Here is a 72,089-nt window from a genome sequence, read left to right as displayed (position 1 = left end):
TCCTGGGTCATGTGGCATTCACCCTGGTGGCAATTCAGAATTAAAACACACCAATGGGCCCCTTTTGAACCCTAAACAGCCTCGGTCCAGTCAGTAGCGTAGCAAGGGGGGATGAGGGTGGGCCGTCCCAGGTTCCACTGGGGGGGCTCCACTCGGGGCGCCCCTCCCCACCCCTTGCCTCCGCCCATGCCGTATGGACATACGCAGTCTGTGCCGGCTGCCCCACGAGCAGCACCCCATTATGGGCCGCTGTGTGCTAGCGGCAGCCCGTTACGGGCCACAGCGTGTACTGACTGCGCATGTGCAGCATCCCGCATGTGCACACTCCATGCGCCGTTCGTCCTGACGTGTGCGTCGTGACATCACAACACATGCGTCACGGTGCCCCACCCCAAGGGGGCGCCTCCGCATTTGCTGCCCTGGGCAGCCAAGCGGCTCCGTTTGCCACTGGGTTGAGTATACCTGAAGGAGCGTCTCCACCTCCATCATTCTGCCCAGATACTGAGGTCCAGCGCCGAGGGCCTTTAGGCAGTTCCCTCACTGCAAGAAGCCAAGTTACAGGGAACCAGGAGGCAGGGGGCCTTCTCGGTAGTGGCACCCGCCCTGTGGAACGCCCTCCCACCAGATTTGAAAGAGAAAAACAACTACCAGACTTTTAGAAGACATCTGAAGGCAGCCCTGTTTAGGGAAGCTTTTAATGTTTGACGGACTATTGTATTTTAGTATTTTGTTGGAGGCCGCCCAGAGTGGCTGGGGAAATTGTTGTTGTTGTTGTTGTTTCCTTTTGTGATGGAAAATAATGCTATGGGTCTAACGAGCCATTTCTCGTGCTGGGACAGTGTCCTCTTCTCTGCCTGAGGCAGCGAACTAGTTTAGAAATGGTATGTAGCGTACACAGACCTGCCCTCCAACAAAAGGGAATGGATGCAAGACTTACCGTAGGAGAGACAGTCTGAGCACTGTCACTGCTGTCCTCCAATATCTGCTGTCAGAGGCAGATTGTCTCACTTTCCCCAATGGCAGGACCACCCCTGTGTGAAGCTTATCAAACAACCTAACTTGCTATTCAAAAATTAGTAGTCATCAGTGGTAAGGCGTTTTGTTCATGTTTTTCCTTCCTTGAGCAGGAGAAACATGATATACAAGCTTTTTGTGTGTTACTCAACCATCTAATTAATAGTCTTTTCTCCTGTCAGGCATAGCCTATGGTTTCAGACAAGATCTAGGAGTGTCAGGAGATGGCTAAAGCCAGACAATGACATTTGGGAAAGATTTTTTTTTTAACTAACTCCACAGATTTACTGGTGGACAATGTCCTATAAGCACGATCGTATTACTCGTGGAGTTCAGTTTCTAACTGTTGGGAATAAAAAATGTCACTGGCCTCTCTTTTGCTACCTGCTCCCTTTCCAAACTTACAACAAAATGTTAACATCGGGGATGTTGACATCATTCTAAACACTGTCAAGGAGGGACATAAAGCATATGTCTATTTTAAAAGAAGTTTCTACAGTCCAAAGGAGGTTCCCTGCTGACTGCCCGCAGTAGGCAATGAAAAGAAATATGGCTCTATCAGTTAGTGTCTGCAATACCAGAGAAATGGAGGCACCTCTGGGGCAGAGGGCAGCGGAGAGGTGGTAGCTGTTGTTGTCTGCCTTCACAGAAAAGGCCAGAAGGTCTTCCAGGCTGGAGGTTCAGTTTAAGAGTAGTTCTGAGGTAGAATCATACAATCATAGAATTGGAAGAGACACCATGGGTCATCTAGTCCAACCCCCTGCAATGCAGGAATCTCAGCTAAAGCATCCATGACAGATAGCCATCCAATCTCTGCTTAACAAGTAAGGGGAGGGGAGATACCTTAGTGTGCTATGCTGTATGGCAGGCATTCCCCAAACTTCGGCCCTCCAGATGTTTTGGACTACAATTCCCATATCCCTGACCACTGGTGCTGTTAGCTAGGGATCATGGGAGTCGTAGGCCAAAACATCTGGAGGGCCGCAGTTTGGGGATGCATGCCTGTATGGTAACACAAAGCTACAACTCTGGTAAAGATGCACATATTGGAAGACATATTTGATAACCCTTTGTCTTTGTGAATCTGTAGCGTGCATGTGCCCACACAGGCAGGGTTTTTTTGTTGTTTGAAAATTTATAACCTGCTCTTTCATAAAATAGAACAAAGCCCCTTACAGCATACAAAATATATCTCCCTCCCCCCCTCTCTCTCATAAAAGCATCAGTCAAACATTAGTAGATACTGGGGAAAATCATATTGTAAAGTCCTGTTGAAACAGTGCAGTTTTCAGAAGACACTTGAAAGAAGGTAGGAACTTCCTTCCAACCCTTTTCCCCAACACAGTTCATTCTGGTGGTGGTAGCAGGTTCTCACTGATAAGATGCTGTAGAACAAAATAGACTTTGGCATGTTTTGCTATGCAAATCACATCCTGTGATATTAGAATAGCTGGGTCAACCAGCAAACGATAATAAGCATGGCTATTTGTGCTTTTGCTCCAATTGCCCGCCAAGCAAAAGCGGAAAGGTTAGCTATTTTGTTTCCTCCTGTGCTGGGTTCTGTCTTGCTAGTGATGGGCAGGGCCAGAGCCAAAAATGACTGGAGCAATGTAGATTAGGTTACATTCCTGCCACGTTAAGGTGACGTTTATACACACACACACCCCTCCGTCATCCAATCTGAAAAAGGTTCAATGACATGTCCTAGCCAGGCAAAGGTACTTAAGAAGAGTAAAGTGGGGTGTAGTCTCATGAGGGGCTATGTGACCTATGGAGGGTCAGAAACACGGAGGACTGCATTTTAGTCCTGGCCCTTTGGTGTCTCCCAGATGAAGTACCTCCATTTTTTAGGTGTTGTTGATTATTTGCTAGGAGCAGAAAAACTGTACCTCCCAGTTGTTCCATGAGCAGGGTACTTTTGACATGCCTAGTATATTTTACACACAGTACTAAAGAAAAAGTGCTGTTGCGGGCAACTCTTCCAAGCAAGTAATTGGAACAGCCATTAGCATGTTTCCCATTCATCCCCTATCACTGCAGTTCAAGCTGGCATTCCTTTTCATACTGCACCAACCCAGTTTGAAAATTATTTCACACAATCTTCTTTGAAATCAGTTAGACTTCTCCAGGTTACCTGTGGCTTGGAGACAGCAACATGCATTTGGACTTGCTTCCCTGTAGGGCTCCGGAGTTTCATTGCTATAAATTCTGAAAACGGGATTAAAAATTCATAGCCCTGCTAGGTTGTAAATGCCCTGATTTTCATTAAGTGAAAGGCATTCCATGCCTCTGGTAGTATTGCTGCTATGTTTGACAACACACACACACACACACACACAGAGAGAGAGAGAGAGAGAGAGAGAGAGAGAGAGAGAGAGAGAGAGAGAGAGAGAGAGAGAGAGAGAGAGAGAGCAATTCTCATGCATAATGTTTACAGGTACCTTTCAAGTATGTCAGCAATCTCCAAGAAAACCTAATAATTTATATGCTGCATATACACCATACTTCATCAGTGTTTATTTTCTTTCTCCCCTCCCATTCATCCCCTACTCAATAAAATACCTTACCGTTTGTACTGACTTGGCCAAGCTTTGTTTGGTAGTGTTATGATATCTGTCAAAGATTCCACAAGAAGTTGGTATGGCCTAAGGCTGCATGACAGCAGAGCTACTGAAGAAGTATGTGCACTTAGCTCTTAAAAGCACAGAAGAGCTAATGTGATGGCAAATAGGGTGGAGGATGTTTATTAGCTTCAGTAAAGCCCAAGCATAATATCTCTACAGATCAGTAACGCTATAGATAGTGGGGGTTTTTCATGTGTTCCTATAACACATCTAATAATGCTTATTCTTGACATAGCACATCAGGCTAGGGAAGGGCATGTGAGTTTGTGTAGAAACTAGCCTCCTTTACAAAGACAAAATTTACATTTGCTGCTCTACCACTGACATGTGGCCCTCAAAAGGTTGCCCAGAAGAGGGAATGGCCCTTGGTCTGAAATAGGTTCCCCACCCCTGCTCTAGCAGCTGAAGTTTAGTAAACCAAAACAGATTGGATGTCTGCACTGCATAATAACTAGCTCAGCCATCAACTGACCAGGCTGAAGAGAATGTGAATGCTTCTCTTACCAAATAGCAGAATTCAAATCCATTGACATCTCAAGGCCTCTTCTAACACCAGGCCCCATAATGCCAAATCACTATTATTTTTCTCTAAAGATTCATGAGTTTTTCAAATAACTTTCAGAGTGGTTCCCTGCTTACCTGACTGAGGTTCCTCTCTGCATGGTGGGAGATGAAGGCACTTTTACAAGGGGAGAATAACCTTTATTGGCCTGGGAAGATCCACACATCAGCAGTTTTTCTCTTTGTTGTGACTTTGGGAATGCTGGTATGTCTCTTTCCAAATGCGCTTCCTGCAATCTCCTGTTTTATTTTCAAGTGCTGTGATGTAGATGGTAATACAGAGTGTAGATTGAATTCACATCCAGTGTATCAAAAGGTCTATGAGGTGGAGAGAATGATATGGCCAAGTTACCTGGGAGCAGAAATGCAGTGCTTGCACTCTGGGTTCATAAGAATGGCGGCAAGTTCAACTACACTAGGAGCAGCCAATGCAGTGCTCTCCAGATTTTTGCTCGATAACATCTCACTTCATCCCTGATCACTGGGTAGTCTGGCTGAGGCTGATGGAAGTTAGAGTCCAACAACATCCGGAGGGCATCATCACATTGGCTTCCCCTAAACTACATTAAGAATTAAATGCCATTTGTTCTGAGCAGCCATAATTGCCATAATTGTTGTTAGTGATTCGGCTGCAAAGGAGCAATGGATTATCATAGTAAAGTTTGAAGAATGGGGAAATGTTTTAACAGATTGTGTAATCTACCTTCCTGTGCTGGTGTCAGACCCGCTGTACTTTAAACACTCCTTATGTGTTTGCCTCTGTTCTCAAACAGGCTGTAAGAAAAATGGTTGATCCATCTTAAAACAGGATTCTGAAGGTGGAAGGTGGACCATCTTATGCGAATAGGAACAGCTGCTAGTCATGGTGCAGATTTCCTCGACTAGCAATGCAAATGTTGGGTACATCTTGACACTTGCTTACAACCCATGCGTACACCTTTCAAATGCCCCAGTCAAAAGCCCAAGCAACACCATGCCTTCTCCCTTGCACTAATTGCTAGCCCTGGAAACCCAGTGAATTGACCCCCCCTATTATTTGCAGGATATTTGTTTTGGTTCCCTGGAGTGCTTCCCGTAGAGCCCTTAAACCGTGCCATGCTCTGTTTCTTTTCCACTGAGATGCTTGGCACTGTGCCTAGGATAACAATAAGCACTACTACCCAAGTCTAGTTTGTTTTCCCTTAGCTGTACGGGAGAGAGCTCAACCAGCTTGTGCCTTGATTGAGAGAGGCTTGCTCTGACAAGGTTTGAGACTTCCTGCATAAGCCCATTTCAGTGCAGCATCTGTAGCATGGCCGAGTCAACATCTCCTAAATGGGCCTAATCTATCACAAGTGAGCTCATTATTGGAGCAGAATGAATAGGGAGTATTTAGTCAGCAAGCAAGCTTGCACTCATTCTGAATAGTTGTTTTATGAGTTTTGAGTTATAGTACCCTAAAATAGATTGGAATGCTTGTAACAGCCCGGTAAGTTGATTACATTACATAAGTAATAAGGATGGAGTCATTTCACTGAAGCGAGCCTTTCCCTTTGTTGAATTCTCATTTTATATGCTGCCATTGATTTGCAGCCTCCCAGGAGTTTGATTAAAAAATATATCTGCATGTGCCCATCAGGGCAAAGGTTTTCATCTTTACAGATCCACATGGCGATGGCGCTTTAAGTTAATCTTGTTAAAGTATGCACTACACCTGTGGTGGAATGAGATTAAGGCTCAAAGCATATTTATACCTGGGTGACTTTTCCAGCCTTGCCACAAGGCTCTCATTGCATTTGCAATTTTTGTAGCAAACAAAACCACAATTATAGCAGGCTGATCCTGGTGGAAATTTGAGACTACTCTGTAAAAAGGAGGAGGGCGGAGAGGAAAGCTCACACCGACTAGCTGCCAGAAACAACGAGGCGAAGAATAACAAGCCCTGTGTTCAACTGATATAATCATTTTGAGATTAGTCTACCTTGGCTGCTTAATCAGATTGTACCCAAGTTATTAGGGTCCTTTTACAAGGGTTTCATAAGATCCAATCTGAGGACCGAAAGGTAAATTTAACAGAGTTATTCCATATGGAGTAACTGCACAGAAAGCATTGATAATTCTTCCAAGTTCATCACCTTTCAAGCTGCCACTGTTGTTTCCCAGAGAAAGACCTAGCTCAGTGGTTAGAGCGTGGTGCTGATAACACCAAGGTTGCAGGTTTCATCCTTGTACGGGGCAGCTGCATATTCCTGCTTCGCAGCGGGTTGGGCTAGATGATCCTCAGGGTCCCTTCCGACTCTACAATTCTATGATTCTATGTAAAATAGTGGCGAGGCTGTCGTTTAGTAGCAGAGCATATGCTTTCCATGCAGAAAGTCCCTGGTTTAATTCCTCACATTGCTAGTGTAGACAATACTGAACCAGATAAGCCAATGATCTGGTAGAAGACGGCAGCTGCCTATGTTCCTAATTAATCAACTCATAACTTCCACTCCTTTCAATCTGGACATCAGCCTTGGAATCTAGCAGTCCTGTTCCCATGGCCATCATCCTTTCTTTCAGGGTGACAATAGAGATTACATTCTAGTCTAGATCCCGGCCTGATATGTGAATGGTCAATATACTTTGGCTAGGTAGCACATTTGTAACCCTAATGTTTCCTGTCTAACCAAAGGAAACAGAAATATGGCTCCAGAGGAAATTCTACCCAAGCAAAGATAAGGGAACATTAGTGAGGACATGTACCCAACACCCTGAAAATCCTTTGCTGCGTATGTTTTTTCTTTTAAAAAAAATCCTCTCCTTTTTTTGGATTTTAAAGAGCAGCCAGAAATAAGCATACAATTTCCCTAACTTCCTTCCTGTTTTATGGACTGAGTTAGATAAGAGAGAGAGAGAGAAGTTTATAACAAGTTTTACAATATATCTAAACTATGCTTGAAAACTAGTGAACCAGAAGGGAGTTGGCCTGGAGAGATCATTCCTCACATATTCCCAAAACTATGACTGACCAAAAAACTCTTTAATGTAATTAGAAAGAAAAAAAACTTCTTTTGGAGTATTTCTGTCATTTAAAAAAGAGGCTACTGTGTTACATGTGCCCTGTGTAGTCCTGGTTATGCTTAGTTTTCTATGGAATACCCAAGGATTTTAATGTTTTCTAGCCTTTATTTCAAATCATGTTTCCTATGTTAATTTAAATAATGTGATTCCTTTCTGTGCAAACATTTCTTTCTCTCTCAGAAATTACCCTTTTAAAAAAAAGTTTGAGAATGATTTAAAATTCTACCATCTAGTTTCATGCACGTAAGGCTTTAATCACTGTGAATGCTTAGGGAGAGCAGCTAACAGGATTAACAGAATGAAATTTCCTCAGTGTTATGTGACTCATAAAGGCAGTAACTCCAAACCATAGAGCTCAACTGTAACGGAGGGGCTGGGGATTGCTGAGGTCTGCTTCACAGTGCATTTTTTGGCTGACTGTTTAAATACAATTTCATGTTGCAATGAGGATATCTGCTGAAAGCTGGAATGTGAGGGCAACATCCAGTGATTTCTGTCTGCTTGTGCAGAGGAAACTCACTTGTGTAATGGGATTTCTGCTTTCTCTTTTCCCACTCCAGATTCTGGTCCCTCAATGTAGAGTAGGGGGTGTGAGGGGCTTCATGAAGGAGGTAAGAAGGAAGAGATTCCATTGTTTTGACTTGTTTTAAAATAAAATTTGTCATTTGGATTTGATATCCTGCTTTATCACTACCCGAAGGAGTCTCAAAGCGGCTAACATTCTCCTTTCCCTTCCTCCCCCACGACAAACACTCTGTGAGGTGAGTGTGGCTGAGAGACTTCAGAGATGTGTGACTAGCCCAAGGTCACCCAGCAGCTGCATGTGGAGGAGCGAGGAAGTGAACCCGGTTCACCAGATTACGAGTCCACCGCTCTTAACCACTACACCACACTGGCTCATTTGCTTTATCTTGCCCCAATAAACCCAACCCAAAGTGGCTTAAAAGAAAGGGGGGGGGAGACAATAAACCACACATGGATATATTAAAGCCAAGAGGAAAGAGAAATACATTTTTAAAACCCCACAGATACTTAAAACCAAAGGCCTGGTTATAGAAGAAAGTTTTGCCTGGTGCCTAAAGATATCTAATGATAACACCAGGCAAGCCTTCCTGAGGAGAGCATTCCACAAATGGAAATTGTGAAAAGGCCTGTTCTCATGTTGCCACCCTCCAGTCTTCTCATGGAGGAAGCACATGAAGAAAAGCCACAGGTGATGAGCACAGGTTCATACGGTAAAGGTGGTCCTTGAGATATTGCAGCCCGGAACCCTTTAAGGCTTTGTATGTCAAAACCAGCACTAACATCAGCTGGGCATATTCATTATGCAACAGGTGCATTCATGTAGTTTGGTGGAACAGCATCTGTTCTGTGTGCAGATCGTCTCAAATCTGGGCACCTCCAGGTACAACTGAGACCCTGGCAAACCAGTGCCAGTCAGTGTAGACAATACTGTGGTAGATGAGAATGGTGGTTTGACTCGATGCAAGGCAGATGCCTATGTTCCTGTGCTTTTTAAATGTTAGAGTGTGTGGTTCCCTCCCCCTCCCCCCCGCAAAGTGATTGCAATCTATGAAGGGCGGTATTAGCATAATTTCAATTTATCTTAGCATCTCAAAAACATGGGTGCGTGTTTTGCTTTTTTTAGTTACTGATTTACATATCACAAATTAGAGCTTTCTTTTTCTTTTCTTTTTCACCCAAATCCAGTAACCACAATAGAACTGAAAAGTTTATTTCATGAATTGGGTATGTCTAATGCCTGAAGAGTCTCTGTCTCTCTCTCTGTCTCTCTCTCTCTCTGTCTCTCTCTCTCTCTCTCTTATCCCAAATGGGTTAACACCTTCCATGTCAAAGAGGAAGGAATAAAGTCCACTGCCACTGAAACCAGCAATCTGTGCTCCCAAATACCTTCCATACATTTCAGCCAAGTTGCATGAATTGTACTTTTGGTGTTTGTGAAAACTGGAAAAAATGTCTCTGATCAGCCTGATCGGTTAAGCCAGAGTATTAGCCATAACAGCCACGCAGAGAGCAAGCTTGTCCTTGGAGGCTTTAGAGATTTTCATTAGTTACGAGAAGCTAAAAAGAATTGAGTAGTGTGGGGACAGTTGACTCTAAATAATATACTTGAATGTATGTGCTTTTAGATTACACGAGAGAGGAGCTCTATCTTAGGCCACACTTAAAACCAATCTAAAAAAAAATTCAACAGTTATGACTACCTTGTTCCATTCATCCCAAGAAGATTCTAGTATGACTAACCTGGGAAACAAATTGACTTGCCAAGTTTGAAAGGATAGGCATGAGTCATCCCTCACAAGTTTGGCTTACGTTCATTGTACATATAGAAAGTACAGAAGAGAGAAAAACTCTGGAGGAAATTTAAGCATAATGATGGCTGACAAAACTCCAGAATTAAAAGAAACACCATAGACTACAAAGTCACAACAAGAAAAATATTGCAGCAGAAAAGAACAGATCAAATTCCAAACTAAAACTCTTGTTGTTGATGTTCTTTGAAAGCCCGGGGCAATGAAGAAATCTTTGCATGCCAGCTTCAAAGTGAGCCTACTAAGTGACAACGATCTACTTTTGGGTAGGGCATTCATAGAAGAGCCTTCATTTTTTAACTTTAATGTAGCCTTTCTTAACCTGGGATCCTCCAGATGTACTGGACTACAACTCCATTTCTAATCACTGACCATGTGGGCAGGGGTTGATGGGAGTTGTAGGCCAACACATCTAGAAGGCACCAAGTTAGGGAGGGCTGCTTTAATGTATAGGCTGATATGGAGGTAGGCTGATCCTTCATTGCTATGCATCTGGGGAATTTGTGACCCTCCAGATGTTTCTAGACACTGACTCCTATCAACCCCAGCTAGCGTGGTCCAATGACCAGGGCCACAGTTTTCGCACTCCTCCTATCCCTGTACTTGCTGCTATTTTGTAATCTTGAAACTCTGAGCAAACTTGTTGGGCGGAGATGTCTTTTAAAACATGGCTATTGACTCGTAGGGTTGCCATGTGTCCTCTTTTTCAGGGGTAGAGTTGTCATAGTGATCCATGGTTAAAAGTAGAAGTTGACTCATGTGTCCTCTGCTCTTCCAAATATGGCAACCATAATCTGAGACTCAAATTATGGAATTGTCTGCCACATAATATGGCTTTAAAGGGAGACCTGATAAATTCATGAAGGTTTGATCTGGGCACCCGATCGTTTCTTTCTGTTGTTCACCCATAAACGTGGGTCCACAGAGATTCACATATTTCCCTCCCCACAGAAACTAATGCTGGTTTAACGTCCTGTTTTTCAAGGGTGGTGGTGGTTGGTTTTGGGGTTGGTTTTTTTTACTAGTGTTGCTGCTTACAGTCAAATCCTAAGTCATATTTTATTAGTAATATTCAATTAACTGCTAATGTATGTTAAATTCTTCTGTGGTGTGCTCAGAGTCTCCTTTGTCTCCAAGCAAATGTATTTTGCAGAAGTCACTCATACAAAACATATTTCATTTAACCACCCCCCCCCAAAAAAAAACAACTCCCAGAGAATTTTAAACCACCCAGTCCATTACCAAAGAGATGCTTCCTCCCTCCCACAGAAGAATGCCCAGGGCAGTAATGGGACATGCTGGGGCAAAGTCTTCCAGCTGCCTTGTGCTTCTTATCTTTTTCAGATATTTATGGAACTTGAAGACTACAATCTTTGCACTGTTTGGGTCTAAGTATAGCTCTGAGACATTACCATTGCCTATGGGCTCAATTTATATTAAAAATTGTTAGGTACCCTTAAAGGTCTTTGCAATTAATATGATTTAACTACCCGACTCCATATTTAAATCTCACTGAATGAGACTAAGAACTATTGTACAAACAAAAGAGCAACAAACTTGGGTTTGCACAGGGTTGTACATCCAAAAAGGCAGCTGAAACCAGTTCTGATTCTCATGGCTGCAGCTGCATGAGCTATGTTACAAAACACCTGTTTGTTGTCGTCATGCTGCACATTAAGTGTTCACTTTAAAAAGCGAACGAGTGCAAGTGTGTGCATGTATACAGAGACATTCATAAGTACACATAGAGTGGTTCCTGGTCACAGAGCACGACTTCACAAATCTAGAGTTCCCATGACCTAGACCTAGAGCACCAATGGGCAGAAGATAGATCTGGGTCGCTGATTCTTAATAGATTGGCAAGGATTTCTGGCTCGCATTGGTTTAGCAGCAGCTGAAGCAAAATGACCTCTTGCCCTAAGCTTAAATAAAGAAAGCCTGCAGTATTTAGGAGTGTATGTTTGCATGGAAGGACAGTGTGCTCCGTTCAGTTTTGGTACTCGGAACAAGTCCCTGAGCTCAGCATCCTTTAATTCCAAGCATCTTTCTCTCATATCAGGCTCAGGTTGGTGGGTCTCAGAGTTCTAGTAAAAAATCAAAGTAGATCCCACAAGCCTGAACTCTGCAGGTGGCAATCCTGCAGAAGGGCCTTTTGTGTGGTGGCTCCCTGATGGTAAAACACTCTCCCCAGAGAGCCTCCCTCCCCCCCCCCCTGCTTGATGAGTGTTAGGTACCAGGCTGATTTAATTTCCCAGCCTTCCAGTGTATAATCTGCATGCACTATAGATTTATTTTACCTGCAAGCTTTATTGTAGTTCTCCCTGCTTCCTGGCTGTTTGCAGTTTGTTTGTTTTTTTACAGGCAAATTCTTTGCAATTTTAAAGGTTAATTTAAATGTGCTTTGGATTATTTGCTTTTATGTCACCATTAAAATGCTTGGCATTATAAAGGGGAAGTCTGTGTCCATTTCTATGTCTAAGCACAGCACACTTCTGCTAGTGCAATAGAATCCCACCTTCCTCTCTTCTCCTTGATTACCCCCCCCCAGAAGCAGACTTTTAAGAGCACATGATGGGGGCTGCTGGCAAAGGACAGGAAAGTGAAATCCCACTGTGAAAGCAGAAGTCTGCTTGCACCGCATTGGAAGACACTCTATGTAATTAGAAAGAAAAATGTAAAAAATATACTAGGGCAGGGATGTGGAGCCTTTTGCAGCCAGAGGGTCACATTGTCTTGTATGCAACCTTCCAGGGGCCACATGCCAGTGGGGGCCCAAGGTAAAAATGGGCAGGGGCAAGAGATTTGACTCTTACCTTTATACAATGGGCTATATTTCATCCACACAAAAGTTAGAGGCTTCTACACACCTTATCACCATCCTCTATGCAGGCAAGCAAGAGAATGTTATTACAGAGGGATTTCTGCGGAGCAATGGAGCGGAGTTGGCGAGGGATGTGGCTTAGGAGGAGTTCCAAAGACCAGATAGAGAGGTTTACATTTGCCCCAGGTATGAAGTTCCCTATCCCTGGACCAGGGCATAAGGTTAGGAAGCAAGCTCACAAGACAAAACTCTTAAGGGTCAGGCAGCCTCAATACTTTGCTTCTACGAAAACAACATTGCGTAACATGGTAAATGCCATAAAACAAGGCACACTTTTTGCTAAAAGCGACATCATCTATTCCCAGTGCTTCCCGCCCCAGGGGAACTCAAGAGTATGCAGTACCAGCACCTCTTTTTGTTGTTGTTAAAAAGTGTGGCACTTACTCTAACAACTTCATGGTGAGTACCGGCACCTATTTTTCTAGGAAAAAAGTGCTGTATATTCCAAGTGTGCATATATGCGATGGAGAAACTGCTTTCATTAACTACATAGTATATTTAATCATCTGTCCATTTTATCTATTTGCACAATTTATTAACAATTCTAGAATAGTGATGGGGGACCTCCCTCCCTTTTGGGACTCTGAGTTGAAATGCCAAATTAAGGCCGACAGGCAAGAATGGGCACTGATCAATTCCACATGTTTTTTGGCATCTTATGTTTCCCCAGTGTTATGCATTAACTCTACAATGCAGGGAGAGCGGAATATTTTAAGCTGGTTGAGCTGCTTTGTGATCTATCTGTGGACAGTTTTTGGATGCCAACCAGAATATATTAGCATTTTCCTGCAGAATGTTCTGGTTTGCTTCCAAAAAATCATTGCCGAGCAAAGAATTGTCTCTCTGTGGAGGCCACACTCTTTTACAGCATTTTTCCAACCAGCATTCTTTTTATTCTGGTGTTAATGGTAATACAGTATTTGGGCTAGGCTGAAATCACTCTCCTCAGGTTGTAGCCATTAATATAAATTGTAGGAGCACAATATTTACAAAAAAGAAAGCAAGCATCCATCTTTTTCATTGGATGTGGACCAGTTCCAGGCTTTCTTGGATGAGACTTATGTTCTAGATCCATTTCAATTAGAGTTAAAGCCCAATTTTGGCACAGAAACTGCATTGATCACCTTGCATGATGACCCTTGCTGGGACAGAGACAAGGGGAGTGGGTGCCTGTCTATTCTCACTGTTCTCTCTGTAGTTTTTGACTCCATCAGCCATGGTACCTTCTGAAGCAGCTATCTGAGCTGGGGTAGAGGGCACTGCTTTGAGTTGCTCCCAATCCTAATTGGATGGCCATTTTCAGATAGTGGTGCTTGCAAGTTTTGCTCTGCCCTTGGAGCTTTCTGTAAGGATTCAGTACTATCCCCCGTGCTGTTTAACATCTACATGGTGGGTACCGTCACTTAGAGATTTGTCAAATATTAATAATTTTTATTGAAGATTTTCTTGGGTTACAATAGTACGTGCGTTGTCTCTTTTTTCAGGCCATAGAATCATTTCTATTGATCAGTTGCATTCAATGTGAGACATTAATGTTGTATACAGTAGACGTTGGTGGAGAAGGGGGGAGAGGGGGAGGGTGGTAAAGCTTACATTCTTTTACTTAGTGTAGGTGTCAGCCTCACTTGGGTAGGTTCTCTTTCTATTCATTTGTTACATACCTTGGCAGTGAGAGAAGTTGCTGGGAGCAAGGCATAGTTGGTTGTCTTTAGTTGACTGCAATAAGATTTCTTTGCGTGTGTGTGGGGGGGGGGAGTATTCTTGAGTCAAGTTAGCCATATTGATTCACATGCTATTGGTGGGTTTTTGTTGTCTTTTCGGGCCGTGTATGTAATAAAGGGGAGGGTGAAGGCATCCTCTTTTATTTGTCCCCATGTCAGTCTGTAGGTTAGCTTTTCTAGTAAGGCTGTTTCCCCATAAAATTTGATACCAGTGATGGTCCATGTTCACTCCTGACAAGTCTCTTCAGTGTCTAGCTATGGTGCTTCTGGCTGCTGTGGTTAAGTGGGCTATGAGCTCTTTATAGTGTGAGTGTGCATTATTGTCTTGGAAAATATTCAATAGGGCTGGTTCTGGGGTGGGTTCCAATATCTGTTTGGATATTTTGCCTATTTCTTGGAAGATCGCCTTCCAGAAAGGTTGGATTTGGGGGCATTCTCACCATATGTGGAGGGTATGTGCCTGTAGAGGTATAAATGTTTTTAAATAAATGAACAAACACCAGGTCTTAGTTGCTACTCTGCCAGGTGGCGCTGTGGGTTAAACCACTGAGCCTAGGGCTTGCTGATCAGAAGGTCGTCAGTTCGAATCCCTGCAATGGGGTGAGCTCCCGTTGCTTGGTCCCAGCTCCTGCCCACCTACCGTAGCAGTTCGAAAGCACATCAAAGTGCAAGTAGATAAATAGGGACCGCTCCGGCGGGAAGGTAAACAAAATTTCTGTGTGCTGCTCTGGTTTGCCAGAAGCAGCTTTGTCATGCTGGCCACATGACCCGGAAGCTGTCTGCAGACAAATGCCAGCTCCCTCGGCCTATAGAGCGAGATGAGTGCCGCAACCCCAGAGTCGGACACGACGGGACCTCATGGTCAGGGGCCCCTTTACCTTTATATTTGTACAACAACAACAACAACAACAACAACAACAACAACAACAACAATTTATTATTTATACCCCGCCCATCTGGCTGGGTTTCCCCAGCCACTCTGGGCGGCTTCCAGCAGAAGTATTAAAATACAATAATCTATTAAACATTAAAAGCTTCCCTAAACAGGGCTACCTTCAGATGTCCTCTAAAAGTCTGCTCCTACCTTAGACCTAAGTAGTACAAAGACTGTCAAAGAGAGTGTGAGGATTACGGAAAGAAAAATCATTCAAACATGCCATGTTTAAAACATCATTTATTTATACAATGTACAAAATTTACAACATTAACAAGTCTGAGCACTATTTACACGGGAATACATCCACAGAAGGTTACAAAAACAGTAGAAAGGATAATAACCAGGAGATTTTGCACAAATATGGCTTTGATGATCATGCTTTTACTTAGACACATTTCAATAATTTTTCCCACAGCGTAAAAATCTAAAATTCAGAATGAAATACAAATGCAGAAATACAAATTTAGTAACACCATCATGCTTAGACTGCAACATTTTTCAAATTAAGATTTCAAAGTGTGGTCCAATTCAATGGTTACAAAGCAGTATATTAAGTTTCCTGAGTGATATCACATTATAATAACCACAGATTTCACGGACAGGACAATTCAGTCATTCTTGCTTGTGAAGAAGTGCTTAACCACATGGTTCAATCGTGCAACAACGAACAACTGACTACCTTTTCAGAGATCACAATGTATGCAACACATCTCTTTGTAAGACACAATGCGAACAATTCTCTTAGTGATTAACATGTAGACCAGCTCTATCACATAGAGACTGTTTAAAATAGCATCCCCATGAGGTGTTCTCTACACTCTTAATGTGTAGGATGGCATTCACCTGTTTCATGCTAGCCATTGCCATGAATGGTGCCGTATCGGTGCAGAAACTCTCCACATGACCTAGTCACATGAGCAGCTGTATTACTTCATAGCAGTGGTGTGGAGAGGGCACACAGGGATGCCATTGCTATCTGCCTCCATATGGTGAGTGCACAAGTGTGGTATGAAGATAACTTCTAAGTGCCTTGTAATCCTTTCACATTTCTATAATACGGAAAGTGCTTTCCAAATTACTGATGCAACATGACTTAAAGAGCATATAATTCGAACGTATATTTTGGCACACAGTTTCAGCCCCGGTCATGACTTTGGTGAGTTGAGGGGTACTCTATGAAACAAGCTCAGTAGTACAGTACAGAAGATTAAAAGCTGGCTGAAGTGAAGCCTTCCTGTCCAATCCCAACCGTTTTAGTGGTATGCCGCAACAGTCTCAATTGTCAGTCTTGCATCCCTTTGAATTGCAATGATATTTGAACTAGATTTTACAAAGGGCCTCAGGAAAAGGGTATGTCAGGTCTGTGGTGTATGAAATTAGAGGTTATGGATTAAAATGTATATGACGTAAGAAACGAACAAACAAAAAACAAGCCATTGCTTGCAGAGGGGCATGGCTGGGTTGGATCCCAGGAACAACAAGAGGGAGGCGAGTTTTACTGCCCCCACCTCCAAAAAAGCCACTCCCGAGCGTCAAGGTGACTTCTAAAATGGAGGAAGTGAGAATTGACCAAAACTGGATGGAGACACCTTGTTTTCAAATATATTCCTTGAAATTTCAATAACCCCTATTTATCCCTGCTGGCTGTTAGCAGAATAACGTAAGTTAGTCACACAACTAAATGAATCTCATTGCTTTCAATGGGACCTCATGACTAATTTTATCAACAGCATGATGGCTCAAGCTGCCAATGGATCTGACTCCCAACTGATCCCTCTAGCAGTGTACATGGGATTTTGAACCAGGGCTGCTGAAAAAAGTGAAAATTATTTCTATCTAGTTGCCTCCAGTTCAGACTCCTGTGTGCGCCTTGATGCATAAATGGATAGTATGGCGTGTTCTTATAATAGAGGCAGCAGGTTTACATTTATTTATACACATACATATCACACACAAAGTCCTGCAATGAATATGTGAGTTCCGTGTTTTCATAAAGTAGTTGCATTACAAATATTTTAGGATATGGGGGTGTGTCTACAAACACAGCACAGAATATGAGGCTGGTAGATGCTGGTTTGTTTGCTTTGGACAGAAATTTTTATGAAGCACTTGGGATTTAGAAAAGATTTCTTCCTTATTAGAATACATTTGATCACAGTTCTCTATTCCCATTTTCCCCTCCCCCCCTCCCCTTGGTTTACAGCTTGAATATGCGTTGTAACTTGGAAAAGTGCCAGGTCCCCATGGATCAGCATTAGCCAAACATAATAAAAAGCCAAAGACAACTCATAAAAATCACTATAACTCATGATTACACGGCTGTTCGTTGTATATAAAATCCCACTGATCCTTTATACTGTCATAAGGCAGTGACACATATTTGATTTAGCTTCGACTTTACTTCCCCACCCCCCACAGCACTAGTCTAAAAAATTATCATTGTCACATATAGGCTGAAAACACATATCATAGCAAGTCATGGTTGTTTTGTGTTAACACACCATGATACCCACTTCACAACCATGATGATCCCCAACATATGAACCAAGGTTAGCTGGTGTTTTGCTCCAGTTAGGATTTGATGTTACACCAGAGGACCACATCTCATTGCCTCCACTCACTAGTGAACAAGAAAGAAGTGGGAGCTACACATTCTGCACATTCACAGTAAACCATGGTTTGCCATGACATACTAACAGCCCATGCACTACCCATAGCTGCTTAACAATAGAACACTGTATAACATGTCACCAATCCTGATCATGTCTTACAAAAATAAATACTGTGATCTAGTATGTAAAATAAACCCTCTCATGTGTCAAAAGTATTGTCTGGATTAGTAAAACACATTTCAGTGGAAGCATTTCCTTACTGAAAAGAAATTTGTCCACAAAGTTCCTCTGTCAAGAAGTTTCGATCCAAACTCGGATTCTCAATAGACATTTTGTAGGTGAGTCCTACTGACCCATGACAGCAGCCTAACGATGCCCAATGTACAACTTTAAGGGGCTCCAATGCACACAACCAGCATCAATTACAGGGGCGGATCCACAAAGGAAATGGGGATGTATCTGTAAGCACATCAAAACTGGGTTTGCAACATGTGCAGTGCCCTCCTGGAAAAGTTTACTCAGAGGAATGCTCCACTGGATCAGAGAGGTACGCACAGAGTGTGCAGGACTCTACTCAGAAAGCCCCATTGAGTCCAATGGGCTTCACCCTTGGGGAAGTGTATACAGGACAGCAGTCTTAATTAAAAGTCTTTTGAAATACAGGCAGTTCCCCGTTTGCACAGGGGTGGCGTTCCAGGTCCAGTATACCTGAAGGAGCGTCTCCACCCCCATCGTTCTGCCTGGACACTGAGGTCCAGCACCGAGGGCCTTCTGGCGGTTCCCTCACTGTGAGAAGCGAAGTTACAGGGAACCAAGCAGAAGGCCTTCTCGGTAGTGGTGCCTGCCCTGTGGAACTCCCTCCCATCAGATGTCAAGGAAATTAACAACTATCTGACATTTAGAAGACATCTGTTTAGGGAAGTTTTTAATGTTTGATGTTTTATTGTGGTTTTAATGTTTTGTTGGGAGCCACACAGAGTGGGCGGGGTATAAATAATAAATTATTATTATCAGACGTGCCTAAAACAGGCCTGTATTGAAACAATGACCCAAATTAACTGGGTAACGGATATGTGAAAGAAAATGCTACTTTTTTAAAAAAGAAAACAAAACATTGACCCAGCAGAAGGTACAGGAACCATCTTGGAAGAGCCATGGACATGGACTTCCTTTGTCACACATAAGGAAATGCTTCTAAGCTGGTACGTGCTTTCCATAAATGCATGAACCAAGAATGCTTTTCCTTCAAGAGGATCTTTTCATTCATATGCAATAACGTATGCAGTTTATTCAAACTAGAAAGATCAATCAACTAATATTTCTTTAGTGCTGTCAGCTGATTAATCAAAAGCCTTTTTTTGCATAGTGGAGTGGCTTCACTGGGGAGCCCTGGTTTTAATTGGTATTACTGTTATGTAGTAAACTCTAGATATATTCCCTTCAGAAGTCGAAAGCTACTACTTAGGAAGAAATATACCTTTTCGATCAAGTATTTGCAGTGACCAAAATCTTTTGCTTCCAAAAGGTTTCCTTCAAAGTATTAGAGTTAAAACAAAACTCTGTCCTCCTTTTTTTAAAACCAAAGACACAGATTAAAACAAAGGCTTTTTAACCAGCCAAGGCTAAAAGGAATTCAAGACAGCTGAGTTTAGAAATGTCACTAAGAAAGAAAGGTTTAAAAACATATATTAAATAAGTCATACGTATTCATAAATACTTTCATCCTTGAATGCTTTTCTCAATATGTAAGTGGCACTTTATCCTGGGATGTCTACGTAGCAAAAACTAGCAGGAGACATGCCATTATGACTGGTACACTTTGCAAATGTCTCTGTGTGTGGTTTATGGGAGTTGTTGTTGCAAATATGGCATCGCTTGAATTTCTGGGTAACGGCAAGTTGCAGATGTTTCCCTCACAACAGGAAGTGCAGACCTAGAAAAAGGGGGGAAAGTATTGGTCAAGAGAACTGTTCCATATGTGAAAAGACCTTCATCAAATTGTGATAACTACATGTTACACTCCAAGTTCCAGGTTTTGGGTTGGTTGGTTGGTTTTTAAATGATAATGGAAGTATAAAATAAAATGGAAATTTAGATTACAGAAGTTGCAGGAAAGGGCTAATTTATCTGCCTGTTTCCAGACTCAGGTAGGTAGCCGTGTTGGTCTGACACAGTCGAAATATATATTAAAAAAATTAAAAATTGTCCATTAGCACCTTAGAGACCAACTAAGTTTGTTCTTGGTATAAGCTTTCCTGTGCATGCACACAAGAGCTTATACCAAGAACAAACTTAGTTGGTCTCTAAGGTGCCACTGGACAATTATTTAATTTTTTAATATTTTATCTGCCTGTTGTTCCATTTTTATCCATCCACAGCAAAGGTCCTCTTTGTCTCATGGCAAAACACTTTTGGAACTAGGAAGGACTTTAGTATGCCATTTGGGTTTATGGCTTGAAGTTTTGTTTTTTAAGAAAAAACAGCCAAGTTTTTAACAATCCCATTGGATGTGCCCAAGACCTTTCGGGGTGGGAGAAAATTCAGCTGAATGCAATCCCCACTTGCAACTTGAAGTAGAAAGTGTTACCCCTCTAGAAGCTGCTACCATGCCCAAAATAGTTTTTTGGAGCTGAGTTATAGTGTGGTGTGAAAAGTAAGGATAACCAAAACTTGCATAATACAAAATTCCTGTAAGCAGTGGTACCTCTGGTTACAAACAGAATCCGTTCCGCAGGTCCATTTGTAACCAGAAAGCACTCATAACCTTAGGCGCCATTAGCAAAAGCGTGCCTCCCACTGTGCATGCCTCTCTGGCATGCAATTTCCAGTCACATCCCAGGGCAAAGTTCGCAACCAGGAGCGGCTATTTCCGGGTTACTGGAGCTCGTAACCCGCAATGTGCACAACCACAGGCATTCGCAACCAGAGGTACCACTGTAGTCTCAAGAAATTAATAACGAAAATGACCTCATCTGTTTCCAGATCATTTCCAAATTTCAAAAGGAAAAAAAGGCCAGCTGTTGTGAACTTTGGAGAAAATACCCAAGAACCCCATGGAAGTTATGATTGGTATGTACAATATTTCTGTGTTTTAAAAATGAACCAGTTTTATTCACATGATTGCACGTAACCACTTCCAAAAGTTAACTTACAAGCATAAAACCATCTTGGTAGCACCCATATTATAGTTGAGAAACATATGTAGGCAGTGCTTTTTTTCTGGGGGGACGCAGGGGTATGCATACCCCTAAACATTTTGTGAATCTAAGTTTGGCCTCATTGAGGGGCAGGATTTCAATATGAGTAGGAAAATGAGAGTACCCCTAAATATTATTTATTTTTTTAAGGAAAAAGCACTGTACGTAGGATTAGCCTATGGGTCATGGGGTTTCTATTTCCCCAAACTTCCCCTTGATAAATGCTTACTTACAACCATCCAGTTTCAATAGCAAATATGCCTACTTAATTTTGGGGTGGAAACAATCCTCACCTCAGTTCCTTCTTTTATGCAATGCTTAATAAATGGAGCCTATCTGAATACAAAACAAAAATCCTAGGTGGCGCTGTGGTTAAACCACTGAGCCTAGGGCTTGCTGACCAGAAGGTCGGCGGTTCGAATCCCTGTGACGGGGTGAGCTCCCGTTGCTTGGTCCCAGCTCCTGCTAACCTAGCAGTTCGAAAGCACGTCAAAAATGCAAGTAGATAAATAGGAACCGCTACAGCGGGAAGGTAAACGGCGTTTCCATGTGCTGCTCTGGTTTGCCAGAAGCGGCTTTGTCATGCTGGCCACATGACCTGGAAGCCATACGCCGGCTCCCTCGGCCAATAATGTGAGATGAGCGCGCAACCCCAGAGTCGGTCACGACTGGACCCAATGGTCAGGGGTCATAGAATCATAGAATCATAGAGTTGGAAGAGACCACAAGGGCCATCCAGTCCAACCCCCTGCCAAGCAGGAAACACCATCAAAGCATTCCTGACAGATGGCTGTCAAGCCTCTGCTTAAAGACCTCCAAAGAAGGAGACTCCACCACACTCCTTGGCAGCAAATTCCACTGCCGAACAGCTCTTACTGTCAGGAAGTTCTTCCTAATGTTTAGGTGTCTCCCATCCTGTATTTGTGCCTTTCATTTTTTTTTGCCCAAGTGTAGTACTTTACATTTCTCCTTGTTAAAATTCATCTTGTTTGCTTTGGCCCAGTTGTCTAATCTGTTAAGGTCATTCTGAAGTGTGATCCTGTCCTCTGGGGTGTTAGCCACCCCTCCCAATTTGGTGTCATCTGCAAACTTGCTCAGGATGCCCTCAAGCCCATCATCCAAGTCATTGATAAAGATGTTGAACAAGACTGGGCCCAAGACAGAACCCTGTGGCACCCCACTAGTCACTACTCTCCAGGATGAGGAGGAGCCATTGATGAGCACCCTTTGGGTTCGGTCAGTAAGCCAGTTACAAATCCACTGAATGGTAGCATTGTCTAGCCCACATTTTACCAGCTTCTTTACAAGAATATCATGGGGCACCTTGTCAAAGGCCTTGCTGAAATCAAGATAGGCTACATCCACAGCGTTCCCTTCATCTACCAGGCTTGTAATTCCCTTTACCTTTACCTTTTAACCAAAATGGCAATGCCCCCATTTTGTTCGATAGATACACATGTGGTGTGAAAAAGATCTGCTCTGGCTTGGAGTGAGCTAGGATCAAGGATTGTCCATTTCACTTCTTACCTTCAAACCTTTATGCTGGAGATCTATGCATCCTGTAGACAGGCAATCTTCCAGAGGAACACAGCGCTTGGTAACAGATACACTCTTTCCATTGGCTTCCAGCGTGTGTTGAGTATAGCAGTATCGTGTAGCTGCCAGGGGAAAAAAAAGGTTTTGTATTTTTCCAGTTTGTAAGAGGTTTCGTAGGGGCTTTTTGGTTTAGAGAAAAGGCGAGCGAGAGGTTACATGGTAGAAGTTTATTAAATTATACGTGGCATGGAGAAAGTGGAGAGAGAACAGCCCCCCCCCTTTCATAACACTAGAAATGGAGTGCAAAATCTTAATCTTAGGAAGCTTCCAAGAGAACTTCTGCCTTCATCTATTTTGCACATCTTACACATTTTCATGAACTGAACATTTCTTTTAAAAACAAAAGCCTCTAGACTGTGCAGTCCAATGCCTCAAAGCTTGCTATCCTGAAGCCATTTACTCATTAGCAGCATCCCATTATTCTGCAATCTCTCAATGTCTTTGGGGATTTCACATTCTCTAAGAAGTAAGTGAACCCGATTCTGGCTTGGACTAAGATCTAGCTAGCGTGTACATCATTTGCCATGTATTTTGATAGTTCACCTAATGTAGTCATAAGACTATGAGAATAAAAAGGTTATCCAAAAGCTGTGTGTCTAAGCCGCTTGTGGAGCCTTTGCGGCAAAGATAAAAGATGGATTAGATTTTCCACCCAGTCGATTCCAGCCTCCAAATCCCATATTTTGCAGATGTACGGCAATCCTACTGAGAGGAGATGTAAAAGGCTCCTGCTCTCTTTCAAAGTAGATAACACAAAAGAGCTTTAATAGAAGCCTAACTATGGCAAGAGCATCTCGGCTAAATCATCAAAAGCAGGTAGCTTATGAGCTACACTAATGAATTCACGGGAGTAATGGAAACACGAGTCCAAAAATGTAAGCTGTTGTGCAGCCTAATTAGCCACTCTCCTTTAATGCCCCAAATCATGTCTCTTTGAAGTTGGGAAATATTTTCAAAAGTTGGTGCCGCTGCTCACTTTGTTATGTTTTATTGAGCAGCTCCTTGTGATACAGCTTTTGGCAGTGTGGCTGCTCCCACATAGAAAGTTCATGTAAATTGGCCGGAATCTAAGGTATTAATAATTGTAGTAATAAATTAAATTTCTATACCACCCTTCATCTGAAGATCACAGGGCAGTTTACAATATAAAAACACAAAAATGTGTAACATACAACACACACACACCCCAATAATCCCCCACCCGCCAGTTTAAAAGGCCATAGATGGTTTAATAAGCCAAAGTCATTTTTTAAATATTTTACTACGTTCTAATAAAAGAAATTTACAAAATATTCTGATACAACAGAATAAAAAAAAAAACCAAGATATTTCAACTGATACAAATACATTTGCTCTCCTCCCCATCCTCCCTATCCCGTTTCCCCCATTGGACTTCCTGTCAATTCCTGATGTATGTCCTAATTTTGAAATAAATGTACATAACTTGGTAAGAATGTCTAATACAGTGTTTCCCAACCTTGTGCCTCCAGCTGTTTTTGGACTACAACTCCCATCATCCCTAGCTAGCAAGACCAGTGGTCAGGAATGATGGGAATTGTAGTCCAAAAACAGCTGGAGGCACAAGGTTGGGAAACACTGGTCTAATACATTGTTATCTCCTAGCGCAGGCACCCCCAAACTTCGGCCCTCCAGATGTTTTGGACTACAATTCCCATCTTCCCCGATTACTGGTCCTGTTAGCTAGGGATCATGGGAGTTGTAGGCCAAAACATCTGGAGGGCCGCAGTTTGGGAATGCCTGTCCTAGCGCATCACGGTAAGAAGTTAAGGTTTGTCCTAATTCTTCCATTTTCCAAGGTCAGTCAAAAGCTTGCATAGACAATGAACCCTTGCATGTCTGGTTTGTATCTATCCCATTTTTCCATAAATTCTTCCGTTGACTTGCCTCTCAGGCAATTTGTTAAGTACGCCATTTCTACTAATTCCTGCATTTTACCCTGCCAGGCAATTACTGTGGGAACCTCCAAAGTCCAGGGGCGAGGGGAGGGATGGTTTTGAACGGCACCTAGATACCAGGCAAGCCTCCTGGTGAGAACATTCCACAGATGGAGAGCCACCACAGAAAAGGCCTGCTCTTGTGTATCCGCAAGGTATTCATTTTAGAAGAGCTTGAGAAAGAGGACACCAGTCCTTCAACTCCCTATAAACTACATTTACCCGCTTTGCCATCTTGCTCTGCTCAGAAAAGTATGCTGGGTGCTTAGAAAATCCAGTTTGATTCTTCATGGGCAGCATCATTTTCAAGCAACCTGGCAGAGCATAGTATTCCCCTAGCATCCTTCTCCCATAGCGGGAGCAAAACATGGTGTCTGCCTTCCCTTCCTCCCTTCAAACTAGATCTCCACCGCATTTGCTTCCTTCCAACTAGTTGCCACACTCTGAGCAGGACTAGAATAAAACATCGGAACAGGCATATCTTTGGGCCGTTTTAATTGCTCTGTGTCTACCAGCTTCATATTTGATGAGGTAACCCTAGCGTCTATATTCACTTGAATTAAAATGCTTCCACAAATTTGCTTCTTCCCTATAGTCTCGGCATTGGGAGCAGAACGACAACACCATCTGTGGTCATCAAATCTATCCCAGCAGATTAAATGGTAAGGCCAGACCATGTGGAAGTTCTACACAGATCTAGAAGGGACGGCAGATGTTGCTGGCCAGCTTCCAAAGTACTGAAGTCGGAAATAAGACTGAGGAGAAAGCTTGCCTCCATATCTGTTTATAAAAGATAGGCTGGTGGATGTGAATTGCTTGAAAGTGAAGAAAGGTTTTGGAGTGAAGGGTCAGAATGAATGAGAGAGAAGGCAGAGGAGCAGTGGACGCACAGGGTGTTTGAGAGCGGACTCAAGTTGAAAGATGTGGGGTAAGAATACACTGGGGATGATGAGAGGACTCCTACAGGAAGCAGTGAAAGCAGAGAAAGGGACTTCTAGAATGGCTATTTGCAAATTGTTTGCTGGTATTTGGTTAATATTGTCTTGGAATACTGTATGTGAAATGTATTACAGTGGTGCCTCGCTTAACGAATGCCCTGTAAGACGAATTTTTCACTAGATGAATGGATTTTGCGATTGGAGGTTGCCTCGCAAGACGACGAGTTTTTCTATGGCCGCCGCTTCGTCTTGCAAAGCGTGGCTATAGAAAAAGAAACCTCTGACTGCAAAGTCCAGCGTGCAGCGAAAAATTGCCAGGGCTTTTTGCCGCCTGCCTTCCCCTTGGCTTCGGGAAGGCAGGCGGCAAAACACCGCCGCACTTCGGCTCCGGGGTTCAGAGCCGAAGTGCGGCGGTGTGGGGGCTGCAAAGGCAACCAGCTGTGTGCCAGGCGGCTGGGGGAAAGCAGGCTCCGTCCCCCAGAGCCGAAGTGCAGCGGTGTGGGCGCTTTTTGCTTTCACACCGCCGGGCTTCGGCTCCAGGGGACGGAGTCGAAGCGCGGCAGTGCAAAAGCCCCCGCACAGCCGCGGGCTTTTTGCCGCCTGCCTTCCCCTTGGCTTGGGGAAGGCAAGCGGTGAAACACCGCCACACCTCGGATCTGTCGGGTGGGGGGAGGGAGGAACGGAGCATCCGATGGGTGCTCCTTTCCTCCCTCCCCCCGCCCGACAGATACGGCATTTGCCTCTGTCGGGCAGGGGGAGGGAGTAGCGGAGGATCGGACCGGTCCTCCGCTTGTCCCTTCCCCCGCCTGACATAGCTGAAGCCGAAGCGCTTCCAAGGGGAAGGCAGCCAGCGAAAACGTCCCCGCTTCGGCCCCGTCACCTGGAGCTGAAGTGCGCCGATGCGGGGACGTTTTCACTGGCTGCCGAAAGCCCCGCTTTCCCCTCACCCCGCCCGACACAGCGCAGATCGGAGGAGGCTTCTCCTCCGATCCACGCTGTGTCGGGCGGGGTGGGGGGAAAGCTGTCGGCGGCAGGGGGAGAGGAAGGAAGGAAGAGAAAGGGCTTTCTCTTCCTTCGTTCCTCTCCCCCCACCCGCCCAACAGAGCCCGCATCTGATGGGGGTTCAGAAGACCTGTCAAATGCCGGCTCTGTCGGGTGAGGCGGTGGAACACACCTCTCTTGGCTCGGGGAAGGCAGGCAGGCAAGAGAACAAGCGCCTGCCTGCCTTCCCCGAGCCAAGAGAGCAAGTACCACTGTCGCCGCCAGGCCCCCAGAGCCCATAGGAACGCATTAATTGACTTTTAATGCATTCCTATGGGAAACGGTGCCTCGCAACACGAAATTTTCGTAGGACGAATTGAGTCCTGGAACGAATTAATTTTGTTTAGCGAGGCACCACTGTATTGAATACACTGGAACCTCTGTTTCCGAACATAATCCGTTCCAGAAGACCGTTTGACTTCTGAAATGTTCAAAAACAGAGGATCAATGGGCAGTCCACAAAATCCATTGGAAAGACACGCAGCGGAAGCCGTTCGACTTCTGAGGCGTGTTTGAAAACAGAACCAATTACTTCCTGGTTTTTGGCGTTCTGGTTCCAAATCATTTGGCTTCCGAGATGCTCGAAAACTGAGGTTCCACTGTACTTTGAAATGTTATAGGATGGCAATGTGACATTTGCTGTACATTTCAGCTGTAAACCATCTAGGGTTTACATAAATTAAATATGAAATTGGTTTTGTTTGTTTGTGTTTATGTGCGTAGCCTCCCTGCAACAGGAGTTCTTTGGACAGCTCTCAAAGCAAAAGCAAGCCAACATAGCATAAAACTATTGGAAATAAAAGTAAAATTGAGACACAAAGATGCCCAGATTACCGTATTTTTTGGTCCATAGGATGCACCTATTTTTTTAAAGGCAGAAAAGAAAAGAAAAATATTCTGCCTCAAACCTGGAGGTGGTGGTTTCAGGGGAGGAGAAAGCAGCTTTCAGGCTGCACATTCCTGCTCTGCAGCTGCCAAAGGGGTAGGGGGAAAACATTCCTCCTTCCTCCCCGGCCTCTTTGCACTGGCTTTAAATCCAGCTGGGGAGAAGGGGAGGACGCTATGGTCTGTCTCTTCTCCCCAGCTGGCTTTAAAGCAAGGGGGGAGAACCGCTCGTGCTGCGCACAGCGTCAACACAGCTCTCCCCTTCTAGGCTGCTAGGTCCTGCCCCCAGCCACTCCGTTCAGCAAGGGGCGGTGGCAGCAGCAGCCGAAGGGCTCCTTTCAAGCTGCTGGTCCCGCCTCTCGCTGTGAGGAGATGCTGCTGGTTGTTAGCAGCGAAGGCAGGCAGCTGCAGAGGTGGGGGAAGACAGAGAAGCGGGCAAAAGGAGCGCTTTCGGCCGCTTCTCCGCCTGCCCCCACCTCTCCTGCTGCCCGCCCTCGCTGCTAGCAAGAGCAGGGATCAGAGAAGCGTTAGATCCCTGCTCTTGCTAGCAGCGAGGGCGGGCAGCAGGAGAGGTGGGGGCAGGCGGAGAAGCGGCCGAAAGCGCTCCTTTTGCCCGCTTCTCTGTCTTCCCCCACCTCTGCAGCTGCCCGCCTCCACTCCATAGGACACACAGAGATTTCCCCTCCCTCTTGCGGAGGAAAAAAACGGTATTAAAAACAGGAGTTATTTAAAAGGCCTCGAAGCTGCTTCCTACTCCATGGTGCAGGGGTCAGGTAGTCTGTGGTAGTGCAGCACCTTGAGCAAGCCCAAAATTGGGTGGCCCCAAATGAATCTTCTCAATGATTCGTCTTCTCTAGTTTGTGCCCCCTCAGCTAAATCTAGCACCACAGGGGTAGGAACCTCTGGACTGTGGGCCTAATCAGGCCATTTTGGCCAGGCCAAGCCTCCTGCCCCACACCTCATTTCATAAAGAATGTCAGGCGTGGGACAGGTAAGACATGGCTGAGCCGAGTGGGAACTGTTGATCAGCTGATTAGCTGTGTCTGACAATTAGCTGATCTGTGAAGCCTTGCATAGTGTTCTGAAAGACACAACAATGCCTGCTGCAGGCAAAACCAGCTCACCTGAAATCTTGATGCAGAGTGATTCACAGGTGGCCAATATTCTGTCCTCAGTACAATTCCTTAGAGGTGGCAGGAAGGCCTATATCTGCTAGAAGAATCTGTGTAGCAAATTTCAACCACATCTAAGACAGACGCACATTCTGAAAACACCTTCACTGCAAACACACAGCTCATTTACCTCTTGGGCAATAGATATCTGGAGCCCACTGGTTGCAGTCATAGTTGTCGACTGCTTCTTCACAGGTGAAACACTTAAATCCCCCAGGATACGGAGTAGCTGGAAGACAACAACAACAAAAAAGCCACAGCTACATAAACAATGTTCCCAATGGATTGATGGTGTTAAAGGGGTGGGTGAGAATAGAAACAAACGGTGGCAAAAGTTTGTACAAGATTTACACAAAAGTTGAACATTATCGGTGATGTGATCTGGAGTTCCATGTTTCTTCCTTGCCATTTAACCTCAGAAAAACCTTCAGATGAAAAAGAATGTCAAGCCAAAACAAGAACAGTATTTTCTTGGCTGAAGAAAAATAATATATGGCATGGGTAGCCAGGGCTTATTTTCAGCTGGAACTCAGTTCCGGAACCTCTCAGGTGGGTGCCATTGCCAACAGAAGAGACTGAGGAAGGTGTTCATGGTGAGTTTCGGCACCTCTTTTTCTAGAAAAATAACATGGTGCCTTCTTGTCTGCCCCAGATCAACACATTGAAGCTGCACTGTGCTGCTGTTCCTGCGCTGGGGATTGTGCCTCCGAGAACCAGTTTGTATAGTAACTGAAAGGGCTGATCTTTTGGGGTACGGAGCCAGATCTGCCATTTCAGCCACTATCCAAATCAAGGTGGAGTTTGTATTGAACAGAAGCACACCACAGCAGCAGCACCTCCTGTTCAAAAAGTGCCCAACAAGAACAGAAGGTGAAAGAGAGAAACTTGAACTAGAAAAAGAAACAAACCTAACAGATCATATGTACCCCAAAATGCTTCACCATTTTATAGCACTCTTCGAAATTTTCAAACCAGAACCTCCAACTGCAAAGCAAGAAAAAAGCAGCTTGGCTATACAATTACATGAGCAACTCCAGGAGAAACATTACATAGATCCCCAGCTGTGCGCCTGATTTTCCCACAGACCTTCCTTGTCCCAAATAAGCTATATTAAGTGGAACAGCTGATTAATGGCTGGTTAGATGTCATTCTACGAGAAGCAACTGCCCTGCTTCTTTCTCCAGCAAGGCAGTTCCATGGGTGAAATTCCACTCAAGGCATGCGTCAATCTAACCTTTTGGATTCAGAAGCCTTTCAAGTAGCCACCGACATGATGGACATAATGTTAAGAAAGGTCTACTGAAATGGAGGAGGAAGCAACAATCTAAATACCCCTCCTCAATGCAGCAAACGTGAAGAGCCACCGGATTAGGCAACAGAGCAGGGTGCAGCCAAGAAACGGACCAACAGCAAGTGCCTATCTGCAGGATCAGTAGATATTGCTCCTGACTCTAATCAGCCCCTGTATTCAGAAAGTGACATTTCATTCTCTCTGCATATCTGCACTTCAGACCTGCCTATGCATGCCTACTACAAACTGCCACTGAATTCTAGGAGGCTGACATCCCAAGTAAATGTATATAGAACTGTAGCCTTAAACTGGTTCAATAGTACCGTAATTTCCTGTCTCTGGGATTCACAGAAACTGCGGCTCAGGTGGGGCTGGGGGAGAGTGTGCACTAGGGAGCTCTAGCAGAAAACTATCAACACCTTCTCCATCTCCCATTAAGAAGTGACCTGATGGATCAGACAACTACCGGTAATCTAGTCTGGCATTCAGTTCTCAGAGTGCCAGAATTAAAACAGATATAAAAGAAAATGTACATTTGCAACTAAACCCTAATGATGCATCTACAGTGACCCCTCTATATTAATTTAGCCAGTTAATTGAGAGAAATAAATAGCATTCGAAAGGGATGTGGGAGGTAAATGTCATAGCCAATAGAGATTTGGGGACTAGGCTACAGGGACAAAATTGTTGTGCAGATGTGGGAGTTACGTTTGCTTTCAAGAAAGAGGTAGAAAAATGCAAAATTTGCTTCTCAAACTACTTGAGCAACATAAAGCATCACAGTTAATCTCTGCTTTTCAGGAACACTGTTCACTACGCAGCCACTGGCAGATTATGTCTCCCCAAACCCAAACCTCAGAAAAGCCTAAATGAAAACATATAGACTTTTGCTACTGTGTTCTCTAGAAGCCATCACAAAAGTGATCGCTTTCTTCCTCCTGGGAAAAATGAAAACCTGTTACAGTGATTGTAACATTGGCAAGCAGCCTATATCAACTCCATACATCATACTACCATTGCTGGCTTACAAAATGTGCCTTGGGCCTTGGAACGCAAACACTCCTACAGTTCCGTCCTGTGTTCTGAGAATGAACCAGTATCTTACGAAAGAAGGGAACGAAGTCTTTCTATGTTGCACAAAGCCTAGGAAAAAATTCATTGACGCCTACATTCTCCAGCACCCATAAATCTGGTGCTAAGGCTCAGAATTTTAGTGCCAGTATAGTAAAAACAAACAAACACCCTTTTTAAAAAACTGGCTTTGCATAATTTGGTACACCAAGTTTTCATATTTTTTGTTCTGAATGAAGTGACAAGATACTTTGGATATAGTGAATTCTGCTGTGTACACACCGTAAAGCATATGCCCTCCCCTCCCAAAAGAATCCCGGGAATCTTAGTTTACCTCCTCAGAGCTATAATTCCCAGAACCCTTAAACTACAGTTCCCAGGATTCTCAAAGGAGAGTGTGTGCTTTTTTAAATATATGATGTGCATGCAGGCACAGATAATCTACTGTGACCGAACTTTCACAATATGGGAAAAATACCGCCACACTTTGCAAGGTTGTTGTAAGTATTGTACAAGCAGTATACTATTCATGTAATGGGAGCTCATTCAGATCTAGATTTCTCAAGTGCCCATGAAGGCCAAACAAGCTCCTGTTTTCCAAGATGTCACAAGTTACTTGTAGGATGTACATGCTACCCAGGCCTTGGTCACAGGGATTGCAACAAAGCTAGCTGCTTTGGACTACAGCAAGGATAGCAAGGAGTGGATCGTGCATCCTACATGGATACATAGGGGGACAATGTTATGGGGCAGTCCAAATGGACCCAGGGTCCAGGTTTTGTGCATCGGCCTCTGAATCTTCTGCCTTTATCATCTTAAAAACACACAAAGAGATTTTTTTTAGAAAACTTTGCTTAAACAGGGTAGCTTTCCTTGTAAACATCAGACTCCTTTTGCATCTATATAACAAATGAGTGCATGCAGTTTTTATGTATATTTGTGCCATGGGCCCGGGTCTTTAAAAGCACCTACCAACCCCTGGAATGCAGAAACCCTGTTCATGGGACCTGGACCAATAGCACAGATTCCACAGTCTTCAACTCTTCCTATGACACTTGAATTAAGCACGTTAAGAGAACAGAGCTAAAGCAGAAAGGCAGCATTGCTCCTCTCCTGTGTTCAGAGGGAAGATATTGCTCAGCATTGTGCCTCCTTGATGTTATACCTCCAGTCTGTAGGCAAGAGACACATACATGCAAAGCTAAGAAGGGCTGCAAAAATAAAACACCTCCAGGAGGTGCTTGGTACTTTCTTCGCTACTGCTACCCCCCCCCTTGTACTGAAAGGAAGCTTCAAAAAGCAGCAGCCACAGCTGTGAGCGAGATTTGTTTGGCTCACGATCTAAGAAGTTAATAAGCCTGATAGACTGTGGTTCAGGGCAAAAGGCCCCAGTGCCCTAAGAGGACTATTCTAAAGGAAATCAAAAGCAACTGCCCAGTGCCCAGAATTTGCCTGTAACTATATCTTGCAATCCACTCTCTTGGTCAACAGGAAAGCACCTAGTGGTGCCAAACTGAAAGAAAATAGCAGAAATCAACTCCCCACCCCACCTTTGTGCCTTTGTTTCAAAACAAAATCGAAGCTGCAAGTAAAAAAGGGTGGAAAGATGGAGAAAGGTTGCTTATAGTTGTGCAAGCATCATTTTTAAAAACCACCTGTGAAAATGTAAGCCAGCCTTAAAATGTGTGTGCTTATTGGCTTTATGATACTGACAGACCACCTACCTGTCAAAACAACAGTGGCATACAACAGAATGCAGAACAAACAACACAATAAGGTGCTATAAATGCAATTTAATACAAATTAGGACAGTGATACTACCTAAGAAAGATGTGGCTGGGCTGCCAACTAAGGAATGTTTGGGAAAGGTTTGCTCATGCCAACTGGGAGAGCTCAGGATAAAAGCAGGAAGAAGCAATGGCCCAGTATATCTGAAGGAGCATCTGCACCCCCATCGTTCAACCCGGACACTGAGGTCCAGCGCCGAGGGCCTTTTGGCGGTTCCCTCCTTGCGAGAAGTGAGATTACAGGGAACCAGGCAGAGGGTCTTCTCGGTAGTGGCACCTACCCTGTGGAACGCCCTCCCATCAGATGTCAAGGAAATAAGCAACTACCTTACTTTTAAAAGACATCTGAAGGCAGCCCTGCTGTTTAGGGAAGTTTTTAATGTTGAATGCTGTATTGTGTTTTTAATATTCTGTTGGGAGGCACCCAGAATGGCTGAAGAAACCCAGCCAGATGGGCGGGGTATCAATAATAAATTATTATTATTATTATTATTATTATTATTATTATTATTATTATTATTATTATATATTATTATATAACACGACCAGCGAAGGCAAGGAGGGTGGAAAGAGACCACAGATGACAGTAAGATTGCATGCAACATATGTAATGCATACAAGGCCATTTGCTTTTTCTGTCCTGCCTGCATGCAGAAGCTCATTCTGCTCCTTTTCAATGATTCTGGGACAACTTGCATGCTCACTCTGGATTAAAAATATGAATAAGGTTTTTCATTTATTCCCCTGGGTTTTGCGTCCCCCACTCCCACCCCGCAGGCCAAGAAAGAAAGAAAGAAAAAAGCACACCTGACAAGCAGAAATGCACAACATTAAATTCCTACCATGGTTTATGATTCTGGCTTGTTTAGACTAATCAGAGTTCCCAGTTCAGAAGTATAAAGTAAACTCCAGTTTTAAATCAAGAAGCAGATATTTCCAAACTTTGGCTTGTGGGTGGCCATGCCCAAGAAGGAGGCTTGAACTTGCTGAACCAGGCCATTAAGGGGAGGGGGGAAGTGGGAAATTGTTAGATACGTTTTACCATTCCATATAACACCTTTTTTCCATTATTTACAAGATCTATGTAATTGCTGCTATTTGCATTGGTAGCAACCTTGTTCTCAGAAGCTGTTTTGGATTCATAGGGCTTGTTTCATTGGGTGGAGGGCAGAACAGAGACATTAAGCATTTTATTTGTTCCTATGAGCCACTTCAGTGCCAGCAGATATAGTAAATATGGCGTTTCTGGAAGCATTTTTGGCTTTTTTACAGTTCTGCTTTCTTTTACTGTTTACAGTGGAGAGAAATAGGAAGGCTCGGACTCAAGAAACGCAGACTCAAGATCTGTGGAGCAACACTTTTGTTCAATAACTGAAATGACTTAATCAATTGTTTTCATTATTTTAAGATTCTGTGCTTCTGTTGGGGGAATGTCTATGGCTTTTTTTTTTCTTTTTAGAGTTGACATCTGAAACGAAAAATAAAATAAATGCTGTTTGTAAAGAGCTTGTTGTTAGCTTCTCTGCTCTTTTTCATAGTCCTTGAATGGGGGAAAAGGACATCTTAATATAATAAGCTGCTCCTTGAGACTTACTTGAAGGATGAAGGTAGACAATGTCTTTCACTGTAAACTCCCGGGCTTGAATTCCATTCAGGTAATCAGCAATGAAACGGATGAGCAGGACCCAGGCCAGCACAGGCCAAGATGCCATTGCAGAGGGGGAGACTCAAACATGCGGATTTCTCGGGAGTTCGTTCTCCTTGTATCTGGAAGAGATGTGCACCTGGAGGGACAGACAGAAAGAAAACACACAACAGTGGTCAGTCGGTAAACTCAATTAAACTACACACCTGCAAGATTAAACACCAAAACCAGTTGTTATTCCCAGCAGCGGCAGACTGATCATCTTTCATAATATGGCACCCTGTGTGAGCCCCAAATTTGGCACCCCAAAATGGATCTCTTTTGCGCCCCCTCAACTTGGCATCCTGTTGGGGTGGGGGAGTGCCCACGCCACCCAAAATCCAGTGCTATTTCCAATCAAAGAGTACTAATCATGTAGGAACGCAAAGAATTTGGGACCTCTGCCATACCTTATACTCCAAAACGAGATTGCCAAAACACAGCAATAATTATGGCCCAACCTCTCATTTTCAAAAATAGGTAAAGAGGGAGCACATGCTTTCCCAGATCTCATTATTATTATTATTATTATTATTATTATTATTATTATTATTATTGAATTATATTGCAGATACATAAAAATTGAAACTTACAGACTTATAAAGATTAGGAAAAATTAAAAAGAATTATAGTGAAAACATATCAGAAAAGAGATAGCCAAAAAGAGAAAGGAAAAAGGATAGAAATACTCATGAATATTACATATACAAATACAATTAACTTTTTGTGAGAAAAAAGAACAATATATATAGAACAACAATGATTTATTTATTATTAAACTAAAACTTTATAAACAAAACCTAGAACTAAAACAAAAACTTTACACACAAAACAACAAACAAAAATACCATCTTCAGAACAGTTCAACATTCCTAATTAAAACCAACTTTTCTGTATTTCTGTATTTCAATGAATCCCTCATCTCAGTACCATGTATAATCTTGATATCAAGGATCAGCAGTTAAGATCTGGCTGTGTCTAGAATAACATCGCTTTCCCAGATCTTATCCCTTGCTTCTCCAGTTAACAAATCTTGGGTAGCAAATCTAGAAGAGGCTTTCAGTCCTGATCTACTTACTCAGAAAGGACAGAAACAGTACAGGAAGTAATGGAACCGCTGGTCTGATTCAAGTTACCAGGGAAGATGTTTCCCCTTTGCACATCATCATGCATAGGCCATCATATTTTATGACTGTGCAGGTTTATTTTAGCATGTGTACAATCAACGCATGCACCCATCTACACCCAACTAAAGGAAATCTTGCGTATAAAACATTCCTTTGCAGAAAGTAAATTTCAAAGGTTATCTGGACTTCAATCAAATAGGTACATTTTTATTTCCTTAGAATAAGATCAGTACAACTGTCTCTGTTCTCTTCATGCAATTATTTTAAAAAAACTATGTACCAGTACCATAATGCTTGAAGCACCAACCTGAATCAGGGCTTGGAATTGAACTGATGCCAAAAGTCTTTGGCACCAGAAAAGTGGCACAAAGGTGTAAGTTTAGAACACTTGGTAAAATTCCACATGACCACTTATTTATTATACAAGGCCGTACAGTCCACCGAGGGCTATCACCTTTAATATGCCAGCTACAACTTATTTTTAATCAGGAGAGATTGTTACAGTGGGATCCTATCGTGAGATTCTTGGGCAGTTGCCAATGAAACCAAGAAAGCCACTGTTCACAGAATGTTGTCTCAGCCACAGTAAAATGTGTGCCTTATGAAACTGTAAGGATCAGCACACAAAGATGCTTGATGTGTTGTCATGTAATGTGCTGTAATGTAATACATTTTTTAAAAACTCAGATCTGTGCCCCTTCAGGCCCTTTCACCAAAACTACCAGCATGCTCTTTCTAAGCAGTTATGTTCAAGTACGTGAGCCGATTCACCTGGCAAATTCTGCAGCGTAGCCAGTCTTTGAGACCAAGATAAACAGATCCATCCTTTCCCCTTGAGACAACAAAGTAATTACTGGAGTAGTAATTAAAGGAGAATAAATTGCTTGAAGAGGTGCCACACAAATGATGGCATATACCGTAGCTATACCCACTTGTTGGACAACTTTTTTGTAAACAAAAGAAGAAGATCCAGCTTATCCAACAAATGGTGCCAACAGACATAATGGGAAGAAAATACAGAGCAGCAATTGTTTAGACTATCTGAACCAGGCAATTTTACCAAAGTCATTCCATCCCCATTTGCACTCCTAAGAAGACACACATAGTGGCCTTCTAAAATCACCCCTACCAAGTTGAAAATGAAAGCTATGAGAGATAGGCAACGATGTTCAGATGTTACTCCAGGGTTGGCAATCCCAGAGCCCACATGAAGATGCTCCTGCAGAGGTTAAAAAGGTAAAGGGACCCCTGACCATTAGGTCCAGTCGTGACCGACTCTGGGGTTGCGCGCTCATCTCGCATTATTGGCCAAGGGAGCCGGCGTATAGCTTCCAGGTCATGTGGCCAGCATGACAAAGCCGCTTCTGGCGAACCAGAGCAGCACACAGAAACGCTGTTTACCTTCCCGCTATAGCAGTACCTATTTATCTACTTGCACTTTGACGTGCTTTCGAAGTGCTAGGTTGGCAGGAGCTGGGACCGAGCAACGGGAGCTCACCCCATCACAGGGATTCAAACCGCTAACCTTTTGATCGGCAAGCCCTAGGCTCAGTGGTTTAACCCACAGCGCCACCCGAGTTCCACTTCCTGCAGAGGTTATTCAATAGCAAATAATTATTATTAATTATTATTATTTAGAGAGAGAGCGCAGCAGAAATACATTCTCCCCTCCCATACACCCAATCTTTAAAGCAACCTATTCATTATAATACTTTTATCCTTGCTCTAGTACTACAGCTGTTGTCTTCAACATTCTTTTCTGGAGCCATATGAAGAATTTAATTCTATTCTACATCTATCGTCTCTTCCAAGGGTTTCATTAGAGGGCAACCAAGGAACCTGGAACCCCAGACCTTCTAGGATGGCTCCCAAATCTCTTGCCCCAGCCTCCTTTTCTCAAAGCTTTTTTTAAAAAAAAATGCTTGCAGGAGTGCCACTGACACCCCAGCCACTCACCACCTTAATTTTACCAGAGGCGCTGTGTCTTTTCATGCCAAACTGTGTCAGGAGCTTGAGTCCAAAGTTCTGTAAGGACCTTGCAGCACTCCTTGTCTCTTGCATTGAAGAGAACATGAAGTAGATTACATGGGGTAAAATGGCCCTAGTTATGTTTACACCTCCAAATCCCATTCAAAAAACACCACCCCATCCCATTCTGGAGGGTTGAATGGAACTGCACCTGATGAAGCCATGGGCGAAGCCACACTGATGGAAGAAGCTTCCCACTCACATCAAGGGGGAGAAAGGGTGGTGGACAACCCCACACACTTCTCACTACGTATACAAGACGACACTGTTCCCCCTTCTGCTCATATTCACTGCACAAAGCACTGTTTCATTGACATTACTTTACTCCACTCCGTTCATTTCAATGCAAATGCAACGCAAAGGAAGTGGGGGAATGCAATCAATTACGTATCGTTTGTGGGCTGAAAGCAACGACAGCAAATACCAATCAGATTCACTGGGTTGGTTTCTATTCTGGACACGTGACGAATAAGCCAACATTGGTCACTTCTGCTTGCTCCCATTTTCATTGGACTTCTCCAATATCCCTACTCCTCACCCATACAAGTCTGAGGGGAAGAGTGAATATGGCTAATATGAGAGCTTTATCAACAAATACAGAAGCCTGATCAGCTCTCTCTCTCTCTCTCTCTCTCTCTCTCTCTCTCTCTCTCTCTCTCTCTCTCTCTCTCTCTCTCTCTCTCTCTCTGCCAGGAGAGCTTGGCTGTTCTGGAGGGTTGGCAAGCAGATCTCCAGCACCCTCCTACCTACCTGGCAGCAATCACATTCTTCTCCCTGCTCCTCGACAGAAAGTGAATGGCCTCCTTGTATTTTTCTAAATGCCTCATCCTCCCAATCCATAACGCTAGTAAGAAATGTTGCGACAGAGCTGGTGCAAGCCTTTAGGGCAGACATGCTGCTGGCTTCTGTTTCCAGGCATCAGTCCAGTGGAGAACAGGGCACTGAAAGAAGCGCTAACAGAACTAAAGCCATCTCCCTTCCCTTAAAAAGGTTGAAACATTACATCAAAAGCTTCTCAGAGATGCAAAATTCAGGATAGAAATCAATGCACAGGAAAAGCAAATGAATGAGGTTATCAGCCAGGCCCAAAGGCTTTACTGAAGAGCCAGGTTTTAACTTGGCATCTAAAGGACATGAAAGGCTGGCAAATGAAAAAAAGCGCCCTGCTCCTTTTAGATACCTGCCAATCCTCACATGACTATGTGTAGTAGGGCCTCAGATGTTAGAACAAAGTACAAAAGGGGGAACATACAGGGAATGGCCCTGCATAAACATAATGAAAAGATGCATTGGTATCTGTAAGGGTGACTCCCTACAGGGAGCCAGCCCCCATCATCCTGACATCCACCTCGTCAAGTACAGAGAGCACCAGAGGGGGAGACTTGGAGGAGGAGAGAAATCAGAGGGAGGAACAATGGGAAAGCTCGGGGGCGGAGGGATGCAGGCAGATGCTCAGGGATGCTGCAGAGCCAGGGAACCAACTGCTGAGGGAGGAAGCTGAAAGGGCATCACTCCTTCCGGCGCCAGAAGAAAGGAGAGCGGCGCAACGCAGGTCAAGGGTTTTGGGGTGCCCAGACTACTTTGCTGGCGTAGGAACAGACGCACGCCATTGCTGGATGCTGATCAGGGCCAGCCCTACGTGTAGGCTGGGTGGCGCAGGGCACCATGGTGCCCGCCTGCTGGCCGGCCGGTCCACCGGGCAGGTGCGCGCTGCGCCCACCCGCCCACCGCGCTGGGAAACGGGGTAGGAGGGCGCCAGAGAGATCGCGCTGCGCCTGCCCGCCCGCCACACAGCGCGCTGCGCCCACCCGCCCACAAGCGCTGGGAAACGGGGCGGGAGGGCGCCGGAGAGATCCGGCGCACCATGGCGCCAGGGGCGCTTAAGACGGCCCTGATGCTTATTCGGGATGAGAGGTCATGTTTAAAGCTGTCTCTACACTGTAAATAAAGAGCACAAAAAACGTCTTTGAAGACAAACTGGATTCAGGCAGAGTTACTCCAGAGTAGCCACGACGACCCTCTGACAGTATCCTTGTGGCAGGTCTTAATGCTATGAATGGTTGCTGGTGGTTCTCAAAGTTTTTATTATTATTTATTGAATTTATATACCGCCCTATACCCGGAGGTTTGGTTCCAGTGAGGTTCTAGTATTATAGAGTTAGGAAAACTGTGGGCCTTACAGATGTTGAGACTCCATTTACAGATGACTTGTCAGGCTGGCTGGGGCTGAAGGGAGCTAGAATCCCAACACTGCCTGGCAGACACCAGATTTGCCATCCCGGATCAAAATAAACCACCACCAGAAAATACAGAAGTAGATTTATTTATCCCAGGAACATACTGCAAGGGCTGGTGCACTGTTCTAGACTTGGGAGTTTTCTCCTGTCACTGCCAAAAACCAGCCATTTGTACAGTTACCTTGTATGTTGCATAATATGAAATACAGGGGATGTGTTCTTTATTTATTCCTCCACTTATCCTGTAAGCTGCCTGCTGTAACAATAGTTCTCTGGGTGGCAAACAAATGACCACGGTGCAAATGAACAATTGTATTAGGCAAGAAATTACAAGGTGCAGTACAAGAGTCAGCACAGCTGTTATTACAAGAGTTAATGCTAATGCAATTAGTCCAGGTTCAAGGAAGGATGCCCAATCAAATGCAATCTGCTGCGCTGTGAGTCCGTATGCCACAATGGTTTCTCCAGCCCAGAATAAACCAGTAAAATGACTATGACAGGAAACATGGCCACCAAGTCCCTCTTTACAGCTGTGCCCTAGGAAGCTTGAAAGTTCACGAGGCAGAAACTGGAGAGATAAAAGGCAGATCAAAAGAGCAAGCTACAAACTCTCGAGGGATAGAGTAGGGAGCTGTGAATACACTAAAATTGCCCTCGGGCAGAGCTGCTCTAACATACTGCATGCATATTAACACCAACTCCCCGGGCCAAGCAGACAAGTCATCTGGGTCTTAGTCACAGATCGTGTCCTCCCTCAAAGAGGGCACATATTGCGGTGAGACCTGGCAACCAAACCCTTGTGTTGTGGGTGGGTATGACTGGATAGCCACAACACCCGATTGGTAGGCCCCTTGATGCTGGGTTCAATCTGACCAATGGGACGCTAGTCAAAATGGATCAAGGGACCTATATATGCCTATGCACATGACCCTGAGCTTTCTCTCTTAGTCAGTACATCAGAACACTTGACCACCTCTCCCTCTATTTAGGGGTTGCGCGCTTGACCTTGCTATGCTGTCGTGTGTCATCTGTCTTTGGGACAGGAGCATGGCAGGAATTTTCCCCACTTGGCTGATTGGTTGGTGCCATTTGGGTTTCGCCTGCCGCGTAGCAAATCGCCACAACTTGTAAGGTTGCGGATAGGCTCTGGTTCAGGTAATAGGGATGGGGGAACGCTCTCCCCATCCCTATGTGAAAGGTATTCTGTTAAAGGAATCCAGGGACTCAATTGTTTGGTCAACCCTGCAAGGGGTTGTGCCCGTGCCTGAGTCCAGGGGGACATCTGGGAGGTGGACATAGCATGTCCCTGGCTTTCCACCATTCCAGGTGTTCACCCGCTATTGCCCTGGGTCAGCACTACCTGCAACGGTGCAGGGAGCTAGTCAAACCAGAGCCTATGCAACCACTCACTTGCTGTAATCAATAAAGTTGTGGCCTAAATTCTGCCAAAAACCAAACCAAAATTTGAGTCTTGTCTGAATTTATTTAAGGGGGAGGTTTAAAGGTCTAAACACGCAACTGCTTTCATAGAGAAAGCACATTTACATACTTAACTATGGAGGGTTATCTATTTACAATTCATATTTGCAAGAGAGTTCCTTTTATGAAGTAAACAAAGCAAGAACTGGAAGTGGGGGGGGGAACCAAGGGGTTAGGAGATGCCAGTTCTTCACAGCGTGCGATTCAGATATTTTGTTGGCTTAAAGTATTGTGGGGAAAGGCATGTCCTCTTATGCAGTGCTGACACAACAAAAACAGAAAACTAAGAAAAACAAACAAAATTTATAACCAGTTCTTGAGTAATAGTGCTGGCTGAAGCATTTTTAAACCAAGAAGATAAAGCACCAGAAAATGGTATGTGGAAAGCCTACCACATCCTTAATGATCCTAGACCAACTTCAAATCAATCGTTAAAAAGAAATTTAAAATCTGAGACTGTGTTTCAAAGGGAACCCAACCTAGCCAACTGTCACAAGGAGGAAAGAGGTGGCTTTTTCAGAAATTCTGAGTGTTTAAATTCTTCTATTTGTCCAAACCCCTAATATAATGCTTCTCGTAATTAACCTTGAACTTTCCACCAAAGAGGCATTGCTCTAGGACAGTGTTTCTCAACCTTTTTTGGGCCACGGCACACTTGTTCCATGAAAAAAATCACGAGGCACACCACCATTAAAAAAGTTTAAAAAATTAACTCTGTGCCGCCCTATATTGACTATATAATTATGACTGTAAGAAACACTTGCCAATTGCTGTGTTGGTTGCAATCTCCTGTAATAAGGCTTCACAAGCCGCTGATTTCTCTGCCAGCACAATCCTTTGCTCAGCAAGTTTCAGGTTGAGCTCATCCAGCCAGCTTCTTTAAGTTTGTCTAAAACCACCCTCCAGTCGTTTGCACTGAGCTTTGGGAAAGAGGAGGAGAAATATTGCTTTCTGGTGGGTCAGCATCGCTTATTGGCAGCCGCCAGGCACGTGACAATGCAAATCGCCCTTCTCGTCGCCGCACACCAGCCAGCGTCTCGCGGCACACTAGTGTGCCGTGGAACAGCGGTTGAGAAACGCTGCTCTAGGACAGTCTTCTCAACCTGGTGCCTGGCAGAGGGTTGGGGCTACAACTCCTATCAAATGCAGTCAGCACGGATCTTTGGAAATCTACTGTCCCCTGGATTCACCCTCACTTACTGTGTCCCCTTCCCTTATGTTACACCTATTCTGTTTTTAAAAGCTTGCATTCCGATTGAGGTCTGTCACCCTGTAGTATTCTCTGTGTCTCATTTCCTTTTCTAACAACTTCTTAATCCTCTCAAACCTGTTTTTCACTCTTTTCAATCAAAGACTGCTGGAGTTTGCATTTCTGAACATTCCTTGTTTTCCTCTGCCGTATATCCATATTCTTGACAAGTCCTGTTCAATTGGTCGATATAGCTAGAATCACTACTCTCCCCACAAGCACTGCTTTTTTCCCTCTGAAGCCTCTACCATCATCTAAAATGCTGCTTATTGACCCATTATTTTCTACTCATTTCTCAGTTCACACCACTCTCTTCTTCACTGACTTTTTTCTCCTCAGCATCACTTACCTTTGGAACATGACTTCTGTATATCCATCTTGTCTTCTCCCTCTATTGGTACCAATCAATTCCCCCCTCTTGCTGTTTCCTACCACCCAACATCAAACCCTTTCTTCCTCTATCATTTCAATCAAGCACCTCCCCAATACACATTTTTAATTCTCACTTTTCCTGATTGATTCATCCTTTTCTTCTTCTTCCCTACTACGTCTTGTCCTTGAAAATATTATAAGCCTCTAGCAAGAGCCCATGTTGCTTAAAAAATATTATAAGGCTCTAGCAAGAGTCCATGTTGCTTAAAAAACCTAGTCTTGAAGGATTTCAGGCACATTGAAGTTAAAGTGTATTACTGACTGTGACGTTATAAGTACAGCAACAGTAGGTTTTTAAAGGATGCTTAGTTCCCTCAGCCCAAGAACTCAGGCCAACAATACCATTCAATAATAAGAATAATCCCTATTAACAAACCAATTTGAACATAGAAAACAAAATTACATGCAACCATACAATTTCTGTAACAAACTTAATGTTTAAAGAATATTCGCAAACTCAGTTCAATACCAGTATCTAATTGAATAATTCAGATTCCAGTTCCATTAAAGAGTCTGAATATATTGATACCGCGTTTGATGTATGAGTCTTCTAAGGTAAGGTAGTGTCCACAATAATCTGTATACTAGTCTGTAACTAGTATATGTATGCTTCCTCCAGTTATTATGTAATATTCAATCCTTTCAGCTGATGAAGGTTAAAGACACCAAAACAGGGCCCTGTCCTAGCTTCGGAATATTGTGGAGGCTACGATCGACCAGTCGGGCATGTGTCTTTGCCAAGGTCCTACTCATGTGTAGGACGACTCCTAACACATCTTCCCCAACGTCAGGCAGGCCTGTTCCCCCTCCCTTGGCCTTTTGCTCTGAAAATGGAGCTACTGAAGTCACCCAGCAAATTCGCCAAGCAGCAACATAATTGTCCATTTGTCAGATCTGATTAAGATGGCGACATGTTGCCTTGCTATCACCAGCCCAGGAAACAATAGAAGGCCGGGGATACTAAACTGCAGAAGAGACTTCCTTCATGTGCTGCAGCAACAACATCAACTGAAATGAAACTTTTAATCCCTCTCGAATGCCGGACAGGACTTGCAGAGTGTCCTCGTGGCACCCCGTCAGACCCATTCCCAGAACCGGCCTTTGATTTGTTACCCATAGATGGTCCTTTGCTAAGAGTCTGGTCCACAACCCCTTTGCAGAAATGGGAACGTTTCAGGGCACAGCATCTTCAAACGGCTTCCTGGGCGCCAGCACCTCCAATTATTATAAAACTTTTTTGTTTGTTTGTTTGATTTGAGGATTCATTACAGAGGGTGCTACCTACTTTTCTCTGTTTTGTTTTGGGAGTTGTGGTCGTTTCACCCCTTGAGATGTTTTGCAGGGTGGGAGGGTTCTGAGCAGCACCAACTTTTCTTTTGCGAAGTGGGTATTTTGTGACATCCAGAATTTTATATTTCCAAATGTGACTCCAGGCCCCGACACTGTCCCATAAAGAATTCTAACCAGGGTCGTCTCAAGCATGACGGGCGCCCTGGCGCCGTGGTGCAGAGATCGCTCCGGCGCCCCCCTGCTGGCCCCGCGCCACCCAGCCTACCCCTAGAGCCGGCCCTGATTCTAACGTGATGCAACACCATTGTATTGAATCTAAACAAAATATGAATGCAACCATTGTATTTCAACTGTTTTTTATATATATAAATGTTTTTATATTCTAAATCACTTTGAAATACCTTGTGGGAAGTGATTCATAAGCAAGATGAACAGACAAATAAATAAGCATGAAACCCTAAGCCATTATGATAAGCCTCAGGCTCGCATGTTCCCTCTCTCTGCTCCTTCTCTTGTTTGGCAGGTAATGGGAAGGTTCCATCTCCATTTAACCAGTTTACAGCATTACATCCGAACCCTAAACAGTGGTCAATCTTAACTATTATTTATGAAAGGAAGCTTGCTCCATTAACCATAGTTTAAAGTTGGCTTACTTTTGTAAAGCATTGTGAAGACTAATAGCAATTTGTCTGGGTTCAGACATTTGTATACATTGCTGTACACCACCTTGATACATCTTATAGGAGAAGGTGGCTTAGAAATAAGTTCAAATGGCTAAGGATCCTGCGTGCATTTCTTTTCGGCTTTCAGTTCCCCCAGACAGCCTAAGTCCAGTGAGGGCACCATCTGCAACACTAGCATAGCAATCCCTTAAAATGGAGCCACTTCCACAAACCTTTCTAAACATCATTGTGTGGGTGGGGTGGCGAAAGCTATCAAAAGCACCTCAGCAAGCAACATCTCACACAAGCTTTGTCAAGTGGGGCAGCCTCCAGGCAGGTCATATTTTCAATCTCACCCACCCCCAACACACACACACACACACACACACACACACACACACACACACACACCAAGTCACAATAGTATTTGCATGTCTGAATCAGGCCTCCCTTTGCTGTGGTACATGTTTACAATGGGAAAATATGTGGCAATGAGAAGTAATCCAAGCATTGTTTATGATTCCCCCTTCAGATGCCATGCAATGGACTTGAACAGTAAATAATTTGACAGCACACTCTGCAATCTCGTTGTAGTCCTTGAGCCCCTACCTCACTCCTGTTAGGCAACAACTGACATTGTTTTGGATATAGCGATCTTGATGCAAATTTGATTTGGGGTGCAGAAATGAAAAATTGCTGTGATGGAGTGGAACGCTGCAATGCAATGGAAGCAACTGTTCCCAGAACACAAAATTCATGCTGCCATATCATTTCTCAGAATCTCACTTTTCGCTGTACCTTGCTGTAATCATCACTGGAAGTACAGAAAACAGAGACAAAAAAATCCCCTCTGTAATAATAATCACATGGTGTAGTTTCACAGCACATACCAAGGCTTTTCCTGTTACTGTTGTGTTTGGAAGAGTTTCATTTTGTTTTCACCAAAGGTAAGGACAAAAGCATGTATAAATTGGGGAGCAACAGCCAGGAATAAATTGGATGAAATTTGATAAGGATAAATTTTATAAGGATTAAAACCACCAAAATTGTATTTACGTACTACTTGAGAAACATATGCCTGGCAAGCAGTGATGTAGAAACAGGACGTGAAAGGTCAATGCTGATGGCCAGCTAAATAAGGAGAGTTTTTCCATATGTTTAACACATAAATATTTCAAGTGCTAATCTCATACTGGCCCTGATTTAGCATCACTAGTAGATATTCCATTAACTCGGTCCTAAAGCCATTTTTCAACTATATCACTACTGTGGATTGGAACTATTTTGTTCTAATTTTATTTGCACAGCACTAGAAGTGGTTTATGTGAAGTGGTTTAGGTAAGGGTAAAGGACCCCTGGACAGTTAACTCCAGTCGAATTCGATCATTCTGGTGCAACAGAACACTGTGAAAAGTGCTGGAGCACACAGAAATGCCATTTACCTTCCCACCGCAATGGTACCTATTTATCTACCCGCACTGGTATGCTATCGAACTGCTAGGTTGGCACGAGTTGGGACAAAGCAACGGGAGCTCACTCCATCGTGTGGATTTGAACTGCCGACCTTACGATCGGCAAGCCCAAGATGGCTGCACAGCAGACGGAATGTTGGTACGGCTTTGGAACATAGGAAGACACTGAGCTAGGCCATTGGTCCATCTAGCTCAGTTTTGTCAACACTGACAGAGGCTCTCCAAGGTTTCAGGCAGGGGTCTCTTAAAATGCAGGACATGGAACTTGAAACCTTCAGTGTGCAAAGCAGATGCTCAACCACTCAGCTATGGACCTCCCCATGAGAAGTCAAACTAGCTTGTCATCCAGTATTGACGAAAAAGGAATCTATCTGCTGAAATTCCCTTTTCTTTTTCATACTTATAAAAAATGTAAGTATGTAAGCAAATCATCCATTTGCCCCTAGTCATCTTCCCCATGCCTTTCCTTAGGAAGGGGGGGGGAGCAAGTGATGCCACTGCTATGACTCAGCATAGGTCAGAGTGTGTCCCACTTGTGGTTTCGAAGCCACCAGATGAAAACTGAGGAGTTGATGGGATATCACACCAGTGATGTTAGATTCCATAATTCTCCTGAACTTTAAGATTACACACTTGAATTCTGTGGGGCTTACCTGTAAATAGAAATACACAGGACTGCTTGTTTATATTTTTGCTCATTCTTGTATTCTGTGTTGGTGCTCAGTCTCACTCCCACTTTTTATCCATGCTTGGGCTGGCTGACATTTTAAACAGACAAAAATCATTCCATGTCTTTCTCTTCTTGACAAATCTCCCTCCCCAACACCTCCACTCATTTTTTTTCCTTTCCTGTTTCCCCCCTCTTTCTTCCAAGCCTTGGGAAAGGTCAAACACACTCTAGCTGGTTTGACGTCTGTGTAGGCTTCATTATATCACATAGTCATCGGTTAAGACCCAGAGCAGACATGGTGAAGGAGTTCACCGTCCTACCTCAATTACAGCAGGCAAGTATGGTCAAACAGTCAAACACAATTAGTGTACTAATTACTCCATGAAAAAGTGGACCATCTAGTCCTGCTGCTAATTACAAGTTGCAAGGGGAGTTCATGGAGCTAAAAAAAGGCAGCATTTTTTCAAGCGCCTCATGAATGTGCTCTCTTTGGCTACATACACACCATACTTTTAAAGGATATTCTACAGGCACACGCGCACACATACACAAAACCCTCAAAGAATCCTGAAAACTATAGCTTGTTCCTCACATATATACAATTCCCAACACCCTTAACAAATTACAGGTTTATTTTTAAGGTGGGGCAGGGGCATGCTTCAAAGTGTGTTTGCAACCTTTCTAATCTAACCAAATATGTATCTAACCAAATTTGTATTCCTGTCCTGTCCCCCCCCCCCATCATTAGTGTTCCAAAGCAGCTTATTTCATGAGGCATGAATATTCTAGAAGAATAATAATCAATAAAGTAACAAGTAGCCAAAAGTAAAAGCAGAAGCAATAATAATTAGTTAAGCCTTGAAGAGATTTTTTTTCAAGGCCCAAGAAAACAAGATAGCCTTCTCTTGGTACTGAGCAACAAAAAATTCAAGCAGACATCTCTCCAGAGATGTGGCATCACCACAGAAAAAGCCTTGTTCCCAAATTAATCTGATAACCAAGTTTGTACTTCTACTTGCACACTTAACCACTGGCAAGTTATTCATATCCTCCAAAAGATTTTCCCATTTCCATTTCGCAGGGCTCTGACGTTTGTCAAGATAACACCATATCTTTTGTAATCCAAATATGAAAGTTAAAATATACATTTTATCTATTAATTACAACACTCAGTTTCAAATAGAACACAATGCATACTTCTCTAAGTCCCCAGCTTGACAGTTCCCAAGTATTGGCTTCTGGGAACGTAACTTCTCTGTTCCCAGCAAGGCCCAGGACCTGAATCCAAATCCTTTTGGATTCAGCAGGGCTCTTCTCATGGGTACAAATACTTGAGGAATTCAATTACTATGAACTCTGATGGAAATAGCAGCTCCATGGACTAATGGGTGGATTAGATGCAATTATTCTTCTGTTTTTGCACTTCTTTGAATTTTGCGATTCGGCACCTGGTTCAAAAAGCGTGCCAATGTGAATTAAAATGTATATTTTATGATGAAATGCACGTAATTGAGTTAAAATGCATATTTCAATGTGATCTTTGTGTTGAAACTCATAAATATGTGTTTTAATATACGGGCAACAACCAATTCGTGTGGGACTTATGTTCCTGACCCCTGTGTGCGTTCATGGAGGGAACATAAACCCACTCCACCTCAATTTGCCTCCCATTACAGCCCCTTTTCCAGCAACTTCTTAGGTTGCTGCAATGCACATGTGTGCAATTGCACATCAATTGTATGTGCATAAATCAGTTGTTGCCTGTACACAGATAATTGTGGAAACAGGATGGGATGAACATATGCAAAACTGGTAACAACTGGACACAGACTAATCTAAGGATGGTTATTCCTCCTGCCACTTAAAAAGTACTTTGCTCATCTATTGTAAAATCAGATGGAAGGTGATACCCAGGCCACTAAGGCAAACTGGGGCAGTTTCTTCCAAGCAGACTGGCTAGCTCGAGGCTGCAAATAATTCCACGTCGAGAAGAGCAGACAACTGCCTTTTCTCCCAAGTGCTTCTCCTTGCTAACAGTGTTTCCAGTCTACCAGGTGAACACCGGAACTTTTCCCTGCCAAGAGACCTACTAATAAGGAGTTCTCCAGCTTGTCACAACATGGCATGCTACAAGCTGCAACCCTCCTGCTTGGAAGTGGATCACTTTACAAGCAACATTCACCCCTGGGATATACACAGTTTTCTGGGAGGGAAAGCGAAATACAAAAACACAGACACAATATCAAATCTCTAGGAGCTTGCAGTCATCTGGAACAGGAATAATATCATCTACTTGATTGCAAATTGATGTTAAAGTGCATTATTTGCAAGAACAAAAGTGATGCATACTTTTATTGATTTATTGCCTCTACTACACACCTTTACTGTATTTTCTTTTGTAATCTGTACTAATATGGAGCTCCTGGCAGTAAGAGGCTGTTGTCAGAAAAGTACTGTAATCCGTTGATAGTCCTATGTGGCACAGCGGGTCAGTGGGTCTGGCTGGTAACCAGAAGGTTGGTGGTTTGAGCACCTGCATAGATGGCTGTGGGCAGGATTCCTGCATTGCAGGGGGTTGGACTAGATGACCCTCAGGGTACCTTCCAGGTCTATGACTCTATGCTCATCATCCAATGTTCCTGCCCCGAGACCATGTGGTGAAGGGCAGGTAACAACAACAACAACAGACTTCCCTGGTAACTGTTCTAAATGCTTTATGAGTTTGTAATTAAACAGCCTCCTTCACAGCTCATAAAAAACAATAATTGCAAATTAAGATCTCCACATGGCAGCCTTGAACATGTGCATGCGGCCTTAGAGATCACACAAACAAAAGTTTACTGTACACACACATTGGGGATATATATATAACATTTACAAGGCAATTTTGCGACAGAGTTTTTCTCTCTCTCTTGGGCCTACCTTTTTTGACTGTACCCCTGGTCTTATCACATTAATAATTTGGGAGCTTCATTTCCAGAAAGCAAGAATCAAATGAATATTTTATATTTGTTAACACAGCCCTGGAGCAAAAAGAGCAGGTGGGGAGAGAGGAGCCCATACTCACCAATTCAGAAACCTTTAAAACAACATCCTCACGCAGCCAGCCAGCAACGGCAGATTCAGCTGAACTGAATCTTTCTGGTGCTGCTTCTGGAAGCATGGAAGAATGAGCTTAAGCCGACATTCCTTCAAGCTAGATCAAGGCACTGAAATATTGAACACGATAGCACCTATTTGAACACAAGCGCAACTTAAATGCATGCTAGTTCTTGAAGTGAAGCCTCAACCCAATACTCTCAACTCAAATACACACGTAAGCAATTTGGTTTGTACTGCAGGGCCACATTAGAATAAAGCAGGAAATGGGTTGCAAAGACAACAGCTATGTTCAGTCTGGAGCACAATTTAGCATATTTGCACTACATGCTTTCACAACCCAGTTTTGCAAAATATGGGAGCCTACAGCTGGTGAGCATGCTGTCTTTGTTCAACAATATTTTTTGACAACATACTCTGAAATGCGTTTTACAAAAAAAAAACACCTTGACATGCCTGCAAATAAGATAATTGCATTCATAAGTCATGGAATCCGAGACTCCCAGCGTTCAACCACTTTGCCTTGCAGTGTTGCATGTATGGGTCCAGAACCCACCCACCCAGTTAATGGTTTTAACAAAGTGTGGGCTAAAAACAGCAGAAATAAACCAACCCTGGCTCTGGGTAAAGCAGCGGGCAGGATGGGGTTAAGCAACCCTCCCTCCACTTCTCTAAACCGAAATTCCCCCTGCCACTAAGCAGCTGCTTGGCAGAGACGTGGGTTATGAGAACGGCCACCAAAATGTCTCTGAACCAAACTCATTAAGGATACTTGCACAAGGCAGCCTCTGGATCCTAGGGTCTGTCCACCAGGTTCTCCGCCACTAAGCAATGTTAGTGTTCATACTGTGTGATATTACTGTGTGATATACCTAGAATTACATTTTTCTCCAAAGGTGGCACTAGTCATAACACAAATTTGGCAATTGTCAGGTCCTCGTGGTTTGCAACACATTACATGCAGCTACCAAAGGTGGAGAAAAGATTAAACCTGCCCCTGCTGCCTACAGTATTAGAAATAAGCTTCAGGATCAAACAGCAGCCCACTGCAGAGATTTGGAGAGGAAATGAAAACCAGAATGTCATTTGTCCCCAACTGATCAAGGCCTATAATTTGTTAACTTCCTCTATGAGCATTGTTGCGAGCCCACCACATAGAAAAGGCATCCTACTTATCTTTAGGATCAGATTTCAAGCTTGACATGTTTCAGGTAAGTGCCCTAGGACAAATTTACTGACATGCAAAAGAGAGTCAATGAGGTAACCATGTTTTTTCCATTAAAAAACGTTTTGCATCATTCCTCTGCGATAATTCTGCATCTTATACCTGCTAATTGCTGCACCAAGAACCATGCTTCCTTCACACATTTATATAGCACAGCCTGTACAGGGATGCCCACTGCTAACCTCTATTTCCCCCCGCGGAGCATTTACCAAAAATACTTAGAGGTATGTGGGTGAGTTTACCCGGCATAGTTGCTGGCACACTGAACCAGAACAGTAACTGGCTTTGCTGCATGCCAACAGCATCATTGGTTAGAGCAGTGTTAGAAACTGAGCTATGAAAGCTAGGAGCTAAATGGCACCTTAAACCCAGGTTATGGGCGTAGCAACGGAATGTCTAGGCACACTTTTTAAATAAGAAGAATACAAAGCTGAAAATGAATAAACTGCAGCTAAAACTACATTAGCCATGTCAGATGAGCACCATCCTAGACTCCATTTCCTTCCCATGTCTCTATCCGGTGCCAGTTCCATTGTGCTGAATACACAAGCATGAATAGTGCACATTTCTGTCAGATCAGCCACATTTCTACTCCTATCATCTCCTATCTCTGGGGGCACTTCCCTCCCAATAACATTTAATCAAAAGTGCTTCCTCTAAAATTTCAAAGTCTGACTAATTTCTTGACCAATATTACTTAAATAAAAACAACAAACGCAGAAGGTAAGCTGTGCAAGAAATAATCTGCTAGGACCAAATATACCTCTTGGGCAGAGTTCAGACCATCAAGAAATTTAGCACTTTCAGAGTAGCCAAGTTTAACATTAGTAACAGACTTGTCGTGTAGGATGCTGACTACTATGGAAATCATCTGTCTTAATTGCACTTGCTGATAAGGGGAAAAAAGAGTTTACTCTCTACATTCCTTATTGCAATTTTTGGCTGTTGAACTTTATGCCTTACGTTTATGCCCATAAATATTCTTGCACTGTAACCAGTCGTTACAATAGCTTTGAGGAAAGTGATGAAATTCTAATTAAAAGCCAAGTGGGAACACCTCACAGCCACAGATTATAGGACTCTACCAGCAAACATTGGAACCCCTTTGCTAGCAAGCTTTCTTGGTACCGGTATATTTCAAGAATGGGGAATCTGTGGGGCTCCATATGCTGTAGGACCAAAACTCCCAGCAGCCATGCTGCTGGGGATGCTGGGAGTTGTAGTCCAGCAACACCTAAAGTGCCACCAGTTCCTCTACTATTGGTCTGTTTATCACAGTCTTCTTGCACATTGAATGCCCTTGGTTTCAAATACACTAAAAGAAATGAACCTTTCCAAAGCATCCTAAATTGGGGCATTCTTAAATGGCTGAACTGGATACGACTCTGTATGCAGGGGGGGGGGGGATATTTAGTTCAACATAGTATACAATTTATTACAACACAGAAATCTGGAAACAATCAGAACAAGTTACAGAGCAGTGTGACCTTCTCATAAAACAAACTGCATAAATATACTGTAAACAAACATTTCTATTTTAGGTCCCCAGGACATTATTGTTAAATTGGAGACATTATTATTTTACCATTCACATGCACACACACACACACACACACACACACACACACACACACACACATAAGCAAACAGATTTGCCAACAGCAAAAGCTATTTAAATTAAAACTCTTTTTCAAAAAAAAATCCCCAACCCTCATATTCTCTGAACAATTAACTGACTGTGCAAGTATGCAATGTCCTTAATTAGAATTCTGTTCTGCTTACTACACATTGGGGAAACATTTCTAGAGAAATGTTGAATACCACACAGGACAACAGAAGGAGCTGTTCACACACCAAAAAAAAAAAAAAACCCATCCCACTCTATTCTGAGAGTTCTTATTGTTTCCTACATACATGCCAAATGAACAGAGAGGAGATAAACAGGTGGTCTGCCTCCACCTTTCAAGCCTGCCTCTGATGACAATTGTCCTGACAGTGCATGCACAACTCCCTTATCCTACTCAGAAATTTTATTAGTAAGATTTTTCTCTTACTCATTTGTTGACAGCAGTAGAAAGGGGTGAAACAGACAGGGATGGGTGGATGGGTGCTCACATCTCATTCTGCCAACACAGGGCAGCATCCCTGTGAGGCCATAACCTGCATACTTAGAGCACCCGTGATGAACCACCAGTCTCGTGCAATCCTTTAAGAGGGAGGCTGCCTCTTACCAAAGGAGATGGTGATGAGAAGAGGAATTAAACCCAGGAAATGCAACTTCAGGGCCAATCTCCCTTATGTATTTTCAGAGCTCCCGTGTGGTTCTCTTACTGCCTCAGAAGAATGTGTGCTCACTCTCCCCACTGCAAGAGTACACATCTCCTGTGCTTCATCTTAACTGAGGGAGTAAAAAAGGATAAACACAGTGCAGCTAACCCTACCCATTTCATGTGGACAGGTGGCATTTCTGGCACCTATCGTGAACTGTTAATAGGGATGTCCATTGTTTCCCCTCACCTACCCTGGGACACCAAAAGATGTCAGGAGCTAGCAAGCCTGCCCTTCAGCCACACTTGGCTTGAAGGCAGGTTGCAACTGAACTCTACACATTCCCACTATAGGCAGAAGAATTCAGGAACGGCTGCCAATAGTGGGTTGCCACTTGCACTGAACCAAAGCTTGCATTTGCAACATCGTCTGGGTAAAGCAGCAGCCTGGAGAATAAAATATACTTTATTGCATAAAGAGCTGCCCATTCATGCTTGTAGCAATGTCTAAGGACGGAGCTAAGATGTTACAAACCAATTCCAAAGAGGGCTAAAGAATCGATGGGTTACTCCTTCGTCTGGTCAGAAGTACAGTGGTACCTCGACTTACGAACGACTCGACAACCGAATTTTTTGACTCATGAATGGGGCAAATGGCCGCACGCTTACGAATTTCTCGGCATCTGAACGGAAACCGCGGCGGTTTTAGATACGGTTTTTTCGACTTACGAATTTTTAGATGGGGATGCTTCGACTTACGAATTTTTCCGTTTCCAATGCATTCCTATGGGAATTTCGTTTCCAATGGCACTTTTCGACTTACGAATTCGTAAGTCGAGGCACCACTGTAAGTTCTATCATATTTAACAAGGCTTAGGATTGCAACCTTAAACACCATCTGCTTTCTAGAGCACAGCAAAACCCAATTCTTCTTTTAATGTGACTTTGGGAAATTTACTGATCTGAGTTGGAGAGCAGAGCCCAGTCCAGCTAATTTCTAGTTTGGGGCACTGTTATCCTTTATCGTTTTCATATTTCTTTTTTATGATAACTGTTTGTTGTTGGTAACCTTGAAGACTGATAAAAAAGCGGGATATACCCTGTTTCTCATATTTTGAGACATACCCATAAAATAAGCCATAGCAGGATTTTTAAGCATTCAAGGAATATAAGCCATACCCCGAAAATAAGACATAGTGATAGGCGTAGTAGCAATGCCGGCTGCGGCAGGAGGAGGGAAAAAATAAGACACCCCTTGAAAATAAGCCATAGTGTGTTTTTTTGAGGAAAAAATAAATATAAGACGTGTCTTATAATATGAGAAACACGGTACATACTTTTTGTTTTGGGGAAAAAACCCTAAATAAGTTGGAGAGAGAGAGAGAGAGAGAGAGAGAGAGAGAGAGAGAGAGAGAGAGAGAGAGAGAGAGAGAGAGAGAGAAACTCACAATCTTATCCTATCCTCACACCTTCAGTTCTGCAAAATGTGTAAATCTTCCAGCAACTAAAGATGTGTTAAGGAAGGGCCCGATCCCATGACAACTATTTGTGGCTTGTTTTTGACTTCCACAAAGCTGAACAGAGATCCACCTGCATTAATTACTACTTTCAAAAAGACTCAGATATTCTGTAAGATGCAGAGCATGGAACCAGTAAGTGCTAAAGGATTTGCATAATGTGTGATGCGCATCGAGCGATGACAAGAGAAGCTTCATGCACATCTGATGTCTTAAGTCAGAAAGAGTTCAGGGGATCCACCTAACTGACAATGTAAACTATGAAGTGCCGGGTCAATAACTGAGCACCATCCCTCCGCTCTCATTGGCTCAACTGCTTCCATTTTCAGTATAGTGCAATGTGATGTCCAGACAAAGCTGTCAAAACACTAGGACATTTTACTATGATGAAAAGCTTGTTTGTTTAGAGTGCGCAGCAGGGTGCCCAACTGAAGACCTATCATCCAGAGCGACACTGCACTTACTCATACCACATTCTGCAGAATGAAGCCCAAAAGAAATACTGTCAACTGTATTGTTATTGCATTTATTTATACCCTGTCATTTTCCAGTTCGGGACTCAAGGCAGCTTACACAGATAAAACAGAACCAGCTAAGAACATGGAGAAAGGCAATAATGATTTTAATTCAATTAGTGTTGCTTTGATGTTTAAAAATCCATTAAAAGCACCTGCTCTGTCCTCAAAAACAATCAGTCCCCAAAGCCCTGTTGGAATAGAAAGGCCTTTACCTGCCAGCAGAAAGACAGCAAAGAAGGAGCCTGTCTAACTTCTCTAGGAGGGAGTTTTACTTTCAGACAGTGCAGGAAATATTTTATAGCTCTCTGGCTGTGAGGTGGTGATGATACTCTTTAAAAATCATAAGAAGACTGGGGCTGTACCGATTTCTACAGTCCAAAAAGCAGGATGACCTTTCAGTCAATTAGATTAGCCACTTCAGTTAATACAGTGGGATCACAACACTACAGAATTTTGTACACAGAAGGAGCCATGCGCGTTCTGCTTCCTTACATGGCCCATCAACAGTTAGCTTTAAAAGACATCTGAAGGCAGCCCTGTTTAGGGAAGTTTTTAATATTTAATGCTGTATTGGGAGCCTCCCAGAGTGGCTGGGGAGACTCAGCCAGATGGGCAGGGTACAAATAATAAATTATATTATTTTTATTATTATTTAGTACCTACAGCCGACTGCCTTTTAAATAGTTGCTTACCTAGCTTGCCCAAAGTGTGGCTGGCTTTTTGTTTGATTATTATCAGGCCACCGCTATCCAGATCACTCCTTCACTAAGAGAACGTTAGAACTGAGAACGATCTGCCACCATCAACCTTCCCTCTTATAATATATAATAAGTTGTTGTTGTTGTTGTTGTTGTTGTTGTTTATTGTTAATACCCCGCCCATCTGGCTGGGTTTCCCCAGCCACTCTGGGCGGCTTCCAACAGAAAAATAAAATACAATAATTTATTAAACATTAAAAGCCTCCCTAAACAGGGCTGCCTTCAGATGTCTTCTAAAAATTTGGTAGCTGTTTTTCTCTTTGACATCTGATGGGAGGGCGTTCCACAGGGCGGGCGCCACTACCAAGAAGGCCCTCTGCCTGGTTCCCTGCAACTTGGCTTCTCGCAACGAGGGAACCGCCAGAAGGCCCTTGGTGCTGGACCTCAGTGTCCGGGCAGAACAATGGGGGTGGAGACGCTCCTCTTAGGTAACTGTCCTGTCTGTTTACTTTGCAATACGTGGAGAGGCATGTTGGACTCTTGAAGAAGGTAATGAAAGAGGAACTGGAGAGAAGCAAAGAAGCTGAACAGGTCTCAGCCATGATGATGACCGACTCCACTTAATTTGACTTTCCACTTTTATTCCAGGACCCAAGCCATTAATTTGTAAATGAGGGCAAACGGATAATTTATAGTTCAATCCATCACAATAAATTTATCCTCACCCAGCCAGAAATAGCCCCATTAGGAGTCTAGTACAGAGCAAGACTATGTAGCCAAGATTTTTACAGGGTGGGGAGATCACAAAAGACATCAACCTCTCAAATCTAATCTTGATCATCATTCGTAGTCTGGAGAGAAAAATTAAAGAAATAAATCAATGTCTTTATAGTCTGATGTGCTACATGGCAATAATAAATACCACCTTCTGTGATTATTCATGAACATTCATAAAGGTATTTGAAGATGAAGGGTGCCAAGTAATAATTAACCAGTGTGAAACTTCACGAGTCTTGTTTTGTCCAAGTTATAAAAGCTCAGCAAATACACAGCATGTTTCTCCTGGAGGCAACTATGCTCCATCTGTATAAAGAAAATCTATGTTGCCACTAGAATTGTTTCAAGGCAGAAGAAGTACCAAGAAAGCCAGCTTAGAAGTTTAAGTGCCATGGACCGCCCACGACGAATCCCGAGAATTGGAAAGTTGGCAAATGTGTTGAGAATTCTTTCTGCTAGGGATGCCTGCTGTATCCCAACTCCCCCCCACTATGGTTTCTGGGCAGAGGGTGGGAGTTAAGGCTGTGATGTACATAGATACACTATGGACCAGTTGCAAGAGGATACGAGAACAGATATATGCTTGTTTCCCCAACACCATCAAATTGCCAAACACCACCACCCCAATCCCCATTTTGCCCAGAGCATCAAGAAAGACATTATTAAAGATGCCATTCAATAATTATTGGTTTCTACATCGTGATCTCTTCAAGGTTGAGAGGCGCCATTATAGTACCTTGCACCAATATTTAAGCTTGCATTGAATGTGCCCCTTTTTTCCAAGGGGGAGTTGGTATTGGTCACACAGTGATAAGAGAAATGAGGTTTTACATAGTTTTATTTTATCGTTTTGCTTCAAATGTTCCACGACTAAGTCCTGACAATCAAAGCACAGTACTGGCTGAGCCTAGGTACCTGCAACTAGATACTCTCAGCTGAAGGGCATAAAATACGCACATATTTCTTTTATGTTACAATGAACATCTAAAATGCAAAGGCTGTGGACACCCATGAGAAAACATTCATCAGGTGAATGTCTGAAAATTGGGGAGTTTATGCCAATAAGGACCATAAGAGGATTTGTCCAGTCACTATCACAGCTCTGTGTATCTAAAATCCTACAAATGCAGAAGTGGCAATTGAACGCTGACAAAATAGATGTCTCCTGACTATGCATCCTTGGCACTTGTTAAATTACTTATTTGTTGAGACATCAAAAGCATTCATAACTCTCACATATATACCAACTTCTGAATCCCCAATGGTTCTTGCAGTATCCAGCCAAAACATTTTATTAAAATATTATTTCATTTCCAAAAGGTGATTTTCAGCACTGTGGACAGGCCTTAATGGAACCCTAATGAGCCCCATCAAGTGATATAGGCTCTTTCCCATTGATCAGTAGTTTAAATTACTATCCAATGCACACTTAAGAAGCCTCATTGAATTCAGTGGGTTTTTTGCCTAAATAAACCCACTCAGAAGTCTGCTTTACCATCCATGCACTGTACTCCTTGATTTAACATCATTGCATTTTCAGGGTGCAAACATTCTGACCCAACAGTGGGCAGATTCAAAACAACACCGCCAATAGGGTTAAAATGCTACACAGGAGATGGAACAAGAGCTCTGTTCATTTATCTCACTGTCCTCCGTGTTATTCTTCAGTAGTATCATGCATAATGCAAGCCTCGCATTAAAAGCAAAGAAGATGCACTCATGCTACCCATACGTAATGCAGATCTGACATTTAAGAAACCAGCAGTATGGAGTAATAGCAGTAGAAAGAGATGCAAAGATGAAAAACCCACAGCTGCATAAAACAGCACTTATAGAGAAGTCCCAACACAGTTTCAAGCAAAACATAACTCTTTCTAGGGAATAGCTGTCTAAAGAACAAAGCTTTATTCTAGTGAAAGCGTATGAATTCTACAAAGCATACTGGGTGGGATTGCTGTGTGCATGGAACGAGTTCTGTTCACATTTGGGACTCCCCCCCCCCATGCCCTCCATAACCCCTAAAACCATTCTGGTGGTTAGGGGAACCACAGGGCAAGTTTAGGAGGAACAGAAGGAAGGAAAGAGGGGGGAGTTCAAATACATGAGCAGACCTCATTTCCTGTGTACATTATGCTACGTTAAATTCCTATTATTATTATTATTATTATTAACATCATGTGAAGATCAGAACCAAACTTAAGTAGTGCTGAAGTGTCTTAATGTTGGCATATTCCCTTGTCACAAAGAAAGTTCCTCACTCTCTTCAGTTTACACATGGACACAAGATATATGTTTCAACAATGTTGTCTATAAGGCTATATAGTTACAGCCCAGGAGCCAAGAGGTGAAACTGTATCACTTTGAACTTCTTACCAAATTAGACCACAGTGTTAAAGGTACTGGGGATTAGAGGGCAGGTTTCTGTGCAGTTGCTCCAAAGGCTGGTCATGTGCCCTTTTTCTGCTACAGCACTGTTTGCAAAAGAGGAGGGGAAATACACATCGGCAGACGTCTGGCCTGTTGTATAGAACTGCTCTCTACTGGTGCTCTGAAATGTTTCTTTTAAAAATAAATAAAGAGCAACACAGCAAGCAAAGAGTGAGATAGCAAGACAAATGCTATGGATGTGGAATAAGAACACTATAAACAAAAAGTCAAGCAGCACAGAAATGCAAGCTTACTGCAATTCTATGTCTGTTTACTAATATTAGTAGTAGTAGCAGTAGTATGCTGGTGGTCAACAAAAGAGGTTTAAAGACTCTCTCAAGGCAAATCTTTAAAAATGTAGTATAAACACTGACAACCGTGTTTATGGACGACAATCTTACTCGGCTACGAGTGATCGCCAAAGAGTAGTAGTAAGAATACTACTAATTTCTTAGTTGTACCCTGCCCCAGCCACTTTGTGTGGCTTCCAACAGAATATAAAAACACACAATATATCAGGCATGATACTCATGTCCAATGGGGCTTACTCATTAATAAGTCCCAGATAATCACTGAATTGGGTTTGGAGGCCCATATGGAAGTCAGTGGTGCTTAAGGCATACAGGTCCCAAAGTGTTGAGGGCTTTAAAGGGTTAAGATCAGCACCCTGAGTTGACCACAGAAATAGATTAGCAGCTGGGGTAGATCTCACAAAACTGGCTACCGCCCATCAGCATCCTGCCTGCGGCACTTTGTACCAGCTGAAGTTTCTGAACAGTTTAAGGGCTGACCCACTCAAAGCTTGTTACAATAATTCTGGAGGTTTCAAGGACATACACGATGGTAGCAAGGATGGTAGCAAGTCTTTGTGACTGAGCCAGCTGAAGCTGGAAAAAGGAACCCATCACTGCTGGTGCATCTAACAAGCATACCATGCCAAGGTATATCACCAAACTACAAATTCGGGGGCACAGCTGGATCAGGACATTTTGCTGCTATGGGCAAAACACCATGATTATGCCCCTTCCCCAATGTCACCCCCCCTGGAGATCTGGGCTTCCTTCCTGCTCTCACCCATACTACCCACACTGGTCCCACAACTACACTCTTGCCTGAGGCTGTGCCCATGCTACCACCATGACGCAGCGACAGAGGTGAGGGCCATGAAGGCAACAGTACTGTAGCAGCATTGAGGGCTAAGCCCCAGCAGGGCTGGCAGCAGAACAATAGCAGGGGCAGGGAGAGGGTCGGATCCGCCACCCAAGGCTAACAGCCTCACCTAGCCTCATGGGTGGCTCGCCCTTGTTCACGGGGGGTGCAACCCCTTTCCAGGACAAACCGTAAACTCAAACCAGAGTCAAATGGCCTATCCACTAACAGGAGTTCTGTTTTGCCTGGACTAAATGTTGATAGCAATTAGCCTCAACAAGTGAGCCTCGTAGGCAAGCAAGGATTTGAACCTAGCTAACAAAACAGTTGTAGGGCAAAAAAAAAAAAAAAGAATACAAAACAAGGAACACCGAGATTCGAACAAGTACAGTGGTACCTCGAGTTACAAACGCTTCAGGTTACAAACTCCGCTAACCTGGGAGAGTTACCTCGAGTTGAGAACTTTGCCCCAGGATGAAAACGGAAATCATGTGCCGGTGGCACAGCGGCAGCAAGAGGCCCCATTAGCGAAAGCACGCCTCTAGTTAAGAACAGTTTCAGGTTAAGAATGGACCTCCGGAACAAATTAAGTTTGTAACTAGAGGTACCACTGTATTTTAAGAACCGAAACCAGAAAAGCCGAGCCCAAGTTGTCTTTAGCTTGTCTTAGCTCCAAGATAAAGGACAAGAACTTTATTTGCTACCGTATCTATCTCTTTTTGCCCTCCAGATGAAAAAAAAGGACAAATTTTATGGCCGCAAGGAAATCATTGTAGCTCATATACTGAGGTCTAATTCACATGGCCCATTGAGATTTACCACAAATTGATATCTACGATAAAACTCCTGCTGATTTATGGAAGGGTCACTTGGGACACTGAGCCCTTTTCCCACCTGCTCATGTTCCTCCTCCAAAAAGGGTTACCAGTGGTATAGTTCTCCAAACCACATTCCATTTAGTTCTGGAGCAGTTCCACTATTTTTTAAAAAAATGAAAGAGACAGAGATTTGATCCTCTAGGAAGGAAAAAAAACTTGCCTCACAAATGGAAAAGGGCTACAGGAAAACATATGACTCTGTTTTCCAAGATGACACCCTACTACCAGTTGATAAAAGTTAATATTCCCTCTTCGGATGGAAAAAAAAGGGGGGGGAGCCCTTACATGAATTATTTGTACACAGGCTGTGTTTCCATACAGCCTGGGGAGCAGAACTACTATCTTGCCAGCTATGTGATGTCATATAAATTCTGTGGCAGTTTCAGGAGCGTAAGCCTAAAGCATAATGAGCTTCCTGCAAGAGGAGCCTTTCATTCCAAATGCTGCCCTTGATGTCAATGCCAGGACAAAATTGTCTAGGATGAGCAAATGTGGCTGTACTAGCAACTTTCCAATGACACCTGCAAGACGTACATATTCAACACTCCCCTCTGTATCTTATTACTCCTATGGCAGTGCAACAATATGCAGCCCTTAAAAAAATTATTATTAGATTTTCAACAAAAATAACAAGCAGAAAAAATAACAAATACAACAACATAGAAAAATATACACAAAAATAATATCAAATCCATAAAATGACTGCTCCAGAGAAGCGGGCACGGAGCAATGGATTCAAGCTACAAGAAAGAAGATTCCACCTAAACGTTAGGAAGAACTTCCTGACAGTAAGAGCTGTTTGACAGTGGAACTTGCTGCCAAGGAGTGTGGTGGAGTCTCCTTCTTTGGAGGTCTTTAAGCGGAGGCTTGACAGCCATCTGTCAGGAATGCTTTGATGGTGTTTCCTGCTTGGCAGGGGGTTGGACTGGATGGCCCTTGTGGTCTCTTCCAACTCTATGATTCTATGAGATTCTCTGAATCCTGTGACTTCCCTCCACCCCCGCCCCTGGTTCCTTAAATTTTCTTTTCAACTACATATCATTTCTACTCCAAAATATTTTTAACCTCAAATATGCAGTCCTGAAGCAAAGATCTAGTGACAAGATAATGGTATCTTGCAAATGCTTGAACTGAAATTTTCCCCTAAAAAAAAATTCACTTAAATAAGGGCTCAGAAACCCATGGCCCTCCAGATGTTGCTGGACTACAACTCCCATCATCCCTGATCCTGGACCATGCTGGCTGGGGGTGATGGAAGTTGTAGTCCAACAGCCCTAGTTCTGCACCCCTCACTTAAAGGAAACATGCCCAGAAGAACATTGCATGTAACTAGAAGACAACTACGGTTCAAATATAGAGAATGTAAATAAATACAGTATTGTCCTTTGAGTCTTGAGAAGGCATGGTTATCAAACCTTAGAATTCCATCTTTGATCTTATTGCCTGGACTGACATTTTGCTGCTAAACTCTCTTAATCTCAACCCCATTTCAGTCATATGTTATTAATGGCTCCAGCAACCACTGCTTGATGACTTGTATAGGTTTTCAAAGCCTTCAAGATCCTGATTCACTATCTTGGAAACAGAGACAAAGGATTATACCGTCCCCAGATACACTGAAGAAGTGTGCATGCACACGAAAGCTCATACCAATAACAAACTTAGTTGGTCTCTAAGGTGCTACTGGAAGGAATTTTTTTGTTTTAATTTAAGTTCATCTCTACATAAGCTTAGCTCAACCCAATGCAGGAGACACAGAATGAATTAATTTGAAGTAGCCGACACTGGGTATAAAAATGAGAGGGAGAAATTCTTTACACAGGAGGAGGAATTCAGTGCTATCAACCAATTATCTTGTCCTGTGCTATTCAAGAGCAGAGAGAAAAACATTACAAAGCCATGAACTGAGGTGCAATTGTCTCATACTGAAGGCTTAAGAATACAGAACAACAGAAAAAATATTTAGCAAGGTACGCTAAATTTCAAAGGATTTTAAAAAGTCAATTACTGTATAAAGAAGGTATCCTTAAGCATCTTTGCTCCCTACTACTTATCTACCTTATTTTCACCAAGATAGAAATTCTGTGCTGGCTTACTATTTAGGTAATGCAACCATTAGCCTCAGTTGCAAGCAACACAATTAACTGGTACTTGATAATGCTCATTTAGGTACCGTAACTGAATGCTCCAGAAAACCAATGAGGTGCAACTTAGGATAAGTGAAGTTCTCAGAAGATATGCAATCGAACAGTTGTTCTACAGGAACATTACATGCAGGAAAGAGAGAGAGAAAGAACAAATAAAAGGACACCAACATAGGAAGATTACTTTTGAAAAGGGAATTAATAAGAAAGGTAACATTACGAGGTAAACATTTTTCCCAAACAAGTGAGAAAAAGGAGTGCCTTTGTTTGATTATCAAGTTTCTCTCTTTTGTAACTGATCTCCTTTGCTCACTTTACAGATAACAGTGGAATCGAGGAGGAATTTAATGCTTTTAAAGTATGTATTGCTTTCATCTCCAAATTTTCAAGCCCCGTGCAGGTCTCCCACAGGGGTGGTCCAGGCTAACCTACTGGTGCCTCTAAGCAGCTACAAGGATAAAGGTAGACAAATTGCACAATCCATTGCTGACATAAGCTTGTACCCATAGCTGCCAAGTTATCCCTTTTTTTAAGGGATTTTCCCTTATGCTGAATAGGCTTCCTCGCGAGAAAAGGGAAAACTTGGCAGCTATGTTGTACCCTATTTTCCTCCCCTCCAAGAAAATGCAAGGCATTACACCCACTCTCATCTCATATAGCTCAAGGGAATATTGTTCATAAGACAGGATTTTACCACTGTCCCAAATGATCAAATAATATTTTGGCTGGGATACAGGGACATTACAATATTTCTGTTTAGGCATCCCAAAGGTTACTTATAGCATTAGAACGCTTGGGTGAAGTAGCGTAACATACCGAATGTTTTAGTTCCAAGCATTTATGCAGCAGGATGGAATGAATTTTCACTCATGGTAAACATTCCTGCAGCTCTGAAACACAACTACAAGATTACTCAACTGATTCGAAGTGTTTGCCACATAAAAGGGAACGACATATGTAAACTTGTTAAGCACAATCAAAGCTTGAGTCTGCACCCGTGCCAAGGATTTTAACAATAGTGCTAAGAATGCATTCTAAATAAAACAATTATGGTCGACATCTATTTACTCTTAATTTTATGGTAAAGAAAACTGTCTCACTGATTTAGACCTATTTAAAAGCTCCCTTTAAAAGTGCAGCAGAAATACTAAAATGCATGTATTTTTTTGAAATGTAAGAATCAACACACAAATGCTATAGTGCTTTTTTTCTTGTAGCGGGAAAAAGCATTGGATAAAATGCAAACCACCCCAAAACTATGCTGATTAATTTAGGCTCATCAATTCAAAAGTTTTATGCAACCGCTATTCATTGAAGTTCAGTGTAGTTGCATCCCACAGGATTTGCTCATTCCATGAGTATTAAATTCAAATATTTAAAGGCCTCCCTGTGGAAGGCAGCCATAGGGAATCAGCAACCCAACCACCCAAGCAATTTCTAAATTGACACACGAGGAATGCTGCTACACATGCAACAAATGCAGTCATCTGATTGCTTTGCCAAATACACATATATCCATTCCATGGTTGTTCACCCATTTCAGTAACTTCCTACAGGGTCAAGTGCAGGCATAGAGTTACTACCAAGACTAGGCTTGTCATTCCACAAGCCTGCTTTGGAAGCAACAATAAATATAGCCTACCATTACATGAACGAACCTGCGGCTCATCCGCTCCCCTCTCCTCCACTGCCACAAGGCAATTGTAAGTTTTCCATTCCTTTTTAAATTATCCACTATTTAGCATTGCATCCAAACCTGAACTGTAGGGTACTCTTCACTACAGTTTATTGAAACAACCCAGCTTCATAAACCATAGTTTTCTGGATTCAGACAATGTTGCAAAGTATGGTTAAACTAAAAAGGAAACAGACGCTTTCAAATTCTTCCTTGTTGCGGCTCATATGTATAATGGCCAGCTATGGTTTAGTGCTACATATTAAGGACTCTGTGGAAACAAGCCAACTTCAAACCATATTTTATAAAGCTGGCTTGTCACTAAACACAATTAAGATTAACCACAGTTTAGGGTTCAGCAGAAAAGGTAAACTGTGGTTGATCTATACAGGAAGTAGAAGCTTCCGAACTCCTCACAGCTGTACTGGCAGGGGAGGAGAACACAGGAGCCTATGGTTTAATGAACTAGGCCAGTACCTAAGGCACAAGCTTGGTAGCATTTGAGAGAGATTCTATTAGGAAATGCAAGGGATTGTGCATATATTATCCCATGCAGGATACAGTAATCTTAAACCATTACTACAGACTTTTTGATAAATGTGCCCGCAGCAACCTATTTCCACATCCATTTGCTAGACTGAGAGTTATGATAGCAGCATTTCCTGAGAACCGAACTTAACACAGACGTAAAAATGTATTTATTGGTTATGAACCAGTTTTCAACATGGGACTGGAAGAACCATTTTTATCATGCTGAGGATATATCAACAAAGCAGTTGGGGGGGGTGGGAATCCCTTATAGGTCTTTTATCTTAAAAGCCCACAAACTGCACAAAGCCATAGCTTTATAGAAATGCTCTTTCCTCCACATATTAGATATGCAATGAGTACACTGAACAATATACATGTACAACAGTTGTACACACGCACACACACACATGCACAATTAAATGAGTTTAGTATTTCCCTCTTGTACAGTCTACCACTGAAAAGTGCATATAGAAACTACGGTAATAGTTCAACTTCGCATGTCATTTGTGCAAGCTATAGCTTATCCAGAAGAATCCTGAAGCATTTCCCATTTACATTGCAAATACCGAAACTGGAGGACAGATGGCTTTGTGAACATGTTGCATAAATCCTACCCACAATCCTACCCAGTGGAATAATGCTCATTGATTTCAATTGTGTGTCACAGAAAGAAATCTGTATTTGCTGTATTTGTGCTAGCGTAGAGAACTTTTGCTTGTGCGAGGTGAGACACTCAATTTACACCAATCCCCTTTAACTATCACAGTTCTCTCATTCTCTCCTGGCAGATCTCCCAGTGCCCTAGAGCAGGCACATCCAACTCCCAAGAGACTGGGATCTACTCCCAGTATTAAAAAACAACAACTGGCAGTGATCTACCCATTGTCATTGGAGGGAGGAGGAGTGTGCGTGGGGTGGGTGGATTGCCCAGAGTCGTTGAGCCCAGAGTTGTTGAGCTTTTGGGGGGGGGAGTAGGATTGCCCAGAGTTCTTCAGCTTTAATTTGCTAACTTTGTTAACTTTTGGAAACTTTATTTAATCCCTCAATTGATAAGGGTCCCGTGATCTACCAGGATCAGCCAGGGATCTACCGGTAGACATGCCTGCCCTAGAGCATCTTTTCATGGGTCCGTAGAGGATGTAGTGGCTGCGGAGGTCAGAAAATATTGGGTGCCCTGCCTTGTCTAAGAAGAAGTGCTTTCTGCTGGTGCAAGGCCACCACAAGATATAATCTTGATGCTATATTCACACAGAGAGACTTGATTCATAGAAGGCCGATTTTATTTGATAAAATAAAGCTGCTATGTAAGCTATAAAACCAGTAAATGTAACACACAGTCAAAATAATAATTTTAAGGACTGAAGCATATTCTCAGGGACTATCCAGTTCTATCAGAATCATCATCGTATTCAGTATCACATATTCAGTAATCATAAATAGTAACAAGCATGGCCACATCTCCACACCTGATTCTACAGCGCTATCTGTGTTGCTGGACTCTTGACACTGGATTAATGGTTCTCCATCAGCATGATAGTAAAATAAATAAAAGATGGCTTAGTCGGTAGAGCAGGAGACTCTTAATCTCAGGGTCATGGGTTCAAGCCCCACGTTGGACAAAAGATTCCTGCATTGCAAGGGGGTTAGACTAGATGACCCTCATGGTCCCTTCCAATTCTACAATTCTATGAAAACAGTTCTAGAAACTAAATATAGTACATAAATGTATTTCTTCAAGAAAACTCTATAATGAATTGTAGACACTAAAAACAAATGGATATTACCCTTCTAGCCATAGTTACCATACTTTTACGTGTATAAGACGCGTCCATGTATAAGACACCCCCCATTTTTAGGGACTCAAATTTAAGAAAATGGAGGGGAGATACCACAGAGTTGTTGAGCTTTGGGGGGGGGATTGCTGAAAATCGCTCACCTGCACGCATTGCAAAATCCGCCTCTTGTCTGACCCCTCACTGGCAGAAGTTGCCAATCACACGCCCAATTGCCGCAGCTTCAGCCAATTAACACCATCCATTTATGCAGCAACCAATCACACACACAATAGCTGCTAAGAGCTATGGCCGCAACCAATCAAACGTCCACCCTATGCGCTACCCATTTATAAGACGGCATGATTTTTAAAGAAAAAAACCTAGTCTTTTACACGGAAAAGGACGGTAAGCAGTTATAAATGCCACTGATTTTAACAAGGGGTGGTCCTACGCAACTTACCTAGGAGCGAGCCCCACTGAACTGGGTGGGAATCACCTCCAAGCACATGCAGACCAGACTGCAGTGCCAAATACACACTCTATCAACAGCTACCCACTTTTGCTTCATTGTTCCTATTTGAATATTTGTGTTTACATGCACATATATCCAAGTAACTACACTAATTAGGGCAGAGAAATTTGTTTTGATAAATAACTACTGCTGCTGCCATGAGTGCTAGAAGGAAGACCTGCTCCCTGCTGTAAAGCCAATTCCACCTGGCCTAGAGGGTGGGACCCCCCACCCCCACCCAGACTCACCCTGAGCAGCTAAAAGAGGCTCCGGGGAGGTCAGAGGGACAATGTTGGAACAACTCTTGGTTTGGGGCAACTGGCTAAAATGTTTCAGCTGTTTTAAACGGTTCTAATTTTGGTTCCTCTGTTTTGTTTTTGTGGGGTTGGTTTTGGTTAAATGTTTAGGTGGAATTGGTGGTTATTTTAATGTGGGTATAACTATAAACTGTTTATTATTTTTGTTGTTGTTGATGATTTCTATTGATTTATTGGTTGGTTGGTTGGTTGCTTGCTTGCTTATATAGGATATTTTGTTTTTCAGTGTTTGATGTTTTGTTGTGTTTTTATATATGTTATAAGCCACCCAGAGTCGCAGGGGAAACCCAACCAGATGGGTGGGATATAAATTTTAAAAGAAAAAAAGAGAAATATTCGATCGAAATAATCAACCAATATTTCCACAAGTGGAATAATTCAAAATCCTTACAATGGGAGTGTGATCTAGTTGTAGGTCTTTGGATGATTTCTAGGGTGTCCAACTCCCAAGTGTGGCAGAAACAAAAAGGCTCCCATTGGTACCCCTTTTCTATAGTAATTCATACGTAGAAATGTATCTTATGTGTGTAAGTTGTCCCAGTGTGTACTGTAGATAATTAGCTCCATCTCTCAGCCACCTTTTTGAATCTAGCTTTGCTCCTATAAGCCATTTTTTGTATCCATCTGTAACAGATGGACATCAGGGTTCTTACAAAAAAACACAATAGTTGCCTCATGTTTAACTTGCCTCGACTTTAAGGCTACATATCTTGCTGCCGACTGTGGCAGCAATCCACAAACCTGTCAAGCCTTACAACCTGTACTTAAAGTGAATTTAATAAAGATTAATATCCTTTAAATCACACCTCATCGTTTGACTTCAAATGTTGGATGTGCATCACATTCAATGAATGTTACAGCTTGAGATCACAAGCTATAGACCTTCTATCTATAATAATAAATCTCGAAATAGCTCATTCAAACTCGCAAAACGAGAGATGCTACAGCCCATAGAATGAGACAAATTTTTAAAAAGAAGAGAGAAAGATAAGAAGTGGGAATATTTATTGAAGAAATGACCCTCTAGCTACCTTACCAAACCAGGACACATCAATATTCTTTCTCCTACTCTTGTTTTTCCTGAAACACATCAGGTAATTTATAAGCATCAGGCATTTATGGAAGACCAGTTCAAAGCATCTTCTCCTCTTTTCATCGACGTGTTAATTATCTGGTGTTGTACTTATTAAGCGGTTTTATTTATTAATTTTCTTTCTATCCTATCCCACCTTTTTTGTCCTTCTTCAATCAATCCCCACATCAACCCTGTGAGGTAGGTTAGGCTGGTCACACCGTTAGTTTCATAGCTGGCTGAATGGAGATCTGAATCCTGGTCTCCCAGGTCTTAGTCCGACACTCTCACCACTAAACCACACTGCCTCTCACAACACACATGAAATCACTTGATGCTATGCATGTTAACTCAGAAGTCAGTCAAGAGACCAATTTTGAAATTAAAGAGTCTCTTCAAAAACAGTCATACTAGCAAATGCCCAAAATGACAGACTGAGATGAACTAAAGTAATTGCATTTTTTCTTGAGTCATTAAAGTTAAGGAAGTTTTTATGTTACATGAACAATTCCAAAGGAAAACCTATTGAAGTTCACAATTATTTTTTTACAAAAACAAACAAGCAAACCTCAGGCCTGAAATCATTTTTCATTTTTAAGTGGCAAGATGGCATTCAGGCTAGAATGTGCAACATTATCTAGACCAGTGTTTCCCAACCTTGGGTCTCCAGCTGTTTTTGCACTACAACTCCCATCATCCTTAGCTAGCAAGACCAGTGGTCAGGAATGATGGGAACTGTAGTCCAAAAGCAGCTGGAGACCCAAGGTTGGGAAACACTGATCTAGACTACCACATGAAAATAAATGTGTGAATCACTCTGCTTGTATTTCCAATATAGACCACTAGTAAATGCACTTATGATCTACAGTAACAGCTTTGTATGTTTATTCAAAAGTCCCACTGTGTTCAATGGTACTTACTCCCAAGTAAGGGTGCAAAAGATTACAGCCAGTTATTTTTTGCATGATTTCCTGGGAGTTAAGTTCCATGGGTTTACTTCTCAGCAAACATGCATAAGATTAAACTTGGACTTGGACTTCCATCTTCCCTTAAGCGGTTTTCTCAGCAAGTATCGGCTTTACCTATCAATGGTTAGCAGTTTTAGACACATGTCCATCCAATGAAAAATGCATCACCCTACAGACAAAATGCTTTGCAACTATGAGAAGCAACTATTGGAATTCACAGCAAAATGCATTCACGTAACATTTGAGTACAGTACTTGAGTCAGGCCTATTAACTTTGTGTGTATGTCACATTAGTAGAAAAGGAGCCTCAAAAAATGTAAACTCTTGAGCCTGTTAAATAAAAAGGAGTTCTGCATCCTCAGTATACCACCAAATGCATTCCGTTTATTCACATTTAACACGCAAAACGGCCTGACTAAAAATCAATAGAACTGAATCAACTTTAACCCAAGCATCTCAACGGAGCTGTTCTAGATATTCAACTACAAGGCCTGGTTTGATCATCTTAATAGAGTTTCTGCTGTAATATTTAAAACTAGGATGTAGCTTTAATTCGAATACCACAAAATAGCGAAGATCCAGGTGGATATTTCTTTTAAGTATTTCACCTGTAGCAATCAACCAAAAGGCTGCAAAATACTCTGAGGTTTGTTTGTTTTTTAAGTCCACTTTATTTAGCAAAAGAAATGCGTCTGTATTTCGTGGGTAAGATTCCCGTCTCGAATCCGTTTGTATTATCTCCAGCTCAGAAACTTCCCCCCCAGCGAAGCACCTATTTCATTTCCTGCCCTTTAAAAGCTCGCCAGCTCTTGATCCTCGGGGGCGATGGACTGACCGTGACACTCTCGCCGACGAGGAAGGAAGAAGACCAGACCCAGGAAGGGGGGAAACGACCGCGCTCGTGAGATCGTGCACTTGCAAAGCGCGCCGATCAATTCCCCAAACATTTCATCTGTTGCTGCAGATCCCCAGCGCTTGCAACGAGTAACACACAACAAAAGCCTCGCCTGAGACTCCGCGCCTCTCGCACGCAGCGCTGTGCCTCGTCCTCTACATGGGGACCCTCCTTTTCCCCCCTATTTAAAAATAGTCATCAAGGTGGGGGGGGACCCGGGCTACTCACCGCTTGCGTGGCCAGCCGCCCGCCTCGGGCCAGCCGCCCCATCCCACGAGCGCACAATGCAGCGAGCGAGCGAGGCTGGCGGCGTGCACTGCAGTCCTGCTCTGGAACGCTCAGCCTCCCCGACACTCCCGCCAGCCAATGAGAGCGCCGGAAGCAGCGCTAAATTCTTGGGCTGCCTCGCCATTGGCCAGCCAATTAGCGTGGCTTGGCTGATCAGAGGGGCTGAGGCGAGCTGCAGGGCTGGTCACTCACCCGCGTTGCAAGGCAGAGGGCGAGAGAGAGAGAAAGGAGGAGAAGCCTTGGCTCCTCCGCCACGCAGCCCTTCGACCCACCTCCGGGACTGGCGGTTCCTCCACAGGTCACGAGAGATCACCCCTTCTGTCCATCGCATTCCCCCTCCTCCCCGCTTTGGGGCTGCATGTCACAGAAT

The 72,089-nt window shown here is 43.1% G+C and overlaps 1 protein-coding gene across 1 annotated transcript; it reads right to left on the bottom strand.

Annotated features, from left to right (window-relative positions):
- Positions 1-15,312: 15,312 nt before the first annotated feature.
- Positions 15,313-71,735, bottom strand: LYPD6 (LY6/PLAUR domain containing 6). Its single transcript, XM_035131383.2, has 5 exons — positions 71,660-71,735; positions 34,253-34,442; positions 28,640-28,738; positions 22,450-22,580; positions 15,313-19,658 (listed from the first exon to the last, which is right to left on the bottom strand). Exons 2-5 carry the CDS (start codon positions 34,368-34,370, stop codon positions 19,497-19,499), a joined length of 510 nt encoding a protein of 169 aa, XP_034987274.1. The 5' UTR covers positions 34,371-34,442; positions 71,660-71,735; the 3' UTR covers positions 15,313-19,496.
- Positions 71,736-72,089: the final 354 nt, after the last annotated feature.

Source organism: Zootoca vivipara, chromosome 1 (assembly GCF_963506605.1).
Source record: "Zootoca vivipara chromosome 1, rZooViv1.1, whole genome shotgun sequence".
NCBI classification, from domain to species: domain Eukaryota; kingdom Metazoa; phylum Chordata; class Lepidosauria; order Squamata; family Lacertidae; genus Zootoca; species Zootoca vivipara.
This window is presented reverse-complemented; position numbering and strand designations above follow the sequence as displayed.

Coding starts and splice junctions, on each gene's coding strand:
- LYPD6 (XM_035131383.2), bottom strand. CDS start 34,370: ATGGCATCTTGGCCTGTGCTGGCCTGGGTCCTGCTCATCCGTTTCATT. Junction 22,581..28,639: donor AGATATCTATTGCCCAAGAG/GTAAATGAGCTG, acceptor TTCCCCTGGCAG/CTACACGATACTGCTATACT. Junction 19,659..22,449: donor TCCAGCATAAAGGTTTGAAG/GTAAGAAGTGAA, acceptor CCCTTTTTCTAG/GTCTGCACTTCCTGTTGTGA.